Here is a 72,089-nt window from a genome sequence, read left to right as displayed (position 1 = left end):
GAGAAAGAAGAATGTTTTTCTTCACTTTTTTTAGTCCTTTTTGTATTTATCCATATATTTTTGAGATTATTGGAATTCCAAGTAATACGTAGAATAATGTTAAAGCCAAAAGACTTTCTTCTATCATATGATTCTATTAAAATTTTTGAAGCTGAAATCAGATATCTACTTATCCAATATGAAACGCAGGCAAAAAAATTCTTGGTGAAACTTTCAAAATTAATTTTCTGAAATATTACTGCGATACATATCATTCCAGCGCATAAATAATATTTTTGGAGTCATTTCAACAAAATGTAGTATTATGGAAGCAAATTTTCTGCAGATAATTATTTTTCATTCATATGGAGCAGCTGATGACCTACAATTTAATATGTTTTGGGAGATTCACCGTTTAAACTATTTGTTTTTATTTTGTCTTTATTTTAGTGGCAAAATGAATATGATAAATGTCTTAGTTATATTATTTTGCGGTAAAAAATAAAAGCAATAACATCTTTGCCGGAATGTTGGAGAAAATAGATGTTTTCATATGCCCTTTTTTTCATAGAATTGTTTGTCCCGAACTCTCTAGAGAAATATCTGTCACAGACTTTATTATTGTTCCTAAATTCCTTCTCCGGTTCCAAAATAATATAATATTTATTATCACTTACAGATAAATGGAATGGAAAACTTCACGATTGAAACTTATAAAATATTATGATAAATATTATATTTTCTCTTAGAGGAAAACATTTTTAAAAATTGATTTATGATTAACTTAAGCCAAAAATTGTTCAATGTTGTTCTTCGAAGTTTTTTAACCAAGTAAAATAAAACCATTAAAAAAAAATCATAAAACTTGAAATTTCTTTTTAAACTGTTCAGGGTGTTCCATAAATACCGCATTTAATTTGTATTTTCTTAGATTCATTTAAAAAATTTATACAAAAAATTTACACAATTTAAAATTTAACCACCAAAAATTTTTACTTATCAAGAAAGCGTGTGTAATAAACAACAAGACAATTTTGATTTCAAGTGAGGTTGAAAAACGATTATTAGAAACATCTTCAAGTTCTTCACTTCAGTTCATTACATCCGATGTAATTTATGAGATTTTAATTGCATTTTTATTTTTGCTTGTTTAAATATTAATTTGAGACCTTCCAAGTACATTTTTTGTTTGTTTTATCTTCAAAATTTTTGTTCCACCATCTCAGTATCTTAAGGACCTTACAAACTCTGTTTAAAAGGAGAGTATCGTATCAGATATAAGCAATAAATCTAAGAAATCATAGTAGCGATATTTAAGTATAAATGTAGCTTATCGTAATTGAAGAATATGTTGTGTGACATTTTATGGAAAATTTTCGAAAATAAGTTTCAGAATGTGTCGAAACATCAGAATGTTTTTTGCAAATTATCTTTATCCAAAGAAAACCCTGGAACCTATATATTTGAAAGACTGAAGCGATTTCTTAAACAATGAATCATACAATATGCAACATATTATTTCAATATGTTATTCTTAAACATATTTCAATGCTTTTTAAATGCCACTTAACATTCAGCAATTCCTTCAATTATAGAAAAAGTAAATATTGTAAATTATATAAAACCTTCTGAATGTGCATTAGCATTTCAATACTATCTAAATTTTTTTTCGGGCAGCAATTTTTTTTTTGTTTCTTTAACTCTTCTTAGTTTCAGTTATTAATAGCTCTTCTACCATAACCATAACTTTATTTAAAGTATTTAATTTAAGCTTACAACAAAAGCACGCCTTTTCTAACTGTTAAATTAAAACTCCAAGCAAAACAATTGAAACTTAGATAAAGAAGACAACAGCTTTAAATTCCGGAAAGTGTTTTAGTTTTTAAAAACTTTTTAAATCTACATAGTTTCCTTTTTATAACAAGGTAATTAAAGTTTTAAAAACAAGGTTTTTAAATAGATTTTTTTCTCTTAAGCCATTGAAAACATGCTTTGAAATATGCGAAGCATCTGAACTAAAATTTTCATTTCCGTAATTTAAATTTCATTGCGAAGCAAAAATTTTCATTTGCGTAAATTACTTTCAACATAATCACTCATAAAATATTCATATGATTTTTAAATAATATTAATAAAAGGTGACGTGTGTGTATTATTATATCATTTAGGAAATTGAATAATTAATTATAATTAGGATGAGTTTTTATTATTGTGAATTAAATTGTTTTCCTTCAAATATCATAAGTCAAGAAAAATAGTTGAATAATTTGTAGACTTCAAATTTAATTCTGAAAAAAATACAACTTAGAAAAAGTAGATCAATCTTTCATATCTCCTTCCTTAAATATTTTTTTAATGATTATAAAATCATACACAAGATGTTGCTGTAGCTAAAAACTTTAAACTTATACATTGAAGTGTTTGAAAGCTTAACGCGGAAGTTATTTTTGCAAAATTTCTCGATAAGTTTGAAAAAAAATATTTTTTAGCAAGATAATTTAATAACAGAATAATTTAAAATTGAAAAAAATATTTTCTAGTGAAAAATGTCGAAATAAATACACTGCCTTAAAAAAAATAAACATGTCTTACAAAATACTTTTTGTAAAATAATCTCCTAAACTTGAATATGTCTGGCCTTTACATTGCGTGGGTGCAATGAAAAATTTATCTGTTAAAGAATTTTATCTGTAGTAAAGGAGACGGGTTATTTTAACCCTTAAATTTCTTTTTGAGGCTAGAAAAGTTTATTAAAATAAACAGTTATCGCAAGTATTGATATTCTTAGAGAGATTTGTGCCTTAAAGTTTTTCCTTATAACCAGCGTTGAACAACAGATCCAATTCTCAGTTTACGACTATTAATGCTCAACTCTTTAGCCTTGCAATTTTGAAAATCCAGAATAATATGGAATGCCTAAATCATGGATTGGTACAAATTTGTTTTCATGCTGGACTGATGGAACAAACTGGCATTTTCGTTGCATTGAGAGGAAAATCTCCCATGGTTAACCAGACGAGAGGGATTTTAACCCATGATGTGATCACCACTAAGGATATTTTACGTCAGCACTGTGGTCGGTGTGAGTGGGGAGTAAAATTCGTGTAAATAAGCTACCGCTGGGATTCGAACCTAGCTCACTGCTCATTGGAATGCGACCGCTCTATCCCAGAGCCACCGCGGCTCATCTCCTAAAATTGTAAAAAAAATCATTAAAAAATTCTTTTTCATATTTTTTCAAAGTTTTTTTCCTACATATTCTAGCACTGAGCCGCGATGCCTCAGGGGATAGAGCGCTCACCTTTCAATGAGGTTAACCGGGTTCGAATCCCAACGTTGGCTGGTAAATACGAATTCCGCATTCGGCTTGCACCAACCACAATGCTAATGTGAAATATCCTCAGTGGTAGACGGATCACTTGTTAGAATGCCCTTGATATTAGGCTAACCGTGGGAGGTTTTCGTGGTCTTCCTCTCCTTGTAACGCAAATGCTGGTTAGTTCCACCAAAAAGTCCTCCAAGAAGGCAAATTTCTTCCTAATACTTGATCCAGGAGTTTTCTTGTTTTCTGAATTGGGTTCAAAATTACAAGGCTACCTAGTTGAACATTAGTAGTCGTAAACTAAAAAATTGGGTCGACGGTTCAAAGACGGCAAAGAAAATATTCTAGCACTAAACTCTCCTTTTTTTCTTCCCCAAAACAACCCCAAATAATAAAAAGATTTAGCCATAATTTTGGCTAAATGTTGATTAGAGTGAAGCTGGCAAAAAAGTTTACAAAATCAAAGTATTTGAGAGATCTCATAAAATAAGGTATTGTGTTCTCCTGGAATTGCTGAATCGTGGGTCAAAAAGCGGTTCATATTCAGATCCTAGAGTTCACTTCATGAAAGAATGAAGCGAGTTTTACACCGAGGAAATGAGTCACAAAAAAAAAGGTTGAATTCTCATTTGTTTACATTAGGATGCGCAGACGTGGTATGCGCAAGCTAATGCAAATGTATGGGAATTCGCCTCTAGTTTGCCCGTTGCTTGTCGTTTGCTACCTCCATCAATGTGCGGGCAGGCTTAAACAGGAAAAGTGTCGGAATTTTTTTCTTGCCATGCGCTGTAATTTAACTATGTTAACTTAAACCGAGAAACCTGCTTTGGGTTCATGATAAAAATTCATTTCAAAAGTGATGGATCCTATATTTTTCCATCCAAGTCAGAAAAAACTATTATTTCTCGTTTTATAACTTCGCAAAACGTGGTTTTAAAAGCTTTTTTTTATTGTTTTTTTCACTTTTGATTTACCTCTGTTATTACGTTTAAATCAGACATTTTACATCCGATAAATTAGAAATTAATTTTTCTTCTTGTTGCCAAGGAACAATTGAAACTGGGAGTGACTTTGAGCAAATGGATTAAATAAGATTTGAGCGTCACAGCTAGTCAAAAAATGTCCAAAACTCTACTTGCAGTGGTCATGTTAAGATTTGAATTTTTATTGTCAAGCTGCACAAAATTTTAATTCGAACTTGAGCACTCTAGCTTGTTTAAAAAATGGATAGGAAACTATAGTACCGATCAGTAAGGAGTTGATATTTGTTTTAACCTGAAACACAGAGATCCCCTTAAAATTTGAGCACTCTAGCAATTCGAAAAGTGGTCTTAATTTTAATTGCAAGTTTCGCCTAGATTCAATTAAAAAAAATTGACTAAAGCAAGGTAGAAAGTAAAAAAATTATCTCTTTAAAAAAAAATTCCATTTTTTCCTAATGACGATTATTCTTGAAACTAAACAATAGTTCACAAAGTTTTAGTCCAATTAGTAAACAAATTTATTTTCCTGCCTTTAGTTTAATATCTAAATTTCTCCTAAAATAATCTTAACGGTATTTTAAATATTGTTTCATTATTTTGTTAATTGTAATATTCACGTAGATGAGAAGATTTAAACTCCTTAAAATTTGATCACTCAAGAAATTCGAAAAGTGGTATTAATTTTAATAGCAAGTTTCACCCAGATTCAATAAAAAAAATTGACTAAAACAAGGTAGAAAGTAAAAAACATTCCATTTTTCCCTTCTTCATTATTCTTGAAACTAAACAATAGTTCACAAAGTTTTAGTAAACAAATTTATTCTCCTGCTTTTAGTTTAATATCTAAGTTTCTCTTAAAATAAGCTTAATGGTATTTTAAATATTGTTTCATTAATTTGTTAACTGTAATATTCACGTAGATGAGAAGATTTAAATTCGTTCCAAATGGCGAGAGGCGTCTCTAAGTCAAAACGGATCAAGAAGTTCTTCAAAGTTGGAGCAATTCCTGGCACTTTGCCGGCAGCGATTCGAACTCCGTTGGGTGAAATTCCAACTTTTATGGCTGTCTGAGGAATAAGATTAGTTTAAGTCGAATAGAATAGAAGGCGGCCGATACAGGAATACAAGAAAGGAAATATATGTAATGGTAAAAGATGGTTAAGAATAGTAAACAATTTAAATTATGTAACCACTGGACCTAAATTGAAAGATATAGTTTTTGACGAAACTGTAGTCTTGGGTTTGTAATCTATGAAGGGATCTAAGTAATTCAAAATAAATTATACTTAGTAAATGATTTCAGCATGAAGCTTGAAATATATTATTTTATTTAATAACGGAAATGAAACTTCAAAAAAGTCAAATATTTAAAATTCGATCTACTCACCAGTTTTTGCTCAAATTTTGTATTTTGCCATGTAAAATTTCTTGAAAAGGATGCAAAAATTAACGTACTTAAAATTCAAAAAATTTTCGACCAAATATTTTTCAATTAGCCTCAAAAGTTTTTGAGATGTAGTGGAATACGCAAAACGTAAACTTAACATTAACGGGTTAAAGCTTTCTCCTGACACTATTGGGACCATATTACCCAGATTTCTGTTACTCCCTATATTTTGGGGGTCAGAAGTTTGAATCCATCGAAAAATAGGTATGTTTATTCAGAGAAAGAACGTTTTTGTGTCTGATTTCGTAATTTAAAATATCATCTGTACTTATTAATTAGCATATTTGGAGTCACCCTCTTGAACCACTAATATTTGGTACTAGTATGTGAAAATTCTATCATTAGATCGAAAGTTATTAACGTTAGTCCGTTTTTTTTACTACTTCACAGACATAATTCGCGAATGCTTTTCACGTGATTTAAAAAGAAAAAAGAAAAACGGCTTTTATGGGCATTAAACTTTAATTGAATTATGCAGTTTTTGTGCGAAACCATAAAATTTACGAGGTAAATCCATAGTCTCAACGACTTCTAATCATACAAGAAGTTTTTTTCGTAAAAATTGCAACGAAAATCCGTAACAAGTCCGGTTATTTACCGTAATAAAAGGTTTTTGCCACAAAAATAAATCTGTAGTCTCAGACTTACCATATGGGAATAAGTTTTCTCTATGAATTTACGGAGTAAGTCTGTATTCGCACCAGTTGTAAGTATTTTATATCTTAGAATTTGAATCGATCCTTCAACGCTGGGATACGAACCTGGGTCATTTCATTGAAAAGCGCGTTTCCCGCCCCCTGAGTTACAGTGGCTCAAGCGTTTTTTTATAGATATTGTGATAGTGAGATTTCGATTTAAAGTCAAAATCCTAAAGCAATAGGTAAAATTTAAGAGCACGAATAGAAAATAATCGTAAAATGATTAAAAAAGCAGTAAAATTATATTACGGGAAGTAAAACTGTATTGTAAAAACTGGAATTTGAACTGACGGTTTCAATCAGTTTTTGATTAGGGTGAAAAACGGGGAAAACAGTTTTCTCAACTAAACGGCTTTAAACTGTAAAATATACAAAAATACTCCGGGAATTTACCGTGCAGAAAAATGTTGATAATTTTGTCGATAAGAACTGATTTTAAAATATTATAAAAGCTTGTTTGATGTGCTGAAGCACATCAAAACTTTCTAAACATAAAAGCTTTATTCAAAAAAAATCAGACATTCTCTTGTAGAACTTATATAACATTTGTACTTTATCAGTTCCCCGTAAGTATACTTATGAGACTTAGTCTTGTCCTATTTTGGTCTTTGTCTTGATTATTTTATTGTCTTGATATTAATCTCTGGCACCAGATCTGGATATTGTAGTGTTATAGTGATTGAGAGCTTGATTTTTGTAGCTTTCCCAGAAACATTTTACGAACTTTTTCTTATGGATTAGTTTTTAATATTAAAGCATCTGCAAGAATAAGTAATGTCACCAAAAATTTAAATTCATTCAGAAAAGAACTGGGGGGGGAGAATAAAGAATGTACATTTTAACACTTTCGTCTACAGCTGTTACTCAATTTCTTTCTGAAGTCTTTTTAAAATACACTCACCGTCTAAGTGCGTTACGGATTATTTATATAAGCTTTCGAAATAATTTTTTTAGTAGTTTAGTTTTTTGTAATAAGCATTAAAGATATTAATATTTTTTAGAAACGCAGTCGATGACTTGGGCAATTTTAAGCTAAATGAAAAACAATTTTCCCGAACAATGTAAAACCTGCCTTTACAGGGAAATTTAATTTGACACTTAAAATGATACTTTAAGATGACAGTAAAGAAACTTTATGGTTCGGAGCAAAAAATCATTGCCGCTTTTAATAAACAAATATATGGCGTAATAGAAAAATATTTATACTTTAAAGCTCTTTTATATTTTAAAATATGTTCTAATTATTCATTACCTAAGTCAGTAAATCATAGAGTTTTGGTTAGTTGCAGTTAAAAGAATTCTTTCTTTTTTGAAATGATAATTTTTTTGAACCTGATTTATAACGATAGTAGGAAATTGAAACTAATTTGCCACGAAGTTTGTTTTTAACATTTCATTCACCTTAATAAGAACTTTCTTTTTTTCGTATTCGAAAGGAATGGCAAACTAAACTTGCAGACACTTTCATTTTTATGCGTTTGTGAATCTTTTGGAAGCATTCGAAAAGGTGTACGGAATTATTGAATGATTTTAAAAGCGTTTTTATCAAATAAGCATTTCTTCATGATATTGTATCTTACATTTCGACGCAAAATTTTAATGAACGTTTAAAATTCTAACATTAATATACAGAAAATATGTAACCACATTAACCTCTTTACAGTGTCTCCGAAAACGTAAAATATGGCAATTGCTTTTAGTTAATTTTTCCGCAAACATAAGTCCAAGATTTTGGAATAATGTCTTGTATCTAATTATGTATTATTCTCACAATTGTTGCACTACAATAGTAAACTCAGAAGCAAAAGATTACACGAATTTCCTCTAAGAAACTTTCAGAATAGTCGATGTATGCAGAAACTGGTATTTTTTACAAAGAATTATATTTTTTAATACATTTTAACTTGTTTATTACTAGCCCTTGTTTTACTAGATACAGAGTATAATTGATAGAATTTTTTATAAACAGTTGGTTTAATCTATATGTTTATTTCTCTTATGCGGCGACAAAGAAAGTCCTAAATATTTTCACTTTAGCTATAAGGAATTGAATATCAAGCGTGTGAGCTGTCATAAATACGGAAGCGTAAACGTACATGTTCACAAATTTTTGAGTAAATTTTTTTTTCTCTCATAAGCACCGAAATACTGAAACAATCTGAGCTAAAAGTTGGAAAAATTGAAAAGTTAAAAACGAATAGTTCATATCAACCAACAGAGTGTTTTATATTATGTTTCAATTATGCTAATGCAGCTCCAATGATAATTTTATTTATAATAATAAAAAGAAGAATGGTTTTACTAGTGATCTCTAAGTTCTGAAATCTATAATTGTTTTTTTCACAAAATCTGATTCTTTAATAAAAATTGTATTTTTTAAAACTAAATGCAATTGTACTAAATATGTTGATGTTGACCTACCACCCCACCAAGTTTGGTGTGTCCAGAATTGCTATATCGAATGTTACGTTGCCAGTCTTATTTCTTTAATTACTACATCCCTCCCATGTGTTGTTGATAATATTCTTATTGCCAAGTGAGTTCTGCTCCGTTAGGTTGCTGAGGTTAAATAAGAAAAAAAATTTAAAAATTCCTGTAAAAATTCTGGTGTAAATAAAAAAATATAAAACGTAAACCGTTTATTTTAAAATTTCACTTGTAGGTTTAACCAGCAACTTTATTTACCGAACGAAAAGTCTCAATCTCATGATCTTGAAACAGAGAATTTTATTATTTTATGCTTCGTATTGAATTTTTTTTAAAGAAATGCGTAATTTAAGGTGTTTACATCCGCATGTTTACGTATTTCTGTATTATTATCTTATACTCGTCCTAAAATTTAATTTTCCCGAATCCCTTTTAACTTTCTGCTAAAGTACAAGAGTTTTTTTTTTAAAAAAAAGCAAAGAACGGTTTATTTTTTAAATAGTTAATGATGCCACATGAAATGTATTCCTTGGGTGCTTAGTTGAGTTACGGATTTTATACTAACACCTCAAATTTAAATAATTCAGTAGTCTTTCACAAAAGGGAATATTTCCTTTTAATCTTAACAAAAAGTAATAAATAAAACTAGAAATAAATGTATGACCATATGTAATAAATAAAAAATAATAATCCTAAAACGTATCATTTACGTGATAAGAACAGTGAACGTGACTTTAACAAAACTTTGCAGATTTCTGCAGTTCTATTTTTCCAATTTTACGCTTCTTTCGGTGGTATTTAAAATTATGACCTTTCACTGCTTCTCTCTGTACGTTAACTAATATAATACGATTTTTTTTAAAAAATGTTTCTTTCATTCGCAAAATTACGTTATAAAAAAGAACTCTGAACCAGAATTTTTTTTATATTTTTAACTAATACAGTACCTAATATATTATATAAAATCTGAGAGTCAAAGATCTTGATTCCCTTAAGTTTATCAAATAGCTGATTCCATGACGTAAGAGTTATAATACAGTAATCCAGACAGTAATACTGTAGTACAGTAATACAGACGTACAGGGTAAATTATAATTTTACCCTGATAAATTTTAGGCTATGAATAAATTTATTTCATCTATCCACATACTTGGTACTAAGATATTTCAAGCATAAATACGAAAAAAAAATTTATGGTTAAGTATTTTCATGCATGTACTGTACAAAACCATGCAATCATCTAAATATTAGCGAATTGTTTGCTAGAAATCTGAGATAGGTAAAATTGAAAGCAATATAAGTTCATATTTTCCTAAAGTATCAAACTTTTATTATCTCAAACTTATAAATGATCAGGACTTCTTGAAAACTAAACTAGCGAGCTGTAGTGGCTTAGGGGATAGAGAGCTTGCCTCCTAATGAAATGAGCCGGGTTGGAATCCCAGCGATGTCTGGTGATACGAATTCCGCACATGGCTCACACTGACAATAGTGTTGACGCAAAATATCCTCAGTGGTAGACGGATCATGAGTTAGAGTCCCCTTGCCGTCAGGCTAACCATGGGAATTTTTCGAGTTTTTCCTCTTCCTGTAATGAAAATGATGGTTAATTCCATCAAAAAGTCCTCCACAAAGGCAATTTTTTCCCAATACTTAATTCAGGAGTTCCCTTGTCTTCTGGATTGGGTTCAAAATTACAAGTCTAAGAAGCTGAACATTGGTAGTCGTCAACCCTTTATTAGGTCAGCTGTTCAAAGACGGTAATAAGACTAAAATTACGATTTCTTTAAAAAAAAAACAGGATAGCTCTGTAGTCTCTTATTGCATTTTTTAATGTTTGAAAAATTTAAGTCGAAAAATATTACAATTCTGAGTGTCAAATATCTAACCAGAGACAGAGCAAAACTCCCATTGAAATCTCAGGAATAACTTTTAGTAGTTTGGGATTTAAAACTTCAAAACCTGTTTAATTGCGAAAGAAAACAGGACTCCAAAAGTAATTAACAAACACAGCATTAAGGTACATCCAGCAATCACATTGGTTTTAATTTTTCTTTTTTACTTCGCCTTCGACAATAGTGATAATAATATTAATTTGCTAACTTTAATAAGTATATGTTTCCGATCCCATTTTTAACAACGAATGCAAAAATCTGCATTAAAGGCAAACATTACAAAACATTCGGAAAATTATAGTCGCGATGGCTCAGGGGATAGAGCTCTCACCTCCCAATGACGCGATAGGGAGCTGAATCCTGACTGGTTGATTCGGCTGGCACTGATCACAATGCAGACGTAAAAATATCCCCAGTGGTAGACATTTCTTGTGTAAGATTCCCCACGATGAAGAGATAACCATAGATTTTCGTAGTTGCAGAATAGTTCCCTCAGAATTTCAACCACGAAGACTAGTTTGCCGCAATGCTTGATACTAGAGTTCGCTTGTCTTCTTTGTTGGATTCAAAATTACTAAGCTATGGACTTTAAATTTAGCGACCACAACCCCAAAAATAGGTCAGCTGTTCAAAACAGGTAATAAAATAAAATAAATATTTAAAAGATTAAATACTAATAAATTACTCTTACGTAAGAGTGTTTTATTTTTACTTTTGAAATATTTATGCTTATTTCGTAATGTTATGAGTAAAAATATTTATTTTTTCTTGAAACACCTAAAAAAACTTATTTTGCCACTTATTTATAATACAAAACTGGTCTATACCCTATTTTTTTCTTAAAGAATTATTTTTTCCATCAACACATATTAATGATGAAGATGATGGATGAAATGACCCTCTACAATTCATCATCATTTTTCATCACAACAATTGTTTCGCGACTCGAATAACTTTGGAATTGTATGAGATCTATTTTTCGAACAGATGATACTCGTATTTCATTTCAAAAAGATATCAAGTTTGTTTAAAAGATGTCCACTTATACTAAGTTTTAAGACATATTTCGCGTTGAATATAATGTTACATCCATTCAATACAGTTATTCAATTGAAATATTTAGAGCAATAAAATTTTTACCTGAGAAAAACAATAGATGTAAACATTTTCAAAAGATCGGAAAAGTAAGAAAGAAAAGTGTGAAATGATTATTATCTTTTATTTAGAATTTATGTTCGGGGAAAAACACCACTTCCATTTTTCAAAGTGAATTTGTTTTGATTTATATTCATAATTCGAAAGCGTCCATATTTTTAAACTACACTCAAACCCCGCTATAGTGAACACGGTTTATAGTGAGCTCCCGGATATAGTGAACGAAATGTTCGGTCCCGTGCCTTGCTATACACTGATAATGTTATTTTTTGTGGATATAGTGAACCAAAAAGGTGAGGAAGTTGGATATAATGAACTTTTTTCTGACTTCAACTGATTTTTTTTAATAAAAAATTTTTTTATAATTTTGAAAAATGTACGCGTTCCTTTACAAAGAAAGATAGTTGATTTTATACATAGAACACTTTCGCCTGCTAAACTATCGTGAAAATATTGTAAAAGGAGTTTAAAAAAATAATATAATATAAATAAACTAATTTTGCGGGATTTTTCCAGTTTTTAGGCATTATTTGAAATTTCCCGATTTAAAAAAAGTTATTTTTTTATATAGGATCCTTTAATACATCGAAAAAAACATTAAATAAATAATAAAATGTAAAATAAACAAAAGAGATTTTTTTAAAAATTGACCACAGCCGGGGTTCGAACCCGCGCCTCCTCGCTCCAGGCATAAGTCAGTTGCACATGGTCTTAACCGTTGAACCACGCTTATACGGGGATAGTGCTACTACATAGCTTCAAGTACCCTCTCCCGGTTAGCTAGACGAAAGACTTAAGGGGCCATTGGGGGCCCCCTAATTGATACAATTGATGACAAAATAAATACATGTACCGATTTTCAAAACCATCTATAGAGGGGAATGTAACGATAAACATTTTTTCTTGCTTGCTTGTTTGTTTTATCTCACTTTCCCATCCCTAAACAAACCAAGCAGATGTTTGCAACCCAGACAGACGATGCACCTGTAAGGTGTCAGTGGGATCAATATGCACTTTCTGTCAGAGGGAATGATTAATTATTCATTATTGGTCAAAGGGTTGAACTCTAATATGTGATGATAAGGCCCTCATTTCAGCTCCTTTTTGCTCTCAGTTCAGTTAAAAAAATCCTGCAAACAAGTGTCTCAAATTTAACTATGGCGAGTAGTGAACTTAAAACGTTCTCCATTGATGATAAAATGAGCGTAATCAGAAAAATTGAAAATGGATGCAATCAAGCAGATATTTGCAGGGAATATGAACTATCCAAATCTGCAGTTTGTAACAAATGGAAAAATAGGCAATTAATAATTTCTGCTCGTGAAAAAAATTTAGATGGCAGAAAAAAGTTGAGAAACGCTGATCACAAGGATGTTGAGGAAGCATTACGGAAGTGGTTCACCAATCGAAGAAGCCGCAATCTTCCAGTATCTGGATAAATGTCGATGAATTTGCTAAGTAATTTTATGAGATTACTTTTATGTGCTCGAATGGCAGGTTAGACAGGTTCAAAAAGCGGAATAACAGAAATTCAGGAAAAATTTATCTGAGAGTCGGGAAGTGTTTCCATATCTGATGTTGAGGATTTGCTCATCCTCTGAAGATTACTAATTATTTTTTTCACAAGACGAAGAGTAATGAAAAAAAAACATTTTTTGCTACTACATAATAATTTTCAGTAATTTATTTGAATGATGTGTAATAAAAGGAAAGAGTTTGGGAACCATTAGTTAAATTGCCTGCGTAACGGATAGTGAACTTCTGGTTATAGTGAACCAAAATTTCGGTCCCTTGAAGGTTTTCTACAACTGGGTTTTACTGTAGTTTCCTAAAAAGTAAAAGGTGGTTACAACTATACTGAACTATACTGACCGTACTCAGAGAATAGTAGTCCCATTTCTACTGATGATACCCAAACGGAACTTTGTTTAGGACACCACAGCGCACTGTGAACTTGGCTTGCCGAACAACACTATTCTATAGCTACCTGTTCTTTGACTTGACTTTCCAGACGGTGATTTTCTGTATGGTTAGTTGCATGTTACATCAGTGTCACATGTTACATTATGTTATCAACCATTTCTAATTGGTTGCCCTTCCTGTTTTTCAAAACCATCGGTGTTTTATAAAAAAATATTTTTCTCAGCCTCATATTTTCAATCAATATTTCTCTATGACCCATCCATGCCAAGCATCTCGCTTTTATGAATCAAATATTTTCTTAATTAGCTTCGCACTTATACCACTTTCCAAATGGACGACTTATTCCACACTCAAAAATAGTTTAACGTATTTAGTTACTTTAGAACACACATACGTGAAACTTAAAGATAGTGAGATGCTTGATAAATGAATAATTGAACGTATTTAGTTATTTTCGAACAAGCATGCGTGAAATTGAAAGATAGTTGAGATGCTTGATAGTTGAATAATTGAACGTATTTAGTTATTTTAGAACACGCTTACGTGAAACTGAAAGATAGTGAGATGCTTAGGGATAGTATTTGCACATATTTGCAATCCTATCCCTAAGCATTCCACATATTTGCGTTATATTACAAAAATAATAGAGGCATTTTACAAAGCATTTTGGTTTCTACTAAACTATAAAAGCTTCACAAAACATACGCAATCAGGGAATAGAGCAGGCGCCTTCCAATAAAGTGGCCTAGGTTCGAATTCCAGAGATGACTGGTTGATACGAATTCCGCTCTCTTCTCGCACCGACTACAGAACTTACGTAAAATATCCTCAGAAGTAGACGAATCCTGAGTTAGAGTCCCCTTGCAGCCAGGCTAGCTGTGAGAGGTTTTCGTGGTTTTCCTTTCCATGTCACGCAAATGCTGGTTAATTCCATCAAAAGGCCCTCCATCAAGTCAATTTTCTCCCGATACTTGATCCAGGAATTGTCTTGTCTTCTGGATTGGGTACAAAATTACAAGACTACGCTGTTAAACATTGGTAGTTGTAAAATCAAAATTGGGTCGGCTGCTCAACGACGGTTGTAAAATAAAATTGCATCATATAAACTGTGGTAGCTCAGGGGATAGAGCACTTGCCTCCCAATGAGGAGCCCCAGAATCGAACGCCAGAGATGACTGGTCGATACGAATTCTGCACCATGCTCGCACCAACCACAATGTTGACGTATTACATATAATCTCAGTGGTAGACGGATCTTGGATTAGAATCCCTTTGTCTTCAGGATTGCCGTAGGAGGTTTTCGTGGTTTCCCTCTCCATGTAACGCAAGTGCGGGTTAATTCCATAAAGATGTTCTCCACGAAAGCTAGTTTCTCATAATGCTTGATCCAAGATTTGCTTTCTTTATGGATTGGGTTCAAAGGTACAAGACTGCGGAGTTGAATATTAATAGACGTAAACTCCGAACTGTTCAACGATAATTATAAAATTAAAATAAAACTACAGCATATAAAGAACAGAATCATTGTGATCGCTCAGAAAATTTGAGATGAGGAATTCGCAGACAAATTTTAAATCGGTGATAAAAGTTTAAAACATTATTTTGTGAATGTATTTGACAATGTAATAAAACTTCTATCATTGACCCAAAATGCATTAAAACGATCCTTTTATCAGTGCAACATAAGACATAAATCATCTTAAAAGTCTAGTTCCATGATCTGTTCTCAATCTTTTGTTTAAATCCTGTTTCAGTTTCAACAAATTTTACTATTCGTATAAAACTTTCTGGTTGTCACAAATTTGCATCTCCTTTTCAACAACCTTTAATGCATTAAATAATAATGCACAGTGAAACCCTAAATCGTTTTTTCAGAGTGCTAACTAAATTCGAAATTCTCAAAATCGTAGCATCATAATTAAATTTAAGAGAAAATTTTAAATTCAATTGAAAAATATGTCATACAAAAAGTTATTCCTTAAGAATAAGAATTATTGACTGATTCCTCATTGATTTCAAAAAGTTAAGAAAATTCGTTTAGAATATTGGAAAGAATGTACCACTTTCGCCAAACTTTAAAGTTTTAAAATGGGAATTGGCTTCAAAAAGTGTGGAGGAAAAAAAACGTAAAAGTCATTCGTCTAAAATCGTGAGAAAAAAAATTTTAAAAAGGAGGAAGTGCTTTTCTTCTACGTTGTAATGTGCAAAATTTCTTTTAAAGAAATAATAGACTTTTTATCAACCATCTCAGGAAAAGTTTCGATTTAAGAAGGGATATAATCGGATCTCAAAATACGACATAAAAGGGACTTCTAATCGGATCTGAAAAAAATGTGAAACTAGCATTTTAAATTTATTCAAACTTTGAGAGAGTTCCGGCAATCTACCCACAATCTACCTTCAACCAATCTGATCTTCCGACAATCTACCTTCTATCTTAAAATATTAGAGTTGATTTAAAGAGCGCAAAAATTGTCTGAATAACTTGAGACTTAATAATCGTATTTTTACAGTTTTTGTATCTTCTACTATAGGATCTGCTTAAAAAAACGTCTCACTCGTGGAATATATTTCAAAGAAATATATCAAAAACAGAAAGTTATTGAAAATGAAAGTCTGACTAACTAAAATAAACAATCATTGATGATGAATCTCGTCTGAAAAAAATTGAACGCGAATTTCCAATTATTGAAAAAAAGAGCAGTAATTTTACTTGTATTGTGTTGTCAACTGCATACCAGTTGTCAACTACATACCATTTAAAGCATAAGCGCGTGGAATTAAGTTTTTGACAGTAACTTTGTCGTTTGACGTGAATTTCGGTGCGAGAGTTTGATCGCTCTCAACTGGGCAGTCAGAATGAGATAAGTGAGGACAAAATTTTAAGCTTTTGCACAGCATTCACAAGTGGTTCCTTCAACTATGCATCCCTCTCCATACGCAGCACAAATATCACGAGCAGCTTTTGTAGCCTTAGAGATTTGATTAAAAGCAAAAAGGAGGTTACGATAATACTGATTTTTCACAACCTGACATTCCATTTGAAATGAATTAACTTGAACAAAAAAGAATCCGGTAGAACAAAACATCTTCTTTCAAATGATTTAAAAGATTAAGGATAATAATGACATGCGAAATATTAAAATTTTTAAAAAAAACGCCAGGAGCTTTGCTGCAATCTCAGTGCTAAGTATTTTACACCCTCTTCTCGTACGGAGTACATAGATTTTTCTAAATGCTGTCCCGAAGGTGACTGATAGTAAAGATACTGTTCCCAATAGAACACTGAAGTCAAGCAACACTGTCTGCGGTTAGTAAGAGGGTGAGTGAACACTTTGATCAACTTGCGTAGGGACCGAGGGTGCGCTGTATTGGTCCTCGTTAAACTGTTTTACGGTAAAGTGCTCGACTTGAGTCGGTCGTTGGGATACCAAAGCAGGGGATCCCTCCCCACTGCAGAGGATCAAAATTGCGATGGCATGTCTTCGGATCATCCTCACTGATATTCACCAACAGCCCATTGAGCAGCTCTAGTGAGACGTAAGTAAAGCAACCACCTATCTAAATGCGAAATTTTAAAAATGAAAACAAAAAATAATCTTCAAAACTTAATTGCACACAGTACATCAAGTATTTGATAACAAACTTTTCGGAACCAATGTAAGAGGAATACTTATTTTTCTAAATACACTGTATATTAAGCACTTTAGTGTTGCCCGAACAGTCTTCACTTGACACTAGTAAGGGATTAATAGGTGCAGATAGAAGGTGTGAAATTTGACATTAAAATTTATTTTTCCCGTGAAAAGTGTTAGCCTTTTATCTGGCAAAGTCGGATTACCGCAATAAAGAATGGGGAATAGCCGTAATGAAGAAACGTGGATGATATTGTGGCGTAACTACCACTGCAAATATTAAATACCAATTTACTAGTATATAAGACATGTTAACTTGATTCAATACTGAGGTACCGTTTGATAGATGAAGGTTGACATGGTGGTAAGCATGCTCTCCCCATATTGGTGACTCCTACGTGATATGAACTCGTCAATCACGCCGATGAAGTAAATACAATTCTCCCGGATGATAAATAAAGAGAAAAGCATAATGAGCGATAGATAAATAATTAAAAATAAATATATATTAAATCAACTAGTGGTATTCATTCATCGAATTCTATCAAAGATAAAATTCCGCAGCGGAGCAATGTGGCGCTACTACCACTACAAGTATCAAATACCAATTTAGTTGTATATAAGATATGTTAACTTGATTTTATATTGAGGTACCTTTTGATAAATGAAGGTTGACATGGTCAGAGGCATTCTCTCCCCATTCTATTTGCTAATCAGAAATTAAACATAACCTGATGAAACCTATAAATTCAAGGTCTATATTAGCAATACAGTACAATGTAGAATACTTCAGCTTCTTCAAAGCGTTGAATTTACGTCATATTAAAGCAATAAATATTGAACATGACATATGTTTGTATAGTTTAACTAACGGGATATTGTAAGAAAAATGATAAATAAACTGAAATTTTTGAAAGGAATAACAAAAGGAAAAGTTTTTTTTACTTTTTATGTAACACATATAATAAAAAATAATTTTTGATGATAAGATATATATCTAATACCTCACGCGTAATACCATAAAATACAAACTACTAAGAAAAGAAATCAAACTAGAGGTCTTGCAATCTGAATGATCAAAATATTAAATTGATGAAAACTAGCACAAATGTTTAACAAAAAAATTATGAAATAAGCGTATATAATATTTTCTGTGAATATTACGCATGCACTGAATATATGGTATTGTAATTAAATAAACTGTACACGTTTAATTACATTTTTTGTCTTCAGCGAAAAAAGCCTTATTATTTTTAAAGTAAAATGTTATAAACTCATGGAGCAATGCATTCTACATAACTAATTTGCAAAGATAATAAATAAGTAATAAAAACTCACTTGACAATCATAATTATTCGCAATTATTTTGAAAAATTGATGAATCTGGTCTGGTTAAGAGCGTTCTTAAAGCACTATTCAAATTTATAAAGCACTATTCAAATATACATGTTTAAGTTAAACACAAAGCATTAGTTACAAGTTCACACTTCGTGGAATTATTTAAAACTAACCAATTGTAAATTGTAGAATAGTGCGACAAGCTCTTTACGTAAACTTACTGCTCTGTATTTCGATTAATGAGGCTAGATAAATAGCAAAAATTGCAGTGTTTGTTTCTTTTTGTTGTTTGTTTTTGTTCATTTACGTCACACTGGAACTGCACAATGAACTACTGGCGACAGTCTGGGTTGATTGATTGATTGATTTGTTCATTTACGTCGCACTAGAGCTGCACAATGGGCTATTGGCGACGGTCTGGGAAACATCCCTGAGGATGATCCAAAGACATGCCATCACAATTTTGATCCTCCGCAGAGGGGATGGCACCCCCGCTTCGGTAGCCCGACGACCTGCACGCGAANAGTTTTAGGAGTTTCTGGAAGAAAGTGGTCACCCACCCGCACACTGACCGCAGTCAGTGATGCTTGACTTCGGTGATCTACTGGGAATCGTGTTTTAACGATCAGTTCACTGCGGGACGAAAATTGCAGTGAAAAGTCAGAAACGATCTATGGCTTGGAAGAATTTGTAAAAGGATTGAAGTTAGGCCCAAAGTTTGAGGTAGGTACTTAATTTACGTAGCACTAGAGCAGCACAATGGGCTATTGGCGACGGTCTGGGGAATATCCCTGAGGATGATCCGAAGACAGGCCATCGCAATTTTGATCCTTTGCAGAGGGGATCCGAAGCTTGTGAAACAAGCTACCGACATCAGTAAATGTTTAATTGAAGATATAAAGAGAGGTCGAGATCTTTATGAGCATAATGGGTTAAAGGATATTCCAGGAGCAAGCGATTGTTCGTGTCTACACCTCCGCAGTCCGGGCTTGTAAGATTTAGTTCTGAGCCTGGCGATTAGAGCATCAAGGTTTCGGCAGCTAATGAGGGGACGGTAGACCTGAGATCCTTACAGGCCTCCCCCTCCCGGCCACTAGTTCGATCCTGACGGAATGTCGTTTTGGTGGGAGCCAGAAAAATTTCTGCGGAATTTAAAAGAAGATATGTCACTTGAAATTGGGAGAAATATTTTAGCTGAGTTTACGGTTGTCAGTGTTCAATTCCACAGCGTTGTAATTTTGAACCCAACCCAGAAGACATGGAACCACCTGGATCAAGCAATGGGACAAACCAGCCTTCGTAGAGGATTTTTTAAAGTAATTAACCCGTATTTGCGTTACATAAGGAGGGACATTTTAAGCCAGTACTATAGTTAGTGCGATGCTGGGGAAATTCGTATCAACTAGCCACCGCTGGGAATCGAACCTGTGTCCTCTCTTTGGGAGGTGAACGCTCTATCCCCTAAGTCAGTGGCTCTATCAACCAACATTTTAGCGAAATCTAGGAATTCTCACAGGAAATAAAAATTAAATGACGTTATAGGGAACAATATTTAAAAAATATTTGGTTTTAATCATGTCATTTTTTTTCACTAAAAGCATAAAAAATCGTTCTATACAACGTTCTAATCAAAACACAGTAAAAATCGAGATCTATTCTATTATATTCTATTATTCCATTCTCTGAAGTTTGAATAATCGATTGACATTCGACTAATCAAATGACGGAAGTAGAAGGGAGAAGGAAGGAGATAAACTTAATTAAGACTTTGTAATAGGCGTAACGATATCTAATTATCAAAACGACATAATATGTCAGGCCAGCTTTTCGCTCTGTTAGTTTAGTGGCCACCTGCGTTTTTAATGAAGCAAGAAAGAGGAATTTAATTAGTTTCAAAAAAACTTTAGTTGTTTAGCTGAAATAATTCAACGTTTCATCAAGATTATTAGTTGTTGTGCTTTTTTTTAATTTTTTAGTACTGGTAAATCAGAAGGAAGCGAGCAATCCCAAGAGAAGGAAATTTCATTACCATTATGTTTTGATTAAAGTATTCGAAGGAATTTATATTTAAAATTTGAGTTTTTAAAATTAAATTTAGGTTTAAAACTTCACTCTTTTTAATAATTTCAATCTTATATAATTGATTATAAATTTTAAAAATTGTATCATAGAAAGACCATTTTTATTATAATAATGGTTTTAATTAAAAACTTAAAATTTTATGGAATTTGTATTTAAAATTTCAGCTTTTTAATTTAAATTTAGATTCTATTTTTGATAACTATTTTCATATTTTTATAACTTAACTATTATCTCGTATGCTAGATCGCAAATTTTTGAGAGAGTGGCATGGAAAAGTCAGTATTACTATCATTATGGTTTGGTTAAAGTATTAATATTTTCAGGAATTTATATTTGAAATTTTAGTTTTTTTAATTTAAACTTAGATCTAAAGTTTCACTTAATTTAAACTTAGATCTAAAGTTTTCATCAATTTATTTTAATCTTGTGAATTGTATCACAAATTTTAAACATTGTAAGTCAGTTTTTATTATCATTATAGTTTGATTAAAGTATTAATATTCCAAGGAATTACTTTAAAATTTAGGTCGAATTTTAGGAAGGTCACGAGAGAGAGGTCATAGAATATATATATCTATGGTTCGACGAATGATAGATAGGATAGATAGATAATTTTGTGGCTCTTTAATTGCTAATAAAAATAAATTTTGGTAATTTTTAATTACCAAAATTGTCTAATCCTAACTATTACTGAAAAAATCCGTTAGATTATAGGATATATTAGATTGTATCTGTTAGATAGCATTAAAATACAAAATACAAAAAAAAGTAGTTTGAAACAAAATTTTCATGCATATTCAGAAATTTATCAATACTTGATTTTGTAAATTAATTCAATTAATAAAAAATTTCAATGATAAATAACTGGTTTTCAAAAATCGACCCATATAACTGCAAATAAGTGCAAATGCGAAAACATTTTATTTTTAAGTGAGCCTTGTTTGGAAAATTTTTATCTTTGATGCAAAAAAAGACACCGTTGTTTCATTCTGTGTTTCATAACCATGAATAACTTGACCTAATTAACTTTGACCTAAATTAATACAAAATGATGAAAAGAGTATTAAAAAGGAAAATTCTGCATCAAAGGGTTAAAACAGTTTACCATCACTCAAAACACATTTTTAATTGTTAGGATTTTCATGATTTTAGAGCTAGTTGTAAATATAACTAAAAACAGAAGCATTTTTTATCCATATGGAATCTCCATAAAGAATTTAAGTTCTTATAAATTTGATTATAAATATTCGAATATTATCATCATTTATACCTCTTGATCTTTTTTTCTCTCTCTCTCTTATGGATGTTAGATCCACGAGAACAAAAGAAGATCATAAACTGAGGCAACTGATTCTACTTATACCTATGAAAAACTCTTAGTCTTCAAATACCATCGACTAACGCTTTAAAAAAATTGTAAATTACGAAACTGATTTTACGGAGAGGAAGTTTTGTGGAATTAAATTTGTTTCTACCTGTCGTAAAAAGTGAGCTTTTCTCATCAACTTGAGATAAAATTTTTCAAAAAGGCTTACTCTTAACTTCGAAAATTTTGTTTTTAACAAACAATGCGACAAATATATTTTTTTGTATAAACAATGACAAAAATATAATTAGAAAAGATAATACTTTAAGGAACTTAAGATTGCTGTTAAAATTAACTATTTTATTTAAGAATTTCAACGCTGGGAGTAATAAGTTCACAAAATATTGCCTCTATGCCTTAAAAATGTTGACTGCTTATGTATCGGCAATGTTAAAATAACAAAAATACAAATACAAATCATTGTAGCACTGAGAAAAAAAGTATGGTCAAAACTACTTGAATATGGGACTACTTGTTTCTGGCTGTATATGAGCACCAAATATTGCTATAATTCTTACCGATGAGCTTTGGTAATGATTTTGGTAGAATTAACAATAAAATATTGTTTTTAATATGTGATAAAATTTGTTAATTTTATCATGATACCTCAAAGCATCCCATAAACATTATTTATTCAGATTTTTCACAAAATATGTGGTCATAAAAACGATAATTTTGAAAATCAGAATTTCCGGCAAACAGTTACCATGCAAATAAATAAAAAAATGAATGGAATAAAACCATATATTTTGATTTTATTAACCAGAATTATCGTTTTTCATTTTACCAGAAATGTCTTCACCACACGGTGTGGTAATTTTGTCAGAATTTTTTTACCTAGTTGTGCAACACTAACAATTTACATATATTACCACAAAAATTCGCGATATCAAACTAAGATTACAGAGTCTTTTCTGAAAGCATGTTATACTTAGGTTTAAAAAAATTCATTCTCTGATTATTTATATTCTTTTTTCAATAAATAATAATTAATTATCAAAATGAAATAATTTAATTAGAGAATATATTACATTAGCATTTATTGAGATACTGTTTCAAGAAATGAGTTTCAATAAATTTAATTAAGTATCCCAAGAGCTCTGGAACTATAAATAGAATTCAATTTCGGACGTGCAAATTCTATTTCGTATAAAACTTTAATCTAAAGACTGTTTGATTACAATCTAAACTGACAGATATACAATTAAAGTGTACATTAGGTGACAATCGTTTGCACATTTGAAGACAGTTGTATTCGTATAAACGTTACTGCTTTTCGAAAAGCTATTGATCAATATAGAATTGATAGAATGTTTGCAGAATTGATAGACATTAATGTTGTTCAAAAAATGTTTTATATCTGGTAATAATGTATTTTTTTTTAATTAACTTTCTTTGTGAGAAAAATAAATCAAGATTAATAAAAAATAAGTTTTAAAGTTGATAACTACAATGATATTTACATAAGAAACATATATTAACAATTAAGCCAAAAGCATAATGCAACAACATTAAATCATAAGATCAAAATTTATTAAAGATGATTAAATTTATTTTCTCTACAAGTCATGTACAGTGCGCAAAAAAAAAGAAACGAAACATCCTGAATAACTTCTGGTCTAACAATCGGATTTCCGCTTACTAAATCTTAATGGTTTGAGAGGGTTACCTCAAATATGCCAATTAGTTATTGCTGATGATTAAGTTACTAAATCAAGCACAGAAACGTACTTTCTCTAAATAAACATGCCTTTTTAGGTTGGATTTGGGTTTGTGTCCCTTAAAAAGTAGGGAGTAAGAGTTTTTTGGGAAATATGGTTCCAATAGTTTGTTAAGGAGAACGGTCCGAAGTCAGGAATTATTTTACTTCGGCGAACAATGCCGAAGTAACTTCGGCAATGTTAATTTTACTTCGGCTTTCTTCGCTATATCTCGAGAAGTTCTAAACAAGTTTAAATTCACGTATCCAAAAATAATTCCATGCAAAAAATAATTTTTAATAAATATTATTTGTTTTGTAATACTTCATGTAATAATGGTCGAAAACAATTTGAAATGCCTGATATGCAAATGTTTGCCTCATTTTAAAAGAAAAACGTAGTTTTACGTGACAAAATGCAAAATTTGAACCAAATCAGTCGAAAAGTTTCCGAGGAATCAAATTTTAAGGAATTTATAATTCAGAATTCAATTTCTCAGAAACTATTTGACCGACGTCGCCTATATTTTGCATTTTGCCTTATAAAATTACGTTCTTTAAAATGATGAAAAACATTTTTATACCTTACATATCAGAAGTTCAGAGAGGTTTAAAGTAAAGGAATTGTTTGCTTTAGAAAACTCACTTAAAAATTTCCTTACTTTTAAGAATAACTTTAAATCTTTAAATTCATATAAAAATTTATTTAATGAAATCAGTTATGGTTTTTTTCATACATTTTTTATTAAATTATCAGAAAATGTTAAATAGTGGGAAGTGGTCTTTAAATGTACAAATAATTTCTGACTAAAAAAGCACTGAATTATAAGAAACATCGGATTTTATTTCATTCTTTATTACAATAAATTTTAAAATGAAATTTTTTATTTGATGGATCTTTCTTAATACTGCCATCTACTTGGCATTATTACATTGGCTACTACTTTCATACAAGAAATACGGAAGACACAGATACTTGTTCCTATATTACTTTTTATATTACGATCCCTCAATTTTTATATTATGACCTCACAATTTTTATGTTATTAGCGATTATTTGAAAAATCAATCGAAGAGAAAGCAAAAGGAAATAAAAATGTACGGATTGCTACTCTCAACTCAAGAACAAAGCTTATTTCCTCTTAAATTCATGAGATATAATTAGAAAATTTGTCAATAGATTGCGCTGCTGTCTGCAAAAACGATCATCGTTTTCTGCTAAAATTTTTTTAAAAAAATAGTACGCACTCGTTTGGAAGTCGTAAGACATCTATCTTTATTAGATACTAGTATTTGATATCTATATTGACAAACTATATAGCTTTATTTAGCTTATATATTGGTATATTAGATACCCATTACCACATAATCTTTCAACACGATGCCAGTGATTATCAGAACTAATTCCTAGAATCAAGTTGCAAGATTTTTTCCAGCTTTCCAATATGAATAAGTCCTAAAATTTCAGACTGAAATTTTTTCCTGCGCAGGCATACATTTTGCCCTCAAATTTCGTCGCTTTGTTGTTGATAGTTCTAGTTATTACAAAATCTTATATCACTTAGAAGTACCATCCACTGACGAACTTCGTAATTAATTTGAAGCTTTATGAGAACAAAACAGAAGAAGATAAAAATGCACCTTTTGCGACTAATTAAAGAAAGTCGCAAATCGTAAATTTTTTTTTATCTTGATTGATTGAGCATTGATTTTTAAATCATTCTTAAATTTTTAAATCCAGCGGTGTACCCTACCGCTGGAAATAAATATAGGTCAATTAGGGGGTACACAGCGTGACCCTAAAGTTTACTATGTATGCCTATGTGAAATAAAGTGTTCTGAGAAGCTTAAAATGAAGAAATAAGACTTCTAAAATGCTTTTAAAATTCAAAGACATCTTTCAATGGTTAACTAACGCAAGGCGCGATATCAGACCTTAATATTGACCTATAATAATTTAGTTGGACCAGGTATTATATTACAGGGTAATAGTGTACCCTACCACGGGAAATATTTATAGGTCTATCAGGGGGTACACAGCGTGACCCTAAAGTCATATGTCATTTTAGTGCCATTTAATATATACTATGCATATTTTCTTGAAAGCAGATTTTTACTCTAACACAATAATATGTTTCTTTTTTATTTTAAATATTGGATATTACATATTAGTGATATAAGCAATTGTTTTATTGATTTTTGTTTATTTCAAGGCCGAAATGGTTTAATTTGGGTTTTTTTTTCTTTTTAAATTTGCTGGTACTATTGTTTTATGGTAATGCTTTTCTTCCTTTCGAAATATAATTTCGAGGTATATTCTTCATGCAATTAAAAACTCATAATCTGGCTTACGTGGATCATATAAAAATAAATCTAACATTTTTAGGATGTAAAAGGGTGGGAGGTTGTTTAAATAAACTCATAATCTGGCTTACGTGGATCATATAAAAATAAATCTATCATTTTTAGGATGTAAAAGGGTGGGAGGTTGTCTGACATTGTCATTTTTTTTTTTTTTTTTTTTTTTTTTTTTTTTTTTNTTTTTTTTTTTTTTTTTTTTTTTGATAAAAACTATATAACATTCGTCATTAAAAGCATAAACATAACATCATAACCATAAAAATTAAAATAGAAAAAAAATAACAGCAAAAAAGAAGAAAACGTCTTTTTTTCTTTTCAACTGTAATAACGAATTCTATCTTACTAAAAATAAAATAAATATTTACTAAAAATAAAGCAATTAAATGAGTTCTCTCATGCAGAACTTAAATCCACCTAATGAATAAGATTTACTATGCGTAAACTCCTTTCCTATTCCTATTAAACGTCTGCCCTTCAAGATAGGCCCTTCAATCAAAGCCCTATCGTATAGCCATTAGTCAGTCTAATGCAGCTCCAGAGATAGCTTGTCTCTCTCACACACAAACCCTCTGCAAATTGGACGAATCTTAGATAATTTTCCGGTATTTCGAACTAAATAATAAGACCTAAATAATGACCCGGATTCAGAGTGTCACTGATTTCAGCGTCAGCTTATAATACAGTATGTATTCCTGATGACAGTGGAAAGCTAAATTAAAATAGGTTTTCATTGAGCTTAAAATAAAATAAAAGTTTCTTTAAAAAGAAAGTTTTTCATAAAAGCGCGACAATAAGTATTTTCTTAAAGGGGTTGTTAGACTTAACTATTAGCCAATTTGAGATTAAAGGTAAGAGGTATTTTGGTTCGATATATACATATTTTTCGTTATTTTTTTGATAAAATTATAACAGTAAAACTTCGGAATCATCATTCTTCGAAAAGCAGTTTAGAATTATTAAAATTCGCCTATTTTTATATTTTAGATAAGTGTCTCTGTATTTGCGTAATTGACGTTAAGAATGAATTTTTATGAATGAGAATAAATGGAAAATTTAAAAATAAGATGAACGAGGTTAAATTTTATTCTTTGACATAGCTTGGACACATAATAAGCAGCATCAATAATAATACTAAGCAATGGAAAATGAAAGCTAGAACCTGTTTCAGAAGCCTTTAAAAATTTTGGAGAAATTAAGCTATGAAAATCAGCGCAAAAATGCTTTTTTTTAAATCAGTTGCTTTCTCCATACTTTTGTATAGTGTCTCCACAAAACTGAAGTCCCGCAGTGGACTGATCGTTAAGACACGGTTCCCAGCAGATCACCGAAGTCAAGCATCACTGGCTGCGGTCAGTATGGCGGGTGGGTGACCACTTGGATTAGTCTGCGTAAGGACCGAGGGTGTGCGATATTGGTCCTCGTTAAACTGTTCTATCGTAAAGTGCTCGACTTCGCGTGCAGGTCGTCGGGCTACCAAAACGAGGGTCCATCCCCTCTGCAGAGGATCAAAATTGTGATGGCATGTCTTCGGATCATCCTCAGGGATGTTTCCCAGACCGTCGCCAATAGCCCATTGTGCAGCTCTAGTGCGACGTAAATTAACTACAAAACTACGAAAACTACTACAAAACTGAAATGGAAAAATTGGAAATATTTTGAAACAAATACTTAAAAATTATTTTAAAAATCTTCTAGCCTAACACTATTTCAAATAAAGGTATCTTAATAATGCCAAATTTTATGAAGAAATTTTGAAGAGGAGATGATGATGGACTGGACATACCCTTTGTTTAAATCGTGATAGTCCTGCCAATATTGCAATAATCTGGGCACCCGATGGAAAACGTATAAGGGGAAGGCCAGTCTTATTTGACAAAGATGCATGCATCCAGATCTTTTCAAAGTTCAACTAAATAGATGATAGGATGCTGACTCAAGACAAGGTTGCTAGGAGAAAGACACCTGAGGCCTTTGGTGCTAACTGGCGCGAAGAAGACAGGTAGGGAAGGTAAATAGAATATATAACAAAAATAAAAACAAAGAGTAGGCACATGCTAGGTTCAAATTATCAATTTAGAAAGGAAAAAGCAAAAACTTTTATGAATTCCGACAAATCACTGCAGACACAGTTGTGTATACAAAATATGTAGAGACAGTTGTGTTTACAAAATATGTAGAGACAGTTGTGTATACAAAATACGTGGAGACAGTTGTGTTTACAAAATATCCTAACTTGTTTGATTACAGGCTAGAACCAGGACCTGTTTCTAGTCATCGTCAACTCCTTCTGCAATCAAACGGATTTTATGTTTTTAAAATAGCCTTCCTCTATATTGATTCATTTGTTTCCCATATCATAATTCGCCTTTGTTCTTTCTTCATTGAACAAATATTAATGTCATTGAACAAATATTGAATATTGACATCGTAATCATTGAACAAATGTTTTTTCTTCTTTAACAAATACGTATGTCCGATGGCTTAATGAGATTGAGATAGAAAACATTAATGAGAGTTGAAAACATGAAAGGTGGTTAAATGAAATCAACATGCATCTAATTGGCTCAGATGGAAAAAAGCTCATTGGAACGTCTCTGACGTTCTCTGGGCAGTAGAATAGATTTATTATTTTACTTTATTTTTGGCAAGGATGCAAATATATGTACATAAATATCTATATACATATATATTTGAAAAGAAATGGTAGAGCCTCGATGGCACAGGGGATAGAGCGTTCACCTTTCAATGAGGTGCACCGGGTTCGATCCTGGCGATGGCTGGTCGATACGAATTCTGCATCCGGCTTGCACTGACCACAGTGCTGACGTGAAATATCCTCAGTGGTAGGCGGATCATGGGTTAGAGATCCCTTGCTGTCAGGCTAACCGTGAAAGATGCTCGTGGTCTTCCTCACCATGTAACGCAAATGCTGGTTAGTTCCATCAGAAAATCCTCCCCGAAGGCAAATTTCTACCAATATTTGATCCATGAGTTTCCTTGTCTTCTGGATTGGGTTCAAAATTACCAGGCTACGGAGTTTAACAGTAGTAAACCCAAAAATTGGGTCTGCTGTTTAACGACGGTTATAAAAAATAAAAAATTAAAAAAATGGTAGTCCATATCTTTTTGAACCAAATGAAAATTTCTTTAGTTATCTACAATATTCCATATTAGCTTCTAAAATGCACTACGCGTTAACTTTGGATCCAAATATGAAAAATTATATTATTAATATATTGTGGTAGACAAAGCTATTTTATTACTGCATAATGAATCCTAACACTTGTGCTACCATTCTTTTAAGTAAAGGAGCCTTCCTTTTTTAACAAGCTAGCCACAAATGGGTTAAGAGGGGCAATTGCAGAACACCCGGTATATAATTTTCAAAAACGGTCTCTTGTCTTTAAATGTCTAACATCATGGTCTTAGATTTTTTTTTATTTCTATGTTGCTCTTTGGTAAAACTTCCATAACTAAATATGTTAATTAAATATTTTGCAAAAAAAAGTCGTTTGTAGTTGGAAAACATATATTTAGCCTCAAATTTCTTGCCAAAATGATTGTAAGTACACCATAGTAGAAAAACATCACTTATCCATAGCCGAGTTCCAAGCCCCGTTTTCCATCGCCTTATCTTTTAACGATCATAATAGAAACGATCACGTAAACTTACCCCCGGTCAGACGATGTGGACAGAGCCTGAGCTGAAACTCCTCTCCCAGAATTTCTGTACCCTTAACCAATAAGAGGACCTTCAGACAACTGATTTAGCGTGTCAGATTTAACGTGACTGATACCAGGATCGAACTCGAGATCTCTAGTTCTCCACCAGTGGTGTGATCACCGGTACGCCCCACCAGAACATAACTAAATAAAGCTGAATTTAAACTTTTTCACTCATGTAAGCACATGCACATTGTTATTCCAAAAACTATCAATGTGTAATACTTTATAAAGTTCACGTTCGAGATAAAATATTGAGGATTATTTATTCAGGAAAAATAGCTGCAGAATTTAAAAGAGAAATGTATGAATTTTCAAAAGAGAACCCCAATGCTCTACTTTTCTCTAAACACTATTTATAATTGTGCTTATTTCCAACATCAAACATTTTTCAACTTCTAAAAAGAGATAAATATTATCTGCCAAGCTAAATTATTTCCTAAATTTCCTCTTAACTCTTTTTATAAATGTTCATATTTTTCAAATGTAATTTTTTATTCTTTTATTTATTTGTTGAAAGATTTCTTTTCATATGAATTTGAATTCATAAACATACTTTCAATGTGAGTTCAAGCGATGAAACTTTATAAATTGAATGGAGAATACTTTTAAAATGATTGGATAATTTTTTGAAAAAAAGGAAGTTAGAAATATTTATTTGTTGGCAATTTATCTTTTTAATAGTTNATACTATAGCACATTTCTAATAGGTTTAACGAATTACATGTCATTTATTTGAATTCAAATTTATTTTAGTGACTTAGTATTTACTAAAAAGATGTAATTTTTTTCAAAAAAAAGAGTTGTTATATGGATTTGAATGATTGTTTTGAATTCTTAGAATTTTGTGCATTTGCAATATACCTAAGTTAGTAGCCAGCGAAGGGAGCTTGATTTGCGAAGCAAACCATATAAGATTGCGTAGCAATTTTCGGGGGTTGGTGAGCGTTAGTGAGCAGGGGGCGCAGCCTACTAGTTCTCAATCTTTTCTGAAAGTCATAGTGCTATGAAAAGACATTTCACCATAAAAAGTTTATAAAAAAATCAAAAAAACACAAATTGGAAGTTTAATCTAAAAGTTCAAGATGGCGAGAGAATACATGCTTTTATTTTCCCTAAGCTCTTTGGCTATCAAACGGGAAGTAAGAGAGAGATGCGAGTTGTCTGGATTTTTATTCATGATTACCATTGACAAGATTATTGATATTGATTCATTTGTTTCCCATATCATAATTTGCCTTTGTTCTTTCTTCATTGAACAAATATTGAACATTGACATTGTAATCACTGAGCAAATGTTTTTTCTTCATTAACAAATACGTATGTCCGATGGCTTAATGAGATTGAGATTGAAAGCATTAATGAGAGTTGAAAACATGAAAGGTGGTTAAATGAAATCAACATGAATCTGATTGGCTCAGATGGAAAAAGCTTTCACTTTTTTTCGACAAGGATACAAATATATATACATAAATATCCATATACATATATATTTGAAAAGAAATGGTAGAGCCGCGATGACTCAGGGGATAGAGCGTTCACCTTCCAATGAGGTGCACCGGGTTCGATCCTGGCGATGGCTTCGTCGATACGAATTCCGCATCCGGCTTGCACCGACCATTGTCCTGACGTGTAATATCCTCAGTGGTAAACGGATCATAGGTTAGAATCTCCTTGCTGTCAGGCTAACCGTGGGAGGTTCTTGTGGCTTTCATCTCCATGTGACGCAAATGTGGGTCAGTTCCATCAGAAAATCCTCCACGAAGGCAAATTTCTCGCAATATTTGATTCAGGAATTTAGTTGTTTTCTGGATTGGGTTCAAAATTACAAGGATACGGAGTTGCACAATAGTAGTCGTAAACACAAAAATTGGGTCAGCTGTTCAACGACGGTTATAAAAAATAAAAATAAATAAATTTAAAAAAATGAATGGTAGTCCATATCTGTTTGTACCAAATGAAAATTTCCTTAGTTATCTACCATATTAGCTTCTAAAATGCACTACACGTTAACTTTGGCCCCAAATATAAAAAATTATATTATTAATATATTATGGTAGACAAAGCTGTTTTATTACTGCATAATGAATCCTAATAATGAAACACTAGTGCTACCATTTTTTTAGTAAAGGATCCTTCCTTTTTAAACAAGATAGCCACAAATGGGTTAAGAGTGGCAATTGCAGAACACCCGGTACATAATTTTCAAAAACGGTCTCTTGTCCTTAAATGTCTAACATCACAGTCTTAGATTTTTTTTTTATTTCTATGTTGCTCTTTGGAAAAACTTCCGTAACTGGATATGTTAATTAAATATTTTGCAAAAAAAATCGTTTGTAGTTGGAAAACGCATACTTAGCCTCAGAATTCTTGCCGGAATGAATGCATGTACACCATAGTAAAAAAATCATCACTCAACCATAGCTAAGCTCCAAGCCCCGTTTTCCATCGCCTCATCTTTCAACGGTCATGATAAGCACGGTTGCGTAAACTTACCCCCGGTCAGACGATGTGGACAGAGCCTGAGCTGGATCTCCTCTCCCCGAATTTTTGCACCCTCAACCAATAAGAGGACTTTCAGACAACTGATTTAGCTTGTCAGATTTAACTTGACTAATACCAGGATCGAACTCGAGACCTCTAGTTCTCCACCAGTGGTGTGATCACCGGTACGCTCCACCAGCGCATAACTAAATAAAGCTGAATTTAAACTTTTTCACTCATGTAAGCACATGCACATTGTTATTCCAAAAACTATCAATGTGTAATATTTTATATAGTTCACGTTCGATATAGAATATTCAGGATTATTTATTCAGGAAAAATAGCTGCAGAATTTAAAAGAGAAATGTAAAAAATTTTAAAAGAGAACCCCAATGCTCCACTTTTCTCCGAACACTATTTATAATTGTGCTTATTTCGAACATCAAACCTTTTTCAACTTTTAAAACGAGATAAATATTATATGCCAAGCTAAATTATTTCCTAAATTTCCTCTTTAACTGTTTTTATAAATGCTCATATTTTTCAAATGTAATTTTTTATTCTTTTATTTATATGCTGAAAGATTTCTTTTCGTATGAATTTGAATTCATAAACATACTTTCAATGTGAGTTCAAGCGATGAAACTTTATAAATTGAATGGAGAATACTTTTAAAATGATTGGATAATTTTTTGAAAAAAAGGAAGTTAGAAATATTTATTTGTTGGCAATTTATCTTTTTAATAGTTTTCGTGCCATTGAAAAATAACTTGATATGGATATTTCAAATTCCGTCTTTCATTGCAATGATATATTATTCAAAACATTTGTGGAATTAACCTAAAACGTTTTATCTATTTCCTCTTTCAGATCCTAATATTTATTAAAAAAATTTCTTTAGAAGTTTATTAGATTTCAAATTTTTATTTGATTGAAAAGGCTTTTATATCCAACTTTGGAAGAAAGGAAGAAAATATTTTTATCATCTCATGCTTTAAGTTTACTAATATTCTTTTTTGAAATTTTCTCGGAGATCTTTTACTTTTACAAATTCGAGCTATGAGACATTTAAAATATTTTAAATCCCTTCAATGAAACTAAAATAAAATCTTGATTAGTTTTTCTTTACAATTTTTTAAGATTAAACTCAATTAAATTTGCTTCTAAAGAAAAATTGATACTGTAGAAATGAATTTAAATGGTGCAAGGTCCTATTATTGATTTAATCAGGAACTAGAATCATATGCTGTAAAAAGTTATAGTGTATCCTAAAACAAATATGGTGGCAATTACTTTACCTTAAAAGTGGTATGTTGGAGCATTATACTGCTGTACAATAGGAAAAAACAACGTAAGTACTTCACGATTGACTCTGAGAAAAGTGGTTTGAAAACTTTTCTCCTTCTATTTTTAATGCTTTGAAAGCTAAAATAGAATTTCAAAAAACTGATGAAACAATACAAACCTTAAAAGTGGTTAAGTGATGCACTATTCTGACGTGCAATTTTATCTTTGTTTTAAAACCGTCGTTGAACAGCCAACCCAATCTTAGGAAAAACAACGTCATTGCTTCATGATTGATTCCGAGAAAAGTGACTTGACAACTTTTCTCCATCTATTGCTAATGCTATGAACGCTAAAATAGAATTTCAAAGAAACTGATCAAACAATATTTCTTTTTGAATTTTTTTTTTTTTACAATATGCAGTTTAGTATATAAAGATATAAACTCTAAAAAATTTCAATTTTGAACTTTTTGTCACTTGCGTTGGTTTTTCAGTTGCACGGCAGTATAGATGTTTGATGTGGTGTAGTTTGTAGGTGCCCTACTTGTTTGGTGGAGTGGACACCAGATATTTTTCTTTTCCCTACTTTGTGTGAGGTTGTTGTCCCATTTTTGATGTTCAGCACTTAATTTTATACTACATATAATATGTTTGTTATTCACTGAAATGCATTTTTAGAATCTTTGTCAAAATGAAAAAAATACTCAAATTATGAAGCTCAAATCAATCTTTGAGTAAAGAAGAAATGAAGAAAATTGACGAATCGCTATAAATGAAGGCATGAATGAAATCATGAAAGCCTGTTTGGTTGCCGAAAAGTGTGAAACCCTTCACGTTCCAAACGAAAATTAAACTTATTTTGATATTTTTTTTCTTATCTTCATTCTGTTTATGTGATTTTTACCCGCCTTTATGCTCCTCCTTAATAGCTTTAATAATTTTTAAGGGAAGGAAGTGTTATTTTTTATTTTCAATTTCAGCGGAATTTGAAATATAGAAAAAAAAATTGAGTAACTGGTTAATCTGTCATCCCGCATTGGGTTTCCGCACATTTAGCATAATGTAACTTAAAATTCATCACCATTTTTTTCGTAACATTATTCATTTCTAAAGATAACATTTACGAATAAAATCCGATACTTTTAATTTCCTAGATTTGAGATACATAAAAAAAGTAAATTAATCGTTAATCAAACGCAAATGACAATGAGAAAGGTTACATCATGTTCACATCATCATCAATATTTATTTCTAAAATTAACATTCACTTGCAAAATCCTAATATTCTAGTTACATTATAAAAATAATTAAAAAGAATTTTTTTATTTCTTAAGTTAATTTTAATATAAAAATATTCATTATTATTCTTTTCTAAAAGGAAAGAAACGTGATATTTTTTATTTCCTAGATTTCAGATATATAAAAAAGGTAAATTAATCGTGAATTACAACGAAATTCAAATTTCAACGAAGGAGCTAATATCATCATTATTTATATCTAAAATTATCATTCACTTACCAGACCCTAACATTCTAGTTGCCGTATAAAAATAACATTCACGGACTAAAAAAAAAATTTTTATTTAAATTAATTTTAATATAAATATATCTAACATTATAGTTGCATTATTATTATTCATTTCTAAAACAAATGAAATGCGATATTTTTAATTTCTTAGATTTCAGATTCATTAAAAATGCAAATTAATCGTGAATTGCAACGAAATTCAATTTAGAACGAAAGAGTTTACATCATCATTATTTATTTCTAAAATTGTCATTCAATTACAAAACCCTAACATTATAAAAAAAAAAATAGAATGTTTTTTCATTTCTTAAGTTAATTTTAATATAAAAATATTTAACATTATAGTTGTATCATTATTATTCATTTCTACAATGAATGAAATGAGATATTTTATTTTCTAAATTTCAGATTCATAAAAAATGTAAATTAATCGTGAATCGAATTTATATTACAACAAAAGATATTACATCATCATTATTTACTTCTAAAGTTAACACTCACTTGCAAAACCCAAACATTCTAGTTGCATTGTAAAAATAATATTCACGGATTAAAAAGGATTTTTGTATTTATTAAATTAATTTTAACAAAAAAAAGCATCTAGCATTATATTTGCATCATTATTATTCATTTCAAAAACGAATGAAATCAGATATTTTTTATTTCCAAAATTTCAGATTCATTAAAAAAGTAAATTAATCGTGAATAGAATTCAAATTACAGTAAAAGAGGTCACATCATCATTATTTATTTCTAAAATTAACATTAACTTACAATACCATAACATTCTAGATGAATTATAAAAGTAACATTCAAGGATTAAAATAGATTTTTTATTTATTAAATTATTTTTAATGAAAAAAGCATCTAACAATATTTGCATCATTATTATTCATTTAAAAAATTAATGAAGAAATCAGATATTTTTATTTCCTAAACTTCAGATGCATAAAAAAGTCTAACATTCGAATTACATCTTCAGCTCTTCGCTTTAGAAAAAAAAACTTTTTTTGCCTAAGGAAGAAATTATGAACAGCGCTGGCACTTTCATCCGATGCCTGATTTGTCCTCAATCCCCTTGTGGCACTGGCCGCCGGAAATTAAACAGATCCTGTCCGCAATTTCGCCAAGATAAAAATTTTCCTTCCTTTTACTGTCATGCCTTGTTAAGGAGATAATCCAATATTGCCGCTGTTCTGTCACAATTTTCCTTCCACCCCCTTGCTACAATGTTACTTTCGACTCAAATAAGTTAACTTGTTTATTATCACTTGAAAATGTGTTTGTCGCATTCTGTAGGAGATTGCACACACATCAGGGAATTAATGTCACTAGTTCCCAGATCTGTTTTATTACTTTAGGGCAAGTTAATTCACTTTTCGAAACATTTTATTATGCTGATGACTTTTTTTTTATTCTTTTAGGGATCAGAGAAGCATGTTTTAGATGTTTGTTGACTATATGTATATTAAAAAATCGTATGCAGCAACACCACCACTATTTTGAGAATTCAACTTTACGCCACATTTTATTTTGTTGCACAAAAATTTTAAAATTCAGTAAACATGAAACATGTGTAGAAAAGTGTACAAAGAGAACCACGGAATAGAAAACTCTAACATTCTAGAGTTAGTTTGAGAATTATTAATTTCATTTTATTTTATAACCGTCGTTGAACAGACGACCCGATTTTGGATTTGCGACTACTAATGTTCAACTCCGTAGCCTTGAAATTGTGAACCCAATCCTATTTAGAAGACAAGGAAACTTCTGGATCCAGTTATTAATTTTATTTTATTTTATAACCGTCGTTGAACAGTCGGCCCAATTTTGGGTTTGCGACTACTAATGTTCAACTCCGTAGTCTTGAAATCGTGAACCTAATCCAGAAGACAAGGGAACTCTTGGATCAAGTATTGGGAAAAATTTACCTTCGTGTAGGACTTTTTGATGGAACTAACCCGCATTTGCGTTGCATGGAGAGAAAAACCACGAAAACCTCCCAAAAATTAGCCTGATGGCACGAGAACTCTAACCTATGATACATCTACCACTGAGGATATTTTATGTCATTGCTGTGGTCGGTGAGAGCCGGGTGCGGAATGCGTATCTATCATGGTTCACCTTATTGGAAGGCGAATTCTACCACACCCCTTAGCAACCACGGCTCTAGAATTATTAATTGTTAAACTTTTAGTTAAAAATTCAATTATGGCTACAGAGCAGAGAATACAGCTAATGTGCTGAAATTTGACATAATAAGAAAGTCGCTGCTTTGAGATTTCATATTTGCATCACGCTTTTGGTTTTGCTACACAGAAACTGCATAACGTAAAAGCGTGAAAGTACGAATCTGCGTTGAAAAATGGTAAGCAATTATGATGAAATAAAAATATAGCATTCGATAACTAATTCAAAAATAATTAGCTATTAAACTTGTAATATAAAATGACCCTGCTGTCCGCTCTACAGCACGCAAATAAGCAACTAAAGAGTTAAAATTTCAGGTGCTGAAAGAGCAATTTTTATTTATGAGCTTAAAAGAAGTATTTTTCCGAATTCCAATTTGCTCTAAAGTTATCGCGATTTTGTGCGCTTTTCACGAGAATTTTTTTCCCATTTTTTTGGGCTTGAATAATGATTATTTAACCATTGCAGTAGGAAACTTTATTTATCTCTCTCGAGATCTTTATTTTATTAGCCCGAACTCGAGTTGATATTGAAATTAATAAAAACTAATAACAAAGAGATTGTATTTGGCCAGATATAACCTTATGGTTGATAATTAAATTAAAATATTAAATTTGGATTAAAATAGATTAAAATATTGAAAACTTGAATTCTGACTTCAAAGGAAATAAAAACTATTTTCTATATGAATTTATGTAATGATATAAAGTTATCATTTTCTATCATTAAAGAGTTAAAAAAATCTCTAGTACTCACTCTCTTATTATCGTAAAAATTCTCTTTTTTATTCGTATTGGGTTACAGATTCCGTTTTCCTATATTTTAACTTTTTCTTTCAACTATAGTTGATTATTTTTCAAATCCTACACTCTTTACGATAAACGTATTAATAAAATGTGCTTTCATAAAATTATAATAATTATATAATTTATTTACAAAATATTTCATATAAAGTTATCATTTTCTATCATTAAGGAGTTAAAAAAATCTCTAGCACTCACTCTCTTATTATCGTAAAAGTTCTCTTATTTATTCTTATTGGGTTACAGATTCCGTTTTCCTATATTTTAACTTTTTCTTTCAACTATAGTTGATTATTTTTCAAATCCTATACTCTTTATGATAAACATATTAACAAAATGTGCTTTCATAAAATTATAATAATTATGTATTTTATTAACAAAATATTAGATTTTTAAAAAATATGGACTTTCCAAAACCCAATGATGAATGCGGAAAAATTTCGAGATCTGGAGAATGGAACGAGCAGGGGCAAAAACCTATTAGTTTATTAAAAAATAATTCTTAACGCGAAAAAAATGTACTCATCTATAAATGAATAACTATACTTTCTTATTCTTATTATAAACGCAAAACATTTTTAGTGCTTTGCCTTGCCCCTATACCTTACGGCAGCTTGTATAATGAATTATTTGACATTTTAATCCTAGAACAGCATAACATTCATTAAACTTTTATTTAATAAGTTTAAAAACATAAATTTTCTTGACGAGTTACTTTTTTTCCAAAATACGGAGTAAATTTAACTGCATTTGAATAATGAGAGAAAAATCTAATTTTACGAACGACCATAATTTTTCCAAGTACTTCGATCAATTTCATCACACAAAAACTATAACGACCTGTTTGTGAGAGAGACTTTGCACATTAACCAAACTATTTAACTTAAATAAACTTGAAAGGATTAGAAAAGTTTTCCTCGTAAACTTCAGAGTGCTTCACGAATATAAAATATTCGAACGATAATATGAGTACAGAAGGATTAAATGGGGTTTTTTTAATCATCAAACTAACTTCAACCGTAATAATAAATGCAAACTCATTCCGTCTCATGTGAATAAGGATTTAATTTTACGAACTCACTGTAGTTAAAAATGAAAGCATTTTCTCATTTTCAGTTTGATTAAACTTGGAAAATAGTTATAATTAAAGTGAAAATGTTTGACTTCATAATGATGAAAAACTATTCGTTTAAATTTCACGATATTTGAAAACTGCATAATAATACTTATATTAAATAAATATCAACTAGAACTGTCATTTTTAGAGGGAATATTAATTTCTACATATCTTTGATTAAATAAATATTCAGTTACTTTCATTACAATATTTAGTTACTTTATGACACACTATTTAAAGTATTTAGAATAGTACTTACAATATTTATTTACTTCAATATGAGCGCAGCCATGTACCAGAAAACTGTGGTTAAATTGTCGTGAAAAAACAACGTAAGTGCTTCACGATAAATTTCGACAAAAGTGACTTGACAGCTATTTTCTTTGTGTTGCTGATACTATGAACGCAAAAATAAAATTTCAAAAAAAAAAATTATAAAACAAATTTTTTTCTGAAAAATATTGTTTGCAATATAAATAGCTTATCAAAGATACCAAATGCATAAGAATCGCAAATTTAAATTTTCTGTCCAATATGCTAANTAATTTTTTTTTGTCGTATGCCTGTTTGGGCAGTGGGGGTGCGATTGTTTCTGTTTTTCAGTGGCGCCATCTATGGCCAGGAATTCGACTTCTGCCACGCCATTCGCACAACCACACCCCGTTTATAGGGTGGGTCACATTCACACGCATTCACACACAAAGGAGAAAGGACATAGAACACACAGAGAGAGAAAGAAACATCCATGCCTTGCCCGGGATTCGAATCCATGACCTTTCTGATGCGAGGACAGTTCCCTGCTCAAGTTTTCTATTGCACTGCAGATGAATCTATCATTCATAATAGTAAACCATAGCTATTACAAGAGCCGGAGTGATTACGATATACGGTGCGTCAGTTTTCTCAGATAAAGTGATTACGTGGTATAAAATGTAATCCCAAGTTCAAAACTAGCTAGTTCACAATTTGCAAACTAAAACTCTTTTATCAATGCAGTTGCTATAGATCACAGTATGTCAAGTGTGGTCGATTTGTTTCCACACTAACAGGGTTCAACCTCAGCTAGCTCGGTCTTGCCCAACTAAATCAGTTCAATTCTAAAATAGCGATCTCCAACTACTTTGTATCAAAAAATAAACACTTATTATCAATCTTTTTATAAGAATGTCAGCACAATTTAAGTAAGGTAAAGTTATCATGATTTAAATGGTTGGAATAAACGTTATAATCGTTTTTTAATTTTTTAAAAAAAAATTTGCCTAGCATTGGGATTAATTAAAAAATACGAATTTAAAATTGCTGCTATATTTAACTAGTATTCAACAGTCGCTTAAAGGCATAAAAATCAAATTCAGAATGAAAAAATTTATCTTTGTAGGAAAATTTTTACGATATTTATACGGAAAAATTGAATTTTTATTTGTTCCAGGAAAAAACAATGTCTTCAAAGCAGTAGGATCATGAAGGTAAAAGCTCCATAATTTTGTAAGCAACAGTCTGGTGGAGGAAATTTGGTAAGTATTGAGCACCAAAGGCATTTTCTGCCCTCACAAGTTGGTACCCTTGTTGGTTGGTTGCTCTGAGCTGGTTCCTAGAACTCTGAAGCTTGGATTGAGTTAGTACCTAGTTGGTTAGTTGTTCTGAAACTGGGTGATCCCCAAGCCACTACCCGCGATCGAACCCAAGTTCTTCATATGACAATGCCATAACCACTGAGCTATCACGGCTCTATTTGTTCATGATATATTTTTTAAAAAAAGACAAACCTTAAATTAGAGCACGCAAAAAATAAAACTTCAGTCTTAAAAAAAATTTCTGGAAATTAATGAATCGCTTCCCTTTTTTACCAATACAGTTAGATTTTTGTTATTGATTTACCGAATTAATGCATGTCGCTATTGTAAATCGGAATTCACAATTTAATCTTTATACAAAAAATTTTAAAAACCTTAACGTGAAAGCAACAACTAACAATGGAATATCAAGGAAATGTTTTTTTTTTTAATCTGACAAGTAAACGAGGTGCAATAGATTCTAATGATGACTAAATTATTCTTTATTTTTCAAAAATTCCCTAAGAGGCGAATAAATCAGTTAGTAGTTTGTCAGGCAAACGCTAATGTATTAGAGTATATTTTATTCTAAACTATTTAAAATACAAACCCATTAAGAAAATAACTATAACTCAAAGAATAACTGTAAATGTTAAAACTTTTGGTAGTTTTTAATGTCTGTAATAAAATAAATTTTCAGCAATGCACTACGAAATAAAGTAGAATAAGCATAATTTTTACATTTAGACTGGTTTAAATTTTCCTGTATTTGAGTGTCATCTAAGCACACAAAAGAAACCTTCTATTTGTCCACATCACAGACCTGAATGCATTAATCTCAACAGAATAAGTATTTTTACTATTTCGAAATAAAGATTTAGACTGAAGAAAGTAGGGCAACCATTTAAACAGTTTTGAACTTTGCCAATACTTGATAATCTACTTTGACTTTCACAGAAGTCATCGCTGTTTAGCTGATTAGAGAATGTTGTGAAATACCTAAAAGCTGCCAAAATTTGCATTGGCGTTCGCCTCTTTAAACTTTAGAAGATTAAACTCTTATTTCGGTTTCTTAGTTTTTATAAAATTTGAAACTGCTTTCACGGTATCATGTATGGGGTCTAAAGTGAAAAACAATGAGAACGAAGCACATTTATTTTTCACTTTGGTCTACATCAGTGTTTCCCAAAGTGTGGTACGCGTACCCCCAGGGGTACGGGAACAGTTTAGCGCGTTCTTATGCGAAATATCTTGCAACAAACGAAAATTTCAAGAAATTTTATTTAAAAACAAAGCTAGCCACGAAAATTTACGATTACGTATTTTTCTATTGGCTATTTTTCGCAGAGTTAGCAGTTAATGATTAGTGGTGTCAGCAACCAGTTGTGATTTTTAACTTTTGTGCAATTTTTTATAGTAAAGGTTTGTAATAAATTCTACTTATTCTGATTACTTTTTATAAAATATAATTTTTCAAAAACAATATCATCCTTCTCACTGATGCAAATAAACTTATTAACACAACTTTGTACCAGGAAGCAAAAATAAACATAGTTTAAAAAAATGCATTCATTTTTTTATTAGTGGTACACAGCGTTGCGAAAAATTTAGAAAGGGTACACAAAAGTCATAGGTTTGGGAAACACTGGTCTACATGGAGCAAAGTATAATAGTATACCCTACATGGAGCAAGTATGCCCTATCATTTGCATATACAGGGTATCCTATAAAATGAACGACCTCGTTTAAGTTGAGTTATTTGTATACACAATTATTGTTTTATATTTAAACTAATTTTGTAATTCTTCTGGAGTTACTTTCATAATAATTAACTGTGAAAAGATAACGGTTGAGGAGGTTTAATCGGTTGTCATTTTTAATTTTCTCCTTTATTATTAATAAATGATTTACAAAGGCACAAAAAGCAAAATTTATTTGTTTAATAAAAAAAAGGCAACTTCTGCTTAATAAATTTTTATAAAAGGTTAAACTCTTTCAGCTGGTAGAGGAGATAACGCGGATATTAACAAAATATAAAGAAAAAATTGTTTTTTTTTCTTTCCTAGTATAAAAATCAGCTTCAGTACTACGCTTTGATTATTTTCACGAAGCTGCAGCACTTTTAGTGGGGTAAGAATATTAAATTAAGGTTCCTCGTTTCACTAGTGAGGGCTCTTCTGGAGATAAGAAAGTAAAATAAAATTGAAAAATATGTAATAAACACATGGTAAAAAAAATGAAGAATAGGTTAACTTTAAATATTTGTTGAATATGTCAATAAAAAGATGCCAGTACAATTACAACCATATATCAATTCAAATTAAATTGTGTTCTATATAAAACGAAATACAGTGAAATTTGGGTGAATTTCTTCATTGTGGTCAACTAAGACAAGCGCGCAACGTATGAATGAGTCATTATTTTATTTATGAGTGAGTCATTATTTTATTTTATCATTTACTTTGACTTTGCTATTTATATTGCAAATTCTATATTTATTCTATATGAAACATAATACAGTGAAATTTGGGTGGATTTCTTCGTTGTGGTCAACTAAGACAAGCGCGCAACGTATGAATGAGTCATTATTTTATTTATGAGTGAGTCATTATTTTATTTTATCATTTACTTTGACTTTGCTTTTTATATTGCAAATTCTATATTTATTCTATATGAAACAGAATACAGTGAAATTTAGGTGGATTTCTTCATTGTGGTCAACTAAGACAAGCACACAACGTATGAATGAGTCATTATTTTATTTATGAGTGGGTCATTATTTTATTTATGAGTGTGTCATTATTTTATTTTATCATTTACTTTGACTTTGCTATTTATATTGCAAATTCTATATTTATTCTATATGAAACAGAATACAGTGAAATTTGGGTGGATTTCTTCATTGTGGTCAACTAAGACAAGCGCACAACGTATGAATGAGTCATTATTTTATTTATGAGTGAGTTATTATTTTATTTTATCATTTACTTTGACTTTGCTATTTATATTGCGAATTAAAATATAGAAAATGTTAATAAATTTTTCTTTTACATTTTATTTAGTTATTTTAATATTTTCGTTAATGTTTTATTTAGTGCTAAAATGAGATTACTTGCCATAATTTATTACAATTGTTTGAAAAAAATTAAATGTTAAATTCTTACGTTAAAAAATAAAGACACAAATTTAGATTTTAACAAGCCCGCTGTGTACTTTAAAGAATTTTTTATTCGATGATAAAGTGATAACATTTAAATTAATGATAAAATACAAAATTTATAATTTATGTACTGTACTCATATTCATACTGTATTCATATTGTTTACTCTATTCATATTGCTGATTAAACTATAGATAAGTGTGACCATTTTTCCCCTTGATTTTCAATTCACATTCCTCTAGAATTATTTGAACAATTTCGCTACTTTTTTGCTAGCTTTTCCTCACTAGTTTTTTATTTGGCATTTAAATATACTCTAACTCAACTCAGTGGCACGACAGCATATAGAGGGCCAAAGCCAACTGTGCCCATCTCAGTTTTCCTGACCTTGGGCTCTGGAGTACAGGAGCAGATGTTCCGGTCAGGTGGTCAGCCGAACGCTGAACCCCCAGTGTTTAGTTCCCAAAGCATGCTTGGTACTCATTTATCGACCCTCTGAATGGATGAAAGGCTGAGTCAACCTTATCCGGCCCGAGGATCGAACCCAGGACCTGTGGCACGGGAGAGCGAAGCGCTACCACTCAGCCACCGGACATTTAAATATACAGTATGTAAAAATTACTACACCTTATAATTATAAAAAAAATTTAAATGTAAAATAAAACTTTGTAAAAATATCTATACCTCACAATTCAAACATTTTTTGACTATTATTAAATGAAATACGAAATAAATATTAAAAATCATTTGGATAAGCAAATTTTGTAACTGTGGGTGAAGATTTTTCCATTAGTTTAAAAAGTTCTTGCATGGCAGAAATATGTAGTTTTACTCGATTGAAAAGGTCAGAATTTGCAAAGTTGCAAAGCGTGTTCAACCATAATGCCATCAGGGTAGATTCGTCCCTCCACGTCAAGTGATTTCACAGCCCCTTCCCTCCCATACATAACATAACTGCCAACTTTATTTTTCATTTAAATAATTTTTCAAAGTGTAATAAATAATTAATAAAATAAATTAGTGGAATAAAAAAATAATTTTACTGAGTGGAGTTGTGGAATAAAATCAAAAAATAAATAATCGGTAAACTTATTACTTGATTAAAAGCTTCGTTCACTCTAAAAATATACAAATAAAATTTCATTCTTTACGACATTAATTTCTCACCATTTCTCAACAGTGTATGGAAATGCATTATACCCTGATCTGCCTCTCTCGGCTTCTGTAATTCCTCATATTCGGTTTTCATATTTTTTCTCTTCAAGCTACTGTATTTTTCCAGTTTTTTCACTTTTATTTTTCCATTTTTCGTTGACAACTTTATTTTTATATTTCAAATTACTTTGGCTTCTTCTTATCCCCGTCTGGCAAGTTTTCAAAATATCTTCAGTTTATTGGGATTATTTATTAAATATAGACAAACTTATTTTTATATCTTTCCAGAGCTTAAAGAAACTATTGTATGATTATTATATACATTTTATACATATTTAATTCATTAGTGTACAATGGTAGTTAAAATTATTCTAAATTAAATTTATAAACCAACGATAAAATAGAAATAAAATTGCTATCACTTTAAATATTAAAATGAAATGTTTCGGAAAATTGGAATTCTTATGGTTCAACGCTTAACTGTTCTGTTTTTGTTTGTTTTTTTAATTAAATTATATACATTCTCTGAATTTTCAAAATAAAAATGAATACATTTTAAAATTAAATAGTGTTTAGAGAGATATTTTTTGTAAATTATTTTCTATGGAGAAATATATTTTGTATAAAAGAGTTCCATCATAAAAATGCAAGAAATATAATTTTACCAACAAAACAAACTTCTCGATATTATTTGGACAAATATTTTTTTCTCTTACATTAATGATCTAAAAATTGCTTGTTGATGATAGTATTGCATGACAGAAATAGAAAAGGAAGCATAGAATGCTTGAATAAAAGATAAATTTTTTTATTTATTTAATACTTTAAAAGAAAACTGTTTTATGTAACAAAATGGATAATAATTTGAGATTTAAAATTTGATTTTGAAAATTAGTTCAAAATTCAAAAATTAAGAAATGAAAATATGAAAGACGTTAAACCATACTAAAATTATTTCAAGTGAATCATTAATACTAACTTACTAAAATTATTTTAAGTGAAATATTTAATTTAATAATTGGTTTATTAAGTTTTTTTTATTGTAAGGAATTTTTTCACAAAATTAGGATTTTATCAAAAAATTTCTGTTTAATATCAAACTCTGTTCAAACTTACACAGTACAAGTGATCTTATTAATAAAATTCTAGAGTGACGCACATTGGGACAAAATCAGACAAATGGGACCAAAATTAGAAAATTAACTTCAATGTTCTAAAAATTGATCACCTATAGGTTTTTTGGGTCGCTGATTTCAAGTATGAAATCGAAATTTCAAAAAAACAAAATGGCGGAGGATTATTGAAAAAATTGTAAATAAATAAATAAAAATTATTTTCTTGTAGTTTTTGAGATCTTTGATTACAAATTTGCGGTTAATAATTTTAATAAATAAAGTAATGGGTGTAAAATCTCAAATATTTATCAAAACAAATTTAAACTAAATAAATTGAATCAAAATATTTAAGACTGTTAATTACAAATTCGATTATCGAACTTAAAAAAAATAATGAATCTATTTTTCTAGATATGAAAAATTTTGAAAATGTTATAACAAAATGACAAGATTGTTCAGCCTTGCAGATGTAAGAAAATCATTATTATAAAAATGACGCAAATATTCGCAGTTAATTTTTTTTTTTGTAGTTCTTGAGTTATATACCAAACAAATGTACACATTTTTTTTACCTCGGCAACGCAAGGCTTTTTTTATGGAGCACCCTAAAGTTACAATTTCATTGTACAGGGTAGAAATAGGGAAATGGCTCTGGTTTTAATAGTATTTATATAAAATAATGAATTCATATATATCTTAGAAATACATTTATGTATAAATGATGCATAGTTTTAATATTTTTATTTACTGTAAGGATTTATCATATTAATAAAAATTTAACTGAAAAATTTTATTTTTTTTTATTTCGACTTTGTTTCCATTTAATTGCTATTTCCATTAATAAACCAAAAAAAAAAAAAAATACACCGTCATATTCCTTGGACATTTTACTACAGAAAACCGCATTGAGATTTTTTTTCTTATAACTTCATTTTTTTTATTTTTGACTGCGAAAAATTATTTTTGTTTCACAGTGTGACTCAAGAAAAAAAATGAAATCACTCCTAAGTATCAATCTTATACGGTTTTGAGTCAACGAAAGTAATAGAAATAACGCAAAATTATTCAGTAACACTCTCCGTCACGGCAAATTTTGATTGAAAATTTTAGACAGGCAACATATTAGCACTGAGATCGCGGAGAATGTATTCTAAGCAAAGAACTATACTTGAGCTCTCTGTTGTGCAGTGAAAACTATGCAAATTGAGACGCAAGTAGTTTTACATATATATTGCTCGGGAATGAGTTTTACCAATCGGCCCTGGAAAAGGTTAACACAATATTCGAATTTTTATTATTTTATTATTCATACAAAGTGGTTAAATTGTTCCACATCTGGAATGTAACTTTTAATTATGTACTTTTAGCTGGAGTTGCCTCAGAAATAATTGCACTTTCATTATTGTTATTGATTTTTCATGTTTTGAAGAGCTTGAAAACCATTTTCCAAGTTGATAATAATTATAATCAATTCAGATGCTGTGAATAATTAGTATAATACAGTAGTTTATGAAAATTCAATATGAAAATAAAAGTTAAATATTTCTACTAAAAGGAATTCGCTTTGGTCAATCTCATTTATTATAAAGAAACTAAAGAACGTTCCATACAGAATCAGAAGAGGTAAAGAATAGTGCACCAAAATTGCACTTATTGATTTCATTGTTGAAAATGTTAAGTAAGTATGTAAGTAAATTTTTCTAATTTAATACTTATAAAATATTTTTTTAAAAATAAATATGATTTTTTTTCGTTATTTTTATTGAAAATTAAAAGATATAAAGTAAATTTAATATATTTTTATTTTTTCTTAGTATCCCTAAATTTTAATACTCATAAAAACGACACTTTTAAAACAACATTTCAAAAATAATAGCTGTTTGAATTAAAGATATCAAATCATTGCCGGTCAGTGGTAATAACCAATTACAAAAGATCAATCTGAACGCTCGAAAAGATATTAGACTATCCAACATTGAAGATTTGTTAAAACGATTATGACTAAGTGATATTCGCTTACTTCACAAGAGGAAAATACTTATAAAAAGTAAAAAATATTTGGTTATGGAAAATAAATAAAGCTATTGGAATATATGATGCATTTTTTTGCTTACATATTGCGTAAAAGAGTCTAATAATCATGTAAAATAGTCCAATAAATATGATAATTTATTAAAATGTTTTTTTTAATTAATCCCTAAGAACACAGATTTTTTTTATTTATTGTTACCCGTCATAATTTCATAATTAATTTTGAATAATATATATATATATATATATATATATTATTCAAAATTAATTATGAAATTATGACGGGTAACAATAAATAAAAAAAATCTGTGNTAGGAGTGTATATATATATATATATATATATATATATATATATATATATATATAGAAGTAACATATCAATCTTAAATATGCTGAACAACAAAAATATAATTTTTTTGAAGAAACATTTATGATTTATTAGATTTATTCAATTTTTGACAACAAAATTATATCATTATGGATATGCCATTTAGAATATTAAAACTTTCACCTTTGATTCTTAATCAGTGACTTCGAAAACCGAGAAATTGAAATTTTTAGAAAATATAATTGAAGTGTCAGTCTTGATTACTTTATTTGAATTCCGACCACTTTGCGGTGTTAACAACCAAATCAAAAGAAGAATCTCAATGTTGCTTCTCAATATGTATTGGTTGCACAGAGCAAATCAGACAAACGTGAAGGATTAAAGCGCAATATTTTTACATTAGTATTGTACAAAAAGGTTATTATTTTGTTAGAGTTTTTTTTTTCAAAAGAAAAATTTATAATTGGAAATGTCTTTTTCCAACATTTTCAATAAAAGAATTGTCATTTCCATTTTATTTATTTTAAGGTATCCGACTGAATGAAAAAAGACAATTTCGACGAAAATTTCGTTTTCTTTTATTATTATTATTTTTATCGTCTATAGTTATGGAAACATTTATGATTTAATATGTTTCCACAACTATAGACGATTAATTATATCAATTGTCTATATTAAGTTATTATAATTGTAATAACTTAATATAGACAATTATAATAACTGTCTATATTAAGTAAGATTAATTATAATAATTGTCTATATTAAGACAAATTTATAGTTTTATGCTTACAATTGCCTTAACAAAAAAAAGAAAAAATACATTTTCAAATTTTTTAAAATTACATTAGATATGTAATTTCAGGGCCCGTGATTACCAAAAATAAAATAATTTTAATTGAAGCTATTTTCAAAAAAACTAAATTGTGCCAAATTCAGTTGGATACCTAAAATGGCAAATGTCAACTAAATAAGTATCATATTTGCCTTGTTCGTTAGCATCAATGTGCGAGTTTCGTGGTATGACATCAATGGACCGCGCTCCAAGTTTTTTAACTGTCGATGTTATAAACCAAGAGTTGATAAAGGTCAGTCAGTTTAAATACCAAAGAGGGATGATATCCCCCCTTTTTTTTCTTGAAATGATTTAGTATTAAATTAAAAATTAAAAAAATATCTAGCTTTATTTGTAAAAGAAAATTATTATATGGCAATGCACAAAATGAATATTTTATTTTAAATTTTTCATTTAAAATTTATAAAAATTGCATTGGGAAAATAATTTATCTGATCTGTGCAATTTTGGTCGGTGGCAAAGAAAAGCGCAACCGGTGGTTCTCTAAATTTTAAAATAAAAGTCAATTATATTTAATATTTTTGCGTGTTCTGTTGTAGTTTACTTTTTTCTTACAAAATTATATTAAGTAATAAAAAACAAACTTTTATATAAAATTAAGGCTCTGGCATATGTTGAAACTATAAACTGTATTTTTCGAAAAGACAGTAGTTCAGGAAATGTATGCTTTGAAGAAATTCGAACTGCACTCCAATTGCTCCTTGTTACAGAAATCCCTCAATCTTTACTTCATTAGAAATATAAACAGAACATACGTTGTTTCGGAGCTGCTAAAATAATTAGTTGAAAAATCTTGAAAATGTGATTTAAATCTTTATTAAATTTTATTCTTTGATTTAAATCTTTACTTTTCAAACGAGAACAGGTTTTCAAATGTGTTAAACGATAGCTGTAGAAAATAGTTTGCGTTAAGAAAATTGAAAACGATTTGTTTTAAATATTTATTTATTATATTAAAAGGATTTATGTATTGTTTTATTTAATTGTGTTATTGAAAGTTTGAGCTTGTACTAGAAATATGGGACCAACGAGACTCTAAAATACGTTTTGAGTTTTAAAATAAAAGTTCCAAACATTGAGAATATCATTCCTTCGTTATATGTTACCAGTGTATTTGTCGTCTTCTGTTTATATGATCTTACGAGCCGGAGTATTTTATGAGCGTTTAAAAGTTGGCGAAATTCCAAACCTCTATTCAGATTCAGAGCCAATACTTGCTTCGAAATTTTAGTATATCGTTCTCAGTAGAAAGTTAACTATGGATTAGTTTAAGATTACTGTGAAATCGAAAGCTGCATTCGAAAATCTTTTCAACAAGTATTCAAATTTTTCATCCAAGATGACGCATCACATCAACTCTGATAAAATAGAATCGAAAGAGGAATCAATTCACTATAAATAAACAATTTATCGATAAATTTCAATTGCACTTAATCTTTTATTAAAAAAGCATAACGTTAAATAATTACGATTCATGTTTCCCCCCATGTAAATATATGGTGAGGCATATTTTTACATGTTCTACAGCTTCAACTTCACTCGTGGTTTTAACCTCAATACAATTTCTAATATCAATACAATTTCTTTTATTAATTATTTGCAATGTCTAAAATACTTTTAGAACCCTACATAAATACTATTCACTCTTATAAATTGATAAATTAAACCATTAAACTATACATTTCATTTATCATAACTCAATTTATTATTTATTCGTTTTCATAGAAATTAAAAAAAATAATAATAATGCATCTCAAAAGCAATAAAACTAAGTTGCGTTTTTTTTTCTTTTTTTAATATTTTTAGCATCCTATTCGCAGATTTTTATCAGATGCTGAAGAAGCATAAATCATTTTTAATAACTTAATTAAGAAGAAACTAGCTCTCCGCCTTTCAGGAAATCCATTACAAAATAATTTATCAAATGATTACTTGCGTAAATAACCAACGAGCGTCTTGCTTTTAAATGATAACTTAATTAAAAATTTCTAATATTTTTTTCTTCTATTCTAACTGTCGACTAATTAAATTGAGAGGGCATCGTAGGGTTTTTAGGATAAAAAATGATGAAAGAAGATTATTACACTTTTCAATATTTTGAAGTTTTTTTTTTAATCTGAGGGCTTTGCGAATCGTTGGAACCCTATCGATATGTATGTATACCTGAAGTATGTATACCGATATGTATGTATACCTGAAGTATGTATGAACCTGAATTATTCACTACATATGCAATATAATTTCCAAATGGAATAAAATCAAAACTATAATAATTTTTTTCACCAGATTTTAGGACAAAAGGTTATCTTAAAGGAATAAATGTTGGGGAAAAACTATTGGCACGTTACAAGACTTGAACAATGCAACATTTTGCGTGTTAGGAAACGGCATTTTGTCGTATAAATATTTTTAAAAAAATTAATTTTGTTAGATATATATTTCATAAAACATACGGAAATACTTTTAAAATTGTTTTAACGATGAATAAATAAGTGTTAAGTACTTACTTAAATCAGAAAAATAACGGCGTGATTACGTATGTTACTTTTTAGGACATACATCATAACATTAAAATGCTTTTTCTAAAATCTTTTATGCTATAATTTGTCCCGCAGTAGACTGATCGTAAAGACCCGGTTCCCAGTAGAACACTGAATTCAAACATCACTTCTTGCTGTCAGTAGGAGCGTGGGGGACCACTTTAATCCGCCTAGGGTAAGGACCTAGGGTGCGCGGTATCGGTCATTTCGTAAAGTGCTCGACTTCACGCGCAAGTCGTCGGATTACCAAAGCAATGGAGCCATTCCGTCTACAGAGGATCAAAATTTGATGGCATGCCTTCGGATCATTCTCAGGCCGTCCCCAATAGCCCATTGTGCAGCTCTATTGTGACGCAAATAAAGTACCTACCTCACGCTATAATTTAACCTTTCTATTGCTGTCATTTGTTAAGGATATTATCACAAGCAACCATACTATTAATACTGTTTACTTTTATTTTCATTTGTAAACATCAAGAAAAAAAACTTTTTTCCGTTACCTTGGCTCAGCTAACATAGTAAATGTACAAAATTGGCAACTTTAATTGGAAAGAAAGTTTTTTAGATATTTATAGAAAACTTTTGCTATAATTTACGTTGATTCCTGCTCCTTGACAGAATTTCAGATTTACTCTAAACTTTTAACAGTAAATTAAGTTTAAACTTAATTGTCGACAGAGCTTCAAGTTTAGATTTGTGTTAAGATTTTTTTGAAAACAGTCCATATATAATTCGAGTATCCAAAGATGTACTCAACCATTTTGATCAACCTATCATCCTTTTCAATAGCATTTTTTTTTAAAAAAAAACTAATACAGCAGTCAAAAAAGTGTATGCAAAGAGTTCAGAATTCACCTATCACACATAATTTTAGAAATTTTTTCAAAAATGAAGTAAGCGAAACATTGTTATTGGTAAATAAAAATTTAAACAAGAAAAAAAAAGTTATCAAAATTTTATAAATCATTCAAGAAAAAAAATCAAGAGTAAAAACAGGTTTTATTGTAGGAGAAAGCTGAGAGAGGATTGAAAGTGATTGCTAGCATCACTTTCGTATTTCATCCGGCATCCCAACTGGTTCTGATCTTTTCAATATCTCTTTTTTCAATAGTGATTTATGAGACTTCATTGTATTCTCACTCCCCCAATATCTCTTTATCTTCATTTCTGCCAAGGATCCTAAAAATTAATATTTAAAAAGAAAAATAAGAAATACCGTGTAAATTTCATAAAAACTCTAAACATTTCTCACGTAATTTGGAGAAAAAACATAAACCGATAAACAGATATCCATATATATATATTGCTCTATTTTCAACAATAGCAGTTGTATTATGACAATGTGTAACTGTATACACCTAGAGGATATGACAGACATAATAAGGTCTCATACAATATGAGAAGTTGCATCACAAACCAAGTTGAATCAGCAAATATATCAACGTACTAAATATGCAGCCTTTTAAAGTTTTCAATTAAAATACGACGTTAATGGTAATACGAGGGGATTCTGGGGGAGGGAGTGTCAAAGGAATTTCGAAATATTTTCGATAATATATTGCAACAGAAATTCCTTTTAACTATTGAAATGTGAAACTAAGCATCATCCATCTCTGTGATAAATTCGGACATACTATCTAACTACTGGTTATACTAATAATTTAAAACATTCGTTCCAATAAATTATAAGCCCAGAAACTAAATAATATTTTAGAAAATGCTGAAAGTGATATTGTCTAGAAAAATAAAGTAATATATAAAACAATAAACATATTTTAAATATTATATTTCTACTTCTTACCAGGCAGAGTTATTCTTGCCGATCTGTTTGCATATACCAGATTTTCCGTTATGTTGACCTGAATATGCAGAGTATTATGTAAAGATCACCCTTAATTTGTATTGTTGAAATCTTTATAAGAATTAAAGAGTAAAATTACATACTTTGAGTAGGGCATCAAAATAATATTAAACAAAAAAAAAAACACAATTGAAGAAGGCATGTAAATAAAACACGTTAATCTGTTGGATTGAGGGAGAAAAGAGAGTTAAATCGAATGACAATTTTTAAAAATCCTTAAATTTCAAATTACAACCTTTTAACAATCTGTGAACCCTCCTTCATTATTCGATAGTATTTCATATAACATTTTCATGTTTTTGTAACCTAAATAATAATTTATAACCCCAAAGTGTATTTTTTGTCTTCATTTGTAATGAGGATTCTAAAAATGTACATTAAGAGTAGTCTTCATGGAACATCCTAAAATTTAGATTACTTTAAATGTAGTTTTAAAAAAAAGTGTGCATATTAAGAGTCGAAAATTAATATTTAAGTTAGAGCAATTAATATTCTGTTGAACTAAGCACGAATTAGTATTCTATCGAATCCGCAGTTTAAAAATAATGAAAGCAAAATTGAAAACATGGAAACTTGTTTTATTCCTGGAAAAAATTGAGAGGATTTGAAGGGAGATTGTTTGAAAAATCGTCAAGTTTCATTCAAAAAATGTAGACAGAATTTGAAGTTTCCTGCTTCCTCAACCTGCTTCCTCCACTTCCGATTCGATTTTGTTGGTGATTTCGTTTCTTTCAACTGTTGTTGTCGTTGTCGTAAGCCATGAAAGCACTGGGGGTGCGATTATTCTTGTTTTCAGTTAACGCCATCTATAGCCAAGAACTCGACTTCTGCCACACCAAACGTCATTTATAGGGTGGACCCATTCATACATCCACAAATCGTAATTTTGACCTAAACCAGAGAACGATCAATCTCCAATTCAGTACCCCCAGACGTACAATTTGTTATTGAAGCATGAAGGACTTTGTGACCCTACTGATTTAATACACCCCAGTCACCATTTACTACACAAGGAGTCTGCGGCCGGCTGGATTTAAAAGTTTCTTTCTACTCAGTTACTAAATCACTTCTTGCGAAATTTCCAATCTTCTAAAACGTCTTGAAGGTGTTTTCGCTTTAAAGCCTTGGCGCATGTCTGTTTCAATTATTCGTTAACTGATCCAAAATTATTCTTTTTACGGAACGTTTTCCTGCAGAGGAATAAGGCTTCATCGGAACTAAAGAACTATTGGTACTTTTCAATCGAACAGGGAAGCAAAGTGATAAGGCTTTTCTGCATACAGTTTTCTCCTTGAAAAATGTCTTCAAAATTTCTTGAATGTAATTTTAAGCTTTAATGTCTGAGTAATTGAGCAAATCCTCAAATGATAGGCAGAGTTCTTTATATCAGTCACGTTTCACTCTTTCGTTGGTGATGATCACTGAACTCTTCATGACTCTGAACTCCTCATTCAAAAAAAATCCTTACACCACGGGTGGACATCATCCTTCGATTAACGATTAGTCACAGATAGCCACTTTAACCCAGAGAGAAAAAAAATTCACCACCCTCTTATTAACAAAACTTCGCGGTAAGCACTTTCACTCCATCGTGTTATATACATGAGACGAAAGCACGTTTAACGAATACGACTGTCTGAGGATGGTGAAACGCGACTAAGCGTCCACGCATGCGTAAAAGCAAATTACCTTCTTCACGGAACTCAAGCAATCAAAGTTGTTAACTGTTAACCAACTTACCAAAATATAAATGTATGCTTCAATCTTTTCGAACAAACGAAAGAAACCAGTTCTTGTTGTTGCTCAGATACTATCTAACCCTGGGGGAAGCATAGTTAGGGACTGAGATTTGTTCCCCCACAAGAATAAGCACAGCAGCAGACAATTGCTTTGGATGACCAGCAACATTTCATTCGGAGGCAAATACGGCAACCGTTGGGTTTCATTGTGCTTCCATAGCCTCCGCATTCGCCCCATCCTTGAACTGCACATTGTTTGACAATATGAAGGGCTCAACTTCAACAAGAATTAGACGAAGGAAGTGTAAGATTCTGCAGAATTGTAAGAGAGATTGTCCGTAGATGGTGTACCAACAATCACACGGAATCGTTTACCAAAATCTTCCGGGACCTCCCAGTCAAATGGCAGGAGTACATTGAAGTGATTGCGGATCATTGCTAGATGATGTACAGAACGCAAATAAAGGGACACAACGATTTTAAATAACGATTGATCTAATAATCAGATTTTTTGGGTAATGGGATAACATCTGAATAGTTCACGAAAGTGAGCTCAAATATGCTAATTAATTAATTCAGTCAATGTTTTAAGTTACCAAGTCAGACACAAAAACATAATTTCTCTGAATAAACATACTTTTTCTTCGACCAATTGAATTCCTTACTTCCGAAATATGATGGTAGCAGTAATTTGGGAAACGTGGTCCCCATACTTTGGTCAGGAGAAGTTCAAAGTTTGAGAAAAAAAATTTCAAAAATCAATTATTTTGGTTTTTGAAATATCAGGAAAATTCACACTTTATTAAGTAATATGTAACAAGCCACATTTAATTCGAAGATTATATAATAATAAGATTACGAATTTGTGAAGGCCCTTCCATCAATATGTAGTTCTCATCGACAAAGTTGCTTTTTCATAATATCAAACATAATTGAAGCATGTTTTTTGAAGAATGTTTTAGTGATTAAATAAAAATTAAATGCTAAGGTATATTTTTCTTTTATGCAGTTATCATAACCACTTAATACATTTATTTAAATACCCATAAGCAACGTATTAGGGTAAATATTTGACTAAAAATTTTTAAATTCGTTCTCAAGGAATTTTTTAATTGTCAACAATTAAAAACAAATACTTTTAACTTTAACTTCAAAACTAATTATTTCTTTTTTTTTCTAAAACATTGTGTGCAGACATCAGTTAATGTTCAATATTACATTTAACAGAATAATGTAATGTACAATATTCTGTTAAAATTTGAAAATGATAGAATAAAAATTGTGCTTTTTTTGCTTTGAACGTCCAGTGTCACTTTAACGTTAAATTCCCTTTTTGTGCATTTCCCCATATCTCAATAAATTCTGAATTGAATTGAAAACGTTTTGCACTCAATTCGGTACTTACACTTCAAGAAGAAAAAGAAGACCACGGATACCCACAGATGCGTCCTATGACGTCAGCGTCAGATGATCGTTTACAAGGAAAATGGTGCGTAAAAGTTGAGATAAGTTTCATGACATAAGTTAAAATGTTAATTAGCTTTAAGTTAATTAAATACAAAGTCGTATATCACATCGAATTTACTAAAATAGAATTGCTACATCTTTTAACATAGATTAATTATTTCTTTATGTATTTCATTGTAACTATGATATATTTTTGTTTTGTGTTCCTGGCAACTTCAATGCATAATTAGTTTGTTAATGCTCTACATGGTTTCATGACTGTCTTTGTTTTAAGTAATAAATATGTAGTGAAAGAATTGAAATCTGTGAGAAAGAATCTTATTGTAGGAATATATAATGAATCATTTAAGGGAATTGATGCTTGACGGGCTTGGCTAGCTCGAAATAGAATGGAAAGAACAGCTGCTAACGTAAACAAAGCCACGTTTCCACAACCAATCAGAATCAAGATACCCGCCTACGTCAGTTGCAAGTATCCTATTATAAAATTCGTTTATCCAAAGAGAATTCCATACAAAAAAATAACTTTTAATAATTATTTATTAAGTCATTTATACTATTCGAAATATTTTGAATTGCGAAGCATACAAATTTTTACATTGCGTTAAATAATGTAATTTTATATGGCAAAATTCAAATTTAAACAATATCTGAGAAATCGAATTTTAAAAAAAGTCGTTTTTTTCTGCAATGTACTATTTTTTTTCACATTTAATAAATTAAATTCCAACCTGTAACTAAATTTTTGTCCTTTATTTCTGTATGAGTAAATAAAACTCAGTAAGAGTAAAAATAATTGATTAAATTGTTTCAGTCTGAAAACTAACTCGCCAAGAACAACAAATCCATTTTCACCATCATATATTATTTTTCTCTAGCAAAGATGAAGAGAATTCTGAAGTGAGTGTGTAAATAGTGTGTTTTCCTTTTAAACTAACAAAAGAATTGGCCTCAAAAAAGTCGTGAAAAATGAAAGAGCATATTTTTCTTTTCCAGAACTGGATTTATCTATGTTTTGCATCACATATTCAATGCCTTTTATTTCTCTCTCTTCTGAAATTTGAATGCTTATTCTATTCATTTTATGCAGAAAAATATATTTTATAGTTCACATTTTTTAATGTAAGAGCGTCTAAGAAAATCAGACGAATACTAAAAAAATTAGCACTTTTAAGTCTTAACTATTATTTGTAATTTCCTTTTTTTCGTGAATATTTGTTTCTATTTAATGAACTCACTGATATTAATTCCACGAAACGGATTCAACTTGAGTCGAATATTTTGCTTTATATGAGTTTTTAATATCCTTTAACTTACAGGAATCTGTTTTGTTCAATACAAATATATTTTTATTCTATTTTATAACCTTCGTTGAACAGCCGACCCAATTTTTAAGGGTTTACGACTACTAATGTTCAACTCCGAAGCCTTGTAATTTTGAACCCAATCCAGAAGACAAGGGAACTCCAGGATTGAGTATTGGGAGAAAAAAAATTTTGATGGAACTAACCTGCATTTCCGTTACATGGAGAGGAAGACCGCGAGAACCTCACTTGGTTTACCTGACGGCAAGGATACTTTAACCCATGATCCGTCCACCACTGAGGATATTTCACGTCAGCACTGTGGTCGGTACAAGCTGGATGCGGAATTCGTATCGACTAGGATTCGAACTCCGTTCACCTCATAGGAAGGCGAACGCTCTATCCCCTGAGCCATCACGGCTCTCGTTACAAATATGGTAAATAATTATGCATGGTAAATAATTATATATAATAATAATTATATATTACGCATTATAAATATAGTAAATAATATATATCTGCTAAAAAAATTTCATTTGGCTAATAATTTATTCTGCAAATTAGCCAAATTGCTAAGATTTTTTAGAAGTCACTGATAACGTTGACAAAGTAAAATATGAATTTTAGTATGATTTAATTAGTTATTGTGATACTAGCATGGTATAAAAGCTATTTATTCATTTAAATTTACTTTTCAGATTTGTATCTTTTACTAAATGTGTAGTAATGTGAAATAAATTAATAGGAGTAAATGTGAAATAAATTAAAAAAACGAACCCATATGAAAGAAAAAATTGGCAAATAAACAGTTTAAATACCATATAATTTGGTTTTGTGGTTTTATTAAAAAGAATTATCCTGTTTAATAAACCAAAATGTATCAGACCTAGACTATCATAATGAACTACTTTATGTGCCTTACCATTCCTGCAGCTCATTTCGTGGCTTACAATAGCATAAGAAACCTTTTAAAAGAAATAACCCTCTCTCCAATCATAAGAGAAATTTCTAAGCGTGGTTTTAACAGGAAATTTTCCGATTTATCCCACACGAGTTTATTTCGTTTTTATTTTGTGAAAAAAATCAGTGATTACGTACAAATAAATTAAAGATTTTCTTCTTTAGAAATAGATTGATGAGGATTTAAAAAACTAAAAAAACTGTAATCCATCCATCATCGTCTCCAAGAACTCTTCCATTGTATCAATTCTATTCTAGTTTCAAAGAATTTCTTGATAGAAAAATACATGATTTTATCTGCAGATACATTATTTTTTTAACGAAATGAATAACCTTAAAAAGTGCTGATCTTTTCAACTGAGAATTCATTTTTTATGATACATTAAAGTATTGTATTTTTTATAGTTAAAAGTGTTTTTGGAAGCTTTCGCCGAAAAAAAAGCAACAGTTTCAGTCCCTTACACTTGAGTCGAAACATTTACTTCAAGTTGCACTTACCGTTTTGCTATCAACCAATTATCTAGAAGAAAGAACAGATGTCTTAAATATTTTAAAAGTTATTATTTTTAAATGAACGATTCGGCAAGACTTTTCCTCCTCGATGAAAGTCATCGAGATATTCTCGAATTTAGCAAAATGCTAGAAACCTAGTACATAATGAAGCGTTGGAGTCACATTTTATATTTATTTTAAAAGATATAACATACACCGAAGAGCCATTATATTATGACCACCCTCCATCTATAACAATAGGCTCGCCCAGGTTTTCATGGTTTCTCGCCCAGGAACAATGTTTTCATGGGGCTCATTAGGACCCGTAATCCTCATAGAACAATCCCTGACGTCTGTAAGCTACTTGAACATAGTTGCAGACCAGGTTCACCCATTCATGGTAGAATTGCTGTANCGGGTGCTAGCAGTTTTAAGGGCTAAAGGTGGTCCTACATGTTATTAGCAGGTTGGTCATAATGTAATGGCTCTTTGGTGTAACCACTTTTCTTTCTTAACAAAACAGTGGCGACTTTTCATATTGACGTTTGGCACCATTTTCAGAATTACTATAGAAGGAGCAGTAAAAAAGTGAGCTAAACTTGACCCAGGAAATATGAACAAGGGTTGAGAACTTACAGCAGTTATGAAAATTGAAAATTGTTCTAAAAAAGACGTTATTTAATTTGACGATGGAGATTATATTTTATTTCATTTTGAAAAAACATCTTCAACACTAAATTGCCGAAGGAAGACATTTTGACTGCTTTTAATTTTAATTAAAAAAACAATGATGTATATAATGACACAATTTCTTAGAATTTTGTGACTTTTTGTACAACATATAATTCTTTTTTCTGTTAATATTTACTAATAACTTGTTATATAACTGCGAATAATGTAAACAATTTTAAAAATTAGTTTTAAGCAAATTTATTTCCGCATTCACAATGCAGTCATTTTGACTGCTTTCGGGCAATGTAGGTATACACTAATTTTCCGTCTTTCCAGTGTTAAAGAAAATGATTGACAATTAAAAACTTATAATTATGTTTAGTAACATATAGTTACAGTTAAAGAAATAATACAACAGTTTATTTTTTTTAAAAATTAGAACTTATTGGAAAGATTTTTGAGACATATTTAGAGTAAAATAAGTCAAGCAGACATAATAACTTTTGGTCGTATGTGCCGGTTTTCAATGAACTGCACAAACTCAATTTCTGAAACGTGAAGCATGCTTAAATTAAGAAGCTAAAACTATTAACATCTCAAATATGCTCTCTTTAAATGAAATTGCATCCATCTTGCTAGTGAACTTTTATTCAGTTTTAATTTTAAAGGCACAAACGTAAGTCAAATTTTGCAGCTAAAAAGACAGATTGATGTATTTACTTTAAAAGACTAAAATATTAAAAGGCTGATGTATTTACTTTGAAATACTGAAAGATTAAGAGATTGATGTATTTACTTTTAAAGTACTTAGAATAGGTTAGTTTATTTTTTCAGAGAGAATCAAAAGAAAACAAAATGAAGTTTTCGTTTTAATTTTAATCCGCTATTGTTTCACACTGCTTTAAATAAATCAACATTCAGAACTCTACCCTCTTAACTATTAACTTAAAGGAAGTTTAAAACACAAGTGCTACGATAAGTGACTCTTAATTAACAGTGTTTCTGTTAAGTAACTTTTTCACAGTAATTGTTGCTCACGTTCGCTGAAATATTTGTTAAATGTTATCATTTTGAAATGGTTTATGACTCAAGCATATGGTTTGTTCTCAAACATATGGTTGTTTAGTATCAAGCATATGGTTTGGTATTAAAAATATTTCAAACATATGGTTGTCAAAAATATGGTTGTTTGTTTTTAATATCGTGGTTCGAAAAATCTCTTCATTAACTTGAAAAACAAGGAAAATCATTCGACATAGACTACGGTTTGCTAATTAGTAAAAAACTAAATGAAATTAAAAACATTAAAATCAACAATAAGTGGAACTAAATAAACTAATTGAAATGGAAACGTTAGAATACAAAATTAAATCAAAAAAGCTAAACTAAGTTGAACAGTAGAACAAAATGAAATAATTTATGAAATAAAAACATTAAATTAGAGAATAAGAAAAAAAACTTAAATGAAGATAATCAAAGTGACAATGGAATTAGGAAACAGAAGATAATAGCAATGATAACAAAAAACTTAATGGAACAGAAGCGACAAAACAGATAATGTTACAGAAAGATGAATGATAAACAGAATAGAATTAAAGAGACAATAGAATTAGGAAGAGGAAGATAATAACAATGATAACAAAACCTTAATGGAACAGAAACGACGAAACAGATAATATTACAGAAAATTGAATGATAAACAGAATCGAATTGAAAAGACAATGAAATTAGGAAACAGAAGATAATAACAATGATTATAAAAAAACTTTATGGAATAGAAACGACGAAACAGATAATATTACAGAAAATTGAATGATAAAAAGAATTAAAGAAACAATGGAATTAGGAAACAGAAGATAATAACAATGATAACAAAAAACTTAATGGTACAGAAACGACGAAACAGGTAATATTACAGAAAATTGAATGATAAACAGAATAGAATTAAAGAGACAATAGAATTAGGAAGAGGAAGATAATAACAATGATAACAAAAAACTTAATGGAACAGAAACGACGAAACAGATAATGTTACAGAAAATTGAATGATAAACAGAATCGAATTGAAGAGACAATGAAATTAGGAAACAGAAGATAATAACAATGATAACAAAAAACTTAATGGAACAGAAACGACGAAGCAGATAATATTACAGAAAATTGAATGATAAACAGAATCGAATTGAAGAGACAATGGAATTAGGAAACAGAAGATAATAACAATGATAACAAAAAACTTAATGGAACAGAAACGACGAAACAGATAATAATACAGAAAATTGAATGATAAACAGAATCGAATTAGAACTTTAAATTAAAGAACAAAACAAAACTACAATCGAATTTTAATTTCTTTCTTATAAGTTTGTGCCTGCAATTTCATTCCGAATATTACAGAAGATATAATTCTCATCATCAAAATATAAAAGAGGTAAAGGATTAATATCATACCATTTGATCTTGCTCAATGATTTGTCTACTTATATCACTCCAGAAAGTGGAAAAACAATCAATAGGAAAAAAAGAGTCGTTCAACCCAATATCTGTTCTAACTTCACTTGTTTTATGGGTGTGAATTATTTTTATAGGGCTTGACTCAATCAAAAGAAAATTCTGTACCAACTTTCCTCATAAAACATTCGATTCCATTCCTCCCACGAGATTCGAATTTCTCTTTACGTGGCTGGGGCACTCTTTAATATTAATCTCTAGGGCAAGGCACAGTGGAGTACTCATACATAAATTAGATGAGTTGTTTGATTTATCAGAAGAAGAAGAGTGATTATGGAATTGAGCAGAAATATGCATTAATCTTATTTATTATTTGTCTTCAAACATGTAATGTGAAACCCTTCATTCAACAGAAATCATTGGAACACGAAATAAAATTATAACCGTTTTTGAAATTCTTAGTATAACAGTTAAAACTCGTAGATATTTAAATATACGAATATAAATATGAAACAAAATATAAAAAAAGCATGAATCATAAGTTTTTAAAAAATTTAAATAAAGTTGAAAACAAAATGCAAATGATAGCTATCTCTATTATTTTTTCATATGATATAAAGGATATAATGTACTAGCCACTCTTACATGCTTTTTAGAATCATGGGGAGAATTAAATTAAAGCAACGCGCACATAGTAGTTTCACATGATCTAGTTTAGATTTCAGCACTCTAGCTAATCGAAAAGGGATTTCAGTTGATGATAAATTAGCTTTAACGATAAATTTTTCTATCGAGGGTCAAGAAAATACAGAAACTTGCAATAGAATTCAACACAGTCTTGTTTAAGTATATGCTCTCTAACTTTAATTAATGATCCACTCTCTATGACAGTTAACAATAAAAGGAAAATTAACAATAAAATGGCAATTAACTTTTCTATAGCTGATGATGTAACAAACAAAGCTTGAGTTCAGGGCTCTAGTGGTAGGAATACAGATTTTTTGCAATTGCCAATCTTATGATAAATTCCAACTGCTACGGTCCAGAAAAATCTGAATTTTGCAAATTCTTCAGGTACAGAACTCCAATAGAAATTTGGGTGCTCTATCTAGTCAGAAAATGGTCTAAATTCAATGTCCCATTATCATAAACATATACGTAAATGAGCAAAATCATAGTAAACATAAATATTTATCTCATATGTGATATAATTTCGTACAGGTGATTTGAAAAGCTTCTTCGAACACAAATCATTAAAGTTGTAATGCTTTTATCAAACTTATAATGAATTATCAGCAAAAGTATTTAAGGGGAAAAGAATTAAAAGTAACAAATATTATTCTTTCAGAAAAGACTACATCGATCTTTCTGTTAATGTTTCATCTGTAACATACTTACTTTCATTTAAATTTTGATGAAGATATATATATTCGAGATGCATCAATTTATCAACAACGCGACGATAAAATGAGGTAGGGTAGATATTAGAGACCCTCATCCGAACTAAATTAAGTGAGATGCACCTAATTAAGGTATTGTATGATAGTAATGACATCCTATTATGCCTCTGACGTTATACGTCATGTACTACTTCGATGTGCTGATTAAGTTTTAGCTTTAGTGGGAGAGATCCCATTAATTACTTCCATCACGTGATGCCTGTGATTCGCTATATGTTACAAATTTAGAATTTTATTATATGACGACAACGACTTCGATTGTTGGAAATGTTTGATTTGCTGTCGTTACATTTATTTGATCATTCAGCTTCTACAGAGTGTTGTGCTTTTAAAGAAATAAAAGTATAAAGTAATTTTTTTAAGCAGTTTATATTGTACGTTTAAAAAGTGGGATATATTTTATCTATAACAGTGGTTACCAACTAGCGGCCAGTGAACTAAAATATATTAGTTGTCGTTTTTTTGCTGACTATTTTCGCAAAAATTCTATATGGGTTTAAAATACTTTTCTCTCGTTTAAAAAAAATCTAATTTCGTAGTTTCTGTGAAATTTAACATACCAACGGTGCAAAAACATTTATTTCTCAAGTTTTACATCCAAGAAAATATTTATTCAAATACAAAAATAATCGTGTATGTTGATCTTTTTTATTTAGTTCATTTTTTGTTTTTGTATTTTGTGAATATAATTTGGCATGGGCGTATCAGAAATTTTCACGAGGGAATTCTTCCATTTAACTTTTTGAAACAACTCATTTTGGACGAAATTATTCACACTTGTAAATTTTGAAACGCAAAAAAGAGGGAATGAATTCCATGATTTATTTAAATTCCTCGAATTTAATATCGCATGAGTGGAAAAGAAAAAAATTTCATTTCNTTTTATTTTTTTTTTTGCTGCTATAATTCCTAATGAGTCGAAAAAAATCTTAATTTTTTACAGAATTAAATTCAGAAGAAAGTCAGAAGAGTTGAGTCACTAAGTTTCTGATCAAGAGAAGATTTAAAATGATACGTAACAAGCATTATTTGTAATGCTTGTTGTTTTGCTTTTTAATATTAAAAAAACTTTGATAAAAATCTAACAGTAACATTTAATGTTCTTTCAAACATAAAAGAGTCCTATATAAAATTTTGATAAAGTTGCGTCCCGCCATTTGACTGGTGTTTTTAATTGCTGCCTCCGGCTACATTTAAGTTGGGAACCTCTGATCTATAATAATAAAACTAAAGAGTTCGTGCGTATCTGTGTTTTTGTGTATCTCTTTTATAATTCCAGAGCCGTTTTTGTGAACCGTCCTGAGATTTAGACAGCGAATGCGAAGAGCAATTTTAGCTCCTGATCTTAAAAATCATTTCAAAATGTTAATTATATTGATAGTTTAGCATTAGCTATCGTGAAATTAAACTCATTAAATAAATATACAAAGAGTTTTCATTCCAATGCTAGAGAAAAAATGGCGACGAGTTTCTATGCGCACCAAAATGGCGACACTCTGTCCATAACGTTCTTAGCGCTGTCTGTGGCAAAAAGCTTAACTACTAGTTAGATCAGTGAGTTTATCGTTTTCTTTTATTATTTTTAATTAAATTTATGAAATACTTTGTAATCGTTTGGCAGTTTGTTTTTAATTCTCTAAAATGCTTAGATGTTATTTCGTTATGGATGTAGTGCGTTTTTGAAGACAGAAATACATTTTGTAAAATAAATTACGGTTCACTTTAAGTATTTTAATTTTTTCGCATTTTACCTGCTTTTATATTTATTTAATAAATGAATAAAATACGCATTAAGATAAATTACATGCACCATAAATCCCGAAACTAATGGAAGAATAAATACGGGAAAGCGTTACTAATGTAAATTTTTTTTCTTTTCTCTTTTCTGAGTTGAATTTACTGAATGACAGAATAGAAATCAGGACTAAATGAAAATATAAAAGAAACGCTTTTTACTATGATAGAATTAAAATCCACAGTCTCTCGAATGAGATAAGAGTCGATGAAAATTCTGCGATTTTGCTACATTTTGATTATCATGATTTGGTCTAAAGCAACTGTAACTTAGTATTCTAATAGAGTTCATCTATATTTTAATTAAATAAATTAGAAAAAAAACTCGCTTTGCTTAATCTAGTTACGTGAACAGTGAAGCCTCAAGGGTTTGAGTGTTCGCCTTCCAATGATTTGAGTGGGTTCGAATCCCAGCCATGGCTGGTCAATTCGAATTCAGCTTCCGGCTCGCACCGACCACAGTATTGACGTAATATATCCCCAGCGGTAGACGGACCATGGGTCGGATTCATCTTGCCGTCAGTCTCTCCGTGGAAGGTTTTCGTACTTTTCTTCTCCGTGTAACGCAAATGCGGGTTAGTTCCCTTAGAAAGTCCTCAACGAAGACAACTTTCTCACAATACTTGATCTAGAGATTCCCTTGTCTTCTGAATTGGGTTCAAAATTACAAGGTTATTGAGTTGAACGTCGGTAGTCGTAAGCCCGAAATTGGGTCGGCGATGGTTATAAAATTAAAAAAATCTAATTACTTAAATTCACTGAGAAAAACAGCAAATAATAATGATTTTTTTTTAAATTGAAAGATTTTTTTACTTTTTTATTTGTGTCGCAATATACCTTTCATTTTGTCTATAATTTCGTAGTATTGATCAATACCGATTTATTGATTAATTACTTTTTTCGCCTCAGATGAAGAACAGATCTTCAGTCGGTCTTTTTTTACTTTTAAACATAATTAGTGATCATTATTATAATATGAGAATTTATGGCATTAATTTATGTGCAGAGTTTTTTTTTTTTTTTACTTTATATTTTTTGCAAGTAATTTAAAAATGCATATTAACTCTTTACTTTCATACCGGTAGGATTTATTTTCTGTTGGATAAAAATAACAAACAAACTAACAAAGCAAAAATATTTTTTATGAATTGAAAATGCAATTAAGGCAACTTTTAAAAGGATATTTTGAATTTTATACAGCTCCTAAACCTATCAACTTTTTAAAAATAAAGCATTATTCATTACAAAAAAAAATCAGTAAGAATCTTTGCTGTAGTAGCTGAAAGTAAATATATAGCTGGAATGACAAAAAGCTTTGGTGACGGAAAAAAATAGGGCAGTCAATGCGCAAAAACTTCTAGCCTTCTTAAATCCCAGTGATTTGAAACAAGTGTTGCTTTTATTTCGGTAAAACAATTATAAAACAAAATGAAATAAAGTATAATGTAGTTAAGTGATTTCTTTTTTATATACAATACTTTGAAAATGCTTTATAAAAAACCATTTTATTTCCATCAAACAAACAAAACTGAAAAGAAATTCGAGGAGTTCTACCTCGAAATCAAAATTCAATCAATCATAATTTATTCATTATTTGCCTAACGGTTAATGTTCATGCAATTTTCGAAGCGGCGTGCAAAACGTTTCTTAAAACTAATAAGTAAAAAATACTTAAATTTGAAATATTTTATCATTTAAGAAAAAAGATAATTTTTCCAACATACAAAAAAGTTTTTTAATATTAATATTCAGATTTGTTTTTAAATTCATGCTGAATCCACAGATTTGATTTTTTTTTCATTTTTTTAAACAATTTCTGCGATAGTAACAAATATAAAAACAATCATCTCAAAAATACATTTTTTTTTATTGTTGATGGAGAAATTTTGATAATTAAAAACTATTTTTTTACGTTAATCTACCATTGCGTAATCTTACTTTTATTTGTCTTTAATTAATTAACTTAAATTTTTCTTAAAAAATTTTGATCGATGCTTTTATTTATCTTTTGCACATCTGTTAATCTCTAAGTTTTATTTTCTAAGACTAAATTGTTGTTGAAAAAAATCATTGATTCAAAGTTAGAATTTATGTTTTAATTAACCTTGATAGTGTTTCAGCCTTACTTTTTAACTTTACAGAACTTTAAAACTTATTTAGTCTAATAACCGTTTAAGTGTAAATAATACAAAAAATATATTTCTCATAGCTTCATAATAAATTACCAACGAAATTTAAGGTACAACCTGTTTTTGTATTTAATTTGGAAGCAAATAAACATAAAAGCAAGAAATTAGAAAAAAATATGCATTAGGCAGTTTTTTCTTGGTTCACACATAGAAATTTTGATAAATTCAAAACACAGCCATGATTTAATAAAAAAAGTGTCGCCCACTAACCAGAAGGAATATAGAGTCTTTACTTTTTATTCCGTTACTACTTAAAATCTTTATTTCTCAATTCTGGTTGCTACTCCCCATTGAAACTATTTTTGGTCTCAATGGGGAGTAGAGACAGAAATGTTTTCATAGGGGTCAGAAAAGAGAAGAGAAAAGAGAAGTACAGACTTTAAGTAGTAATAGAGCCTTTATTTCTTACTCTATTACAACTAAAAGTCTCTACTTCCCATTTCTGGTCTCTACTCCCCATTGAAACCATTTCTGATCTCTTTGGGGAGTGGAAACCAGAAATGGAGTAATTCTTCTCTAATATCATTTCAATGGCGGTCGCATAGAGATCGTCAAATCGAGAGTTTTCTGGAGGGTGTAGATGCTGTCATATAGATTAGCCATCCAGCTCTCTAGACTTAAATCCGATAAAGAATCCTTGACACTGCCTGGTAGACAAGATCCTGCTTTGAGACCACCTTTTTTGGCATTGCATGAGCTAAAACAAGGGTTATGTCGGGTCTTTGTTCCTTATTTTAGAGTTCGATAACTTAGGTCCGACAACAGAAAGCTCTGGTATTTTTTTATGCTTTAAGTCCATTCAAAAACTCACATAATTCCTACTGCAAATTGAAATAACGTAAAATTATCATTTTTATATAAGTTTAATGTTCTTGAACAATGTCATTCTTATTTTTCTTGGCGAAAATGCTTCGAGAAATCAATTTGAAACAAGTTTTGCATTTTCAATCTAGAATTAAAAATTTGCTAATTTATGCTATTTCAAAGTACTTTTATTGCTCACCTTTCACTCAAATCAAACTAATACAATGAATCTTGTCAATGATTAACAATTGTAATTTATAGGATCATGAACTGATCCTATAAAAGCGCTGTAAAAAAGCAACGAGTAAGGGTTAGAGATCTCTAGTACATATTTAAAGTTTGTAGAAAATTATGATTAAAAACTGTACTATGGAATTGTAAACTGTACTCTAGATTTTAGTAGCATTATGTAACATTGTTTTATTTACTTTAAATTAAACAAATGTCTAAAAGACCTAAAGTTCGTGCAGTGTTAATTTTAGGTACTAGTTTAGTTAGCTGGCATTAATATCAGTTTAACGAATGCCAGCTCAATTGTTATTTTAATTCCTGTTGAAACAACATCCTTCGTGGAACGTAAAATGTTGATCATTATGACACATTATTTTAATGAGCATAATCTAAACTATACGGGCTTAGTAACATTAAAACATTTTCTTATTTAATCATATATTTTAATATTTTCTGTGTTTTACTCATATATATATAGTATTATAAAATTAATTTCGTTCTCAGAAAAGTAATTACGAACGTAATACAAAATTTACAACTTCATGCTTGCACTTTTGTTTAAAGTAAATACAGAAATTTGCACTAAAAAGCTAATAAAATTAATGGAGCAAAAAGTTAAGCTAAAATTCCTTAAAGCGTTTTTCTTACTCTTCGTTTTTTTTTTTTTTTTAATTCTCAAGGGCAATTTATTTTTTATGCCAAAGATATTGAAAAAGAAAAGATAGTACCTACCAAAAATAGCCACTAACTGTTTAAAAAGGTTCGAAAGCGCTTCATTACTAATGTGCAAACACGTAATTCTGCATTTTTTTTTATTTAAGTTGAATTATTCTTTTTTTCTTCTGTTCATGTGACGGCAACATCCTTATATCCTGCCTGCATAAAAATGCTTAATTGCTACATGAAATAGGTTTTTAAAATGTCGAACGATGATTAAAGAACTTTTTAATGAAAATAAATATACATTCGTTTTCTCCTTTAGAAAACTACCCAGCCAGGGAAAAAAATCAATCGAAATTCATTCACTAATATTACAAGGATGCATCTTAATAGAGCCACTCTTGAAAAGCAGAGGGGGCACTTTTCAACTTCCTATTTATTGCGTTGAGTAAAAAATCATCTCTTTTCATTCTTTATTTTTCAAAGTTATATATTTATATGGAAGGTTAAAAGTTAGTAAGTAATATATGTTCCCTTTTTTTGATGACCTTTTGCCATCATTTTGCGAGCTTCGTTCGTTATTCGTTCATAAGGGAACCTGTAAAGTACCCGTTTTTATTTTCGAAAAACTGAACAAGGTGCTGATTTACAGCCTCGTCTGAATTTAATGTTATTCCAAGCAAGGAGTTTTGAAAAGAACAAAACATGTTGAAGTCTGACTGTGTAAGATCAGGTGAGTATGGTGGGTGGGACAACATATCCCATCCGTGTCCCGACAATTTTCGACCGGTCTCCAGATATGTATGTGGTCTCGTGTCGTCACGAGGTATCACTACTCCTTCACAATTAATAAACTCGGTTCCTTTCTGAATGACAGATTCGTGCAAGCTGTCCGATAGCCTACAGTTCATATCTAAATTTATTGTTCCGTTTTTTGGTTTGTTTTTTTTTAAAGCAAGCACCACATCCTTCCAATCTTACAACGCTAAGAATATTAAATTCCTCTCATGTTCTGGTGTTGAAGTCGTTGGTGGCGAATCTTCACCTCAGGACTAAAACCATTTTTGCAACACATTGTTGTAAACAATCCACTTCTCACCAGTTATCATTCGTTTCAAAAAATGTTTCGTCGTTCGTAAAAGGTCGTTTTTTTTCGCGTTTCATGAGTATATTGCACGTGTCTATTCGTGCTGTCTAATGAACATCGTTGAGTGCATGAGAAACCAAGTTTCGAGCTTGCTTACGTATCCCAGTTTCTTTAAATGGACGTGTACACTTTTTTTTAACTGATCTTCAATGCGTTATCTCTCTGTCGCGTAATGTGGGTTTCAGTGGATCAATGTCTTTATTTTGTCTTCATCAATCCGTGTATGCATTCTTAAACGAGGAGCATCTTTCAATCAAAATAACTAGCTCTGAATTTCTGACAGGTCGATTTTTTTGCGTTTCATAAATCTATCGCAGATGTCTATTCATGCTGTCTAATGAACATCGTTGAATGCATGAGAAAACAAATTTCGAGCTTGCTTAAGTATCCCAGTTTCTTTAAATGGACGTGTACACTTTTTTTTAACTGATCTTCAATGTGTTATCTCTCTGTCGTGTAATGTGGGTTTCAGTGGATCAATGTCTTTATTTTGTCTTCATCAATCCGTGTATGCATTCTTAAACGAGGAGCATCCTTCAATCAAAATAACTAGCTCTGAATTTCTGTCAGGTCGATTTTTTTGCGTTTCATAAATCTATCGCAGATGTCTATTCATGCTGTCTAATGAACATCGTTGAATGCATGAGAAAACAAATTTCGAGCTTGCTTAAGTATCCCAGTTT

The sequence above is a fragment of the Parasteatoda tepidariorum genome, chromosome 8 (assembly GCF_043381705.1).
Source record: "Parasteatoda tepidariorum isolate YZ-2023 chromosome 8, CAS_Ptep_4.0, whole genome shotgun sequence".
Classification (NCBI taxonomy): Eukaryota; Metazoa; Arthropoda; class Arachnida; order Araneae; family Theridiidae; genus Parasteatoda; species Parasteatoda tepidariorum.
This window is presented reverse-complemented; position numbering follows the sequence as displayed.